Source organism: Pezoporus occidentalis, unplaced genomic scaffold (assembly GCF_034315485.1).
Source record: "Pezoporus occidentalis ecotype Australia unplaced genomic scaffold, CSIRO_AGI_Poc_V1 ctg126, whole genome shotgun sequence".
NCBI classification, from domain to species: domain Eukaryota; kingdom Metazoa; phylum Chordata; class Aves; order Psittaciformes; family Psittacidae; genus Pezoporus; species Pezoporus occidentalis.
The window spans coordinates 345,966-418,054 of record NW_026913060.1 but is presented as its reverse complement, the minus strand read 5'-3'; the positions used below and the strand labels follow the sequence as shown (position 1 = coordinate 418,054).

The 72,089-nt window shown below is 41.3% G+C and overlaps 1 long non-coding RNA gene across 3 annotated transcripts; it reads right to left on the bottom strand.

Annotated features, from left to right (window-relative positions):
• Positions 1-26,351: 26,351 nt before the first annotated feature.
• Positions 26,352-47,900, bottom strand: LOC134158122 (uncharacterized). Of its 3 annotated transcripts, XR_009962600.1 has the most exons (4): positions 45,822-47,175; positions 43,878-44,030; positions 28,382-28,510; positions 26,352-26,464 (listed from the first exon to the last, which is right to left on the bottom strand). It is a non-coding gene; the product is annotated as an uncharacterized LOC134158122 (long non-coding RNA). The 3 variants fall into 3 exon arrangements; XR_009962599.1 differs by lacking the exons at positions 26,352-26,464; positions 45,822-47,175 and adding an exon at positions 47,485-47,900 and having other exon boundaries at positions 27,111-28,510; XR_009962598.1 differs by lacking the exon at positions 26,352-26,464 and having other exon boundaries at positions 27,111-28,510.
• Between the last annotated feature and the right edge of the window lie 24,189 nt (positions 47,901-72,089).

Genomic DNA, 72,089 nt, shown 5'->3' with positions numbered 1-72,089 from the left:
TCGACTTCTATGCTACAGAGTGACAATAGAGTCTGTAAACACATTTGAGGGTAGGTTCCTTGTCAGAAGAGAACTGGAGGAATTAATTTTGTAAATGTTCTTCATTTCCAAAGGTCACTTTTTGCATACCATTTGTTTCTAATCTCTCAGTTGCTGGTTTAGAAACAAACAAGTACCAGGAAAGAGCAAGTAGACAGAGTGGTTTGAAGGTAAAAAGGCATCATGATCTCATGCACCTGGAGTTGATAACGGTCTCTGGTCTCTGGTGCTGAGCAGTTAATTTGGGGGTTGGGGTTCATCCAAGTAGTTTCTATAGAGTGGAGAGACATAAGGTATATTTGTGTACCAACTGAGCACCCTATACATTTAGGGCAATTGTAGCCGAAAAGGCAGTTTTGCTTTGACTGTCATATTTATGAATTTTCCATACTTAGCCAAATAACATTATTACATGTTGCCAAACTCCTAAAAGCATTTACGATTCTAATGTAACAGAAATCTGGAAAGACTCCCTAATGCTGCCTTATAATACACCCCTAATTTAACCTGCAGGAGCCATTTTTCAAATACAATGACTTCCTCCAGTTGGTCTCTCTGATGAGACTATCAAGAAGTGAATAAAACAACACTAATGATAATGGTCATTTTTGTAACATAGATACTTTCCCCTACAGTCTTTTAGTTTACATCCATTTAAGAGGAGAGTCAAATAGAAAGTGAAGAAATAATATTTCTACGAAATGAGAGGGAGATAGACAGAGATGTGTGTGGAAGAGCAGCACACAGAGTTACCTGTGTGTGTAATGTCCTCAGCAGCAAATAAAAAAAAATGACATATTAGCAAAAAAAAAGATAAATTCCAGAATACTTTCTGACTATTATTTCCTCCAGCTTTTCAAAAGGAGAGGTCGTTGGTTTATTTGTTGGGTTGGGTTTTTTTTTTTCCTTTCCCCTTATTTTCGATCTATCTGATCTGTATGCAGTTTGAGACAGGAAAGTAACCTTTCTTTGAAACATTCTTCAGGGATGCATTAGCAGTCATAGGATCAGTGATGCTCCTTCTCCAACAAAGATCTTGTTTGTCTCAAGTTCAGGGAAGATAATTCACAAAAAAATGAAAACCAGGAGCATTAAAGCATACAATGCTGTTAATAAAACCCTTTTCTTGACAGACCTTGTGAAAAATCAAGCATCCTTAGTACTGTGCTTAAATTTCTCTCCCTAAGAAAGAAAAGCAGATTCCAGCAAAGTCTTTTTGGACATAAAAAGTTTGGAAAGTGGATTGATCAGTGGCTGGTGCCTGTACCAATCATTTAGACAGTGATGATTTCATCGAGGTACATCTTGGTGTCTTAGTTTATGCCTATGTGCCAGCAACAAAATAATATCACTGTAAAGAATATAATCTGTATGCAACATTAATGAACTACATACAACATTCTGTCCCAGAAGATTATGTGTAATTCCATAAAGAGCAGAAGGATCTGCATATGATCTTCAGTCCTGTGAAAACAACAGTGGACAATATATTAACTAAAATTTCTGACAAAACAAAGGAAAACGCTTCCTAGACCTATTCAAAGTTTACAGATACCCACTCTAATACAGATTCATAGTGCCTAGGACTAGCAAGGTGAGACTTCACTTCTGGAGTTCTGAAGACCTTTCCTTTTATTTTACCTCTGGGAATGGCATGGCATTTTATTATCTCTCCTAAAAGAGCTGTGTGAGACTTCTCCACTACCTGCTAGCAACTGCAGCAGTGCAGTGCTCTGTGTGCAGTGGCTACTCCTGCTACAACCCGCTTGCAGATGCAACCTGTCACTGCTTATTCTAAGCCAGCTGCCACGTTTAACCCTGCTGCCTTCTTTTTGCTTTCATCTCCTGCAGCTGGAGTAGTCATTCATCTAATAGCCCTGTCCAAGAGCTAGCAGTTTTCTGCCCACACCAGATGGCAAAAAAAAATCCCCTTCACTATCTCTGTCTTCCCATGGTGAAGCCCCATTTTGTGTGAGGGAAACAATGGGAGCCACCACACTAGAAGTTATTTCTCATGGAGATGCACAGTCTCATTTTCTTGCTGACATGGGAGGAGTTTTTCTCCACCTTCTGAGAATTTTAGGGGACAAGTGGATCTGTCTGCAAAATACCCACCTACCTCTGCACTGAACAAAAATAAAACAGTGAATGTGAATACCTTCTCTTGCACTTAGAGGAATCTTACTTTCTAAAAGTCCTTACAACCATATCTCTAACATGAATTTCCTGAGGCATTGCAATGTACCAAGGGCACCATGGTGGATTAGATAACTAGTCCCTCCAGTCCTTATTTTTCATGATTGTTTTACATCATCCAGTGCTGAGGTTAGACGCAGTTCTTTTTCATTGCCTTCTCAAGTCTGTAACCACAAGATGCCACATTCATTCCTTTCCTGTGATCTGTCTGTACATCACATCCAGGAAACAGCATCCAGCATCTTGGCATGTGAAAGTGTAGACCAAGCTTCCTTCGATTTCCCATGTATTTCTGACAACGAGAAAGCTCCCTGGATTCAAGTCTCTATTTTGATTTATCACCCTTAAGATGAGAAGTGGTAAAAGAGTTATGGATCAATATTACTCTATGGTGACTTCACCACAGTAGCTTTACTCTCGTAAGTTACCACAGACTGCGGATAAAGGTTTTTCACAGTTGTATTGTATGATTTGAGCTAAGTAAGAAGGAGAGGAATCCAACCTTGCAGTTGAACATGTCACTTCTCACCTATGGCTGAAAAAGTCATGAAGAGCATAGGCTAGAGGGAGGAGATGAAGAAAAGTGTAAGTCTATCAGGAAAATGCAGAGAACAAGCAGGAGAAGCTCAGGGTCCAAGGGAAGAATAATCTCTGCCACCTGGAGAAGAACAGCAGAAATAACCACCTATGGGGCCATGTGACTTTGCTGTAATCTCTTTTTTCCTGCAAGGTAGCACAAGGTACTTCTGTAGGTTTTATGGATGACAGTGTCCTTTCAATTATGATGAACATTGAAGATGACCCTTCTCAAGCAAAGAGGGTCCTTCAGATGAATTCTGCCAGCTGAATTAGGTCCTGTATGTAATTCGTAACAAAAAAAAGAATTTTCACATTTCCTTAAGGAAAAAAGAAACCACAACCCAAAAACATGCCTCCCCCCCCGAAAAAAAGCGCAACCAAAAAAACCCCCAAACAACAAAAAAAAAAAAAAAAAAACAAACAAAACCAAAAAACAAAACACGACACTTTTGTTGTTAAAGTCAGGGTGTATATGTTGTTACCTTGTCAGAAAGAGGTTTCACATGCTGGATTTCAGAAGACACAAAGGGAAAATACCAAATTAGAACTCTCAAAAATACCACTCACCCTTGATAAGAGTGAAGGATGCATATATTGTATGCAAAGTCAGTGTTATAAATTGCTGTCATTCCTTCATGACTACTTGCAATATTAAGTCCTTGTTAAAAAAAAAAAAAAAAGAGAAAAAAAGTAATTTCCTGGGAAAAATCAATTAAGAGAGAAACACAATTAAAAGAACCCCCTAAATTTTAGTTTTCATTGTCACAGAGAAACTATAGCAAATGTGTGGCCTCAGAGCAACTTGATTATTTACAAAAATTAAAAAAAAATCATCATTATTATCTTTAATATTAAGATGTTCTGAATTTCAGTCAAAATCAGTATTTTGAGTGATGCAAGTTTTTTTGAATATTTGAGGCTGTCAGAGCTTTTTTCTGTATGGAATGCATTGTTTTGAGACAGGACATTCTTCTATGCTTATAACCTGAAGAAGAAAGCAGAATAGCCAGAAAACAAAACCTGACTTGTAAATCAGCAACTAAATGTACCACAGAAAGTGTCCTAGCTTAAACCTGTAGAGGAGGCAAGATATATAAGAAAAAAAACATTTTGTGAAAAGTCAATACAAATACCATAGTGCCTTAAATTGTTTCCTTATTACTCTTTCAGTGTTATTACTAAAACAGGAAAGGATTTTTCAGTGCAGGATATTCATCCAGAGTGTCCCTTTTAATCTCATTCACAAAGAAGTACTCACAGCTCTCAGCCCCAGCCAAGCTCACCTATATGGTTACTTCAGTTTTATTGCTCTTAACAGAAATATCTTTTACTCCTAGCACCACAGCCACCCATAAAAGAGAGAACAATCCAACCTCACTTTCAGTAGGGGAAAAAAAATCAGTTGGGAATAATTTTATTTGGTACAAATGTCCTCTAGATACCAGTGCCAGGTCTAAGCCCTAGAAGCACTTGTGGAAGAATAAAATGACAGAAATCAAAATGAGAGATCTTTGTTGCTGTTGACCAGTACCAGTCACCATGTTCCCGATGTAAGCTGTCTGTGAGTACAGCCACCAGAAGAGAAAAAATGAAGCTGATAGATCTGCTCAAATGTTTCACCTTCAGTTGTCAGGTATGATGCTGTCATTTCACATCAGTTGTCTTCTGAGAGTAAACTTCTGGAACTGATTTGAATTCATTTAAGGAAGATTTAGATCCAGACCCATGGTTCTGGCAGAACCTGTTACACTTCTAAATATTTTCTTTAAGAGCACAAAAGAAGACAAATCCATCATTTAGCACAATGGATCATTTCACTGTCTACAAAGCAGAAAAGAAAGTTCAGAGGAGTGATTTGCAGTTTCTGCGTTGTCTGTGAGTTCCATACAACTTTCACATCAATGTATTTGTTTTCTTTCCCTGCAGGTGAAGTGCTGGACATTTAGTACTGCCATTACTATGACTTTCTAACTACATATTGCATGAAAATGCAACACTGGGAGCTATTGCCCATAGGCAATAAGACCATTTTGACAAGCATAAATTCACAGCATCAGATAGAAACTAAATTGGAGACAGATATTTGCCCGCATTTCCCTTTTCTCCACTCTTTTTGACCAGCTGTGCTATTGATTCAGCCTCCCTGGAGCTGTCCACAGCTGCATTTTTCACATAGCCTTTACCTGAGTGATATTTATGATATGCCTTGGGACCATTGCTTACCAGAGGGAGTGATTTGGCTGTGTATGGCAGTTCTGTAGACCATGACAGGTGCATTCAACACAAGGTGGCTTTCTTACCAAGACTGATTTACTACTAAGTTTTTGTTCATGACTTTTTAATGAATTAATATAAAGGGGTTTTTTTTTGTTGTTTTGTTTTTTGGTTTTTTTTTTTCACAAGTGCAGCCTTGTGGGCAGAGAAACTGATGACTGAAAGCTTTCTGAGAGGAGTCTTTCTTGTTACATGTGGGGCAAAGCTGATATCATGGGCCTTGACCTGTGCTCTCAGGAGAACTGTGGTTTGCAAACACTCAATAATACCCTTCTGTCTGGCCTGAATTTCTGCTGTTCCCCACACCCATTCATAGGTCAAAACCCATCTACTTGTCTCTGGATACTTCCCAGGCACCAAGCCTACCCTGAAATAGAAGCCTACAAATAAACTTATATATAGAAAAAAATAAAGACCAGCACACCTGCCTCCAGAAACATAGCAACAATCCAAAACACTCCCTGAAATGTGTAATATGCAGCCAAGCCTCCAGACACTATCAGATTGGCAGTGAAGACGATATTCCTGATAACCCAGTAGCAGTCCCAAAACATTTAGCAAACAAGGCTACTCCTCGAGAGACAGAGGTCACAGATGTAAATGAGCCTCCTAAAGTACCTATGTAAAATACACTACAATATAAAAAGAAAACCCTTATTAACAGCACACTTAGCTATCACATTTCACGCTAGATTGGAACCTGCCCAGAACATCCTGAAACTACAGCACTGATCATTTGAGGGAAATTGTCCTCAAAGTTTTCCTTTGAACTTTCCAAATTGCCTTTGCCTCACCAAATACTGTATTTGAAACAAAATTTCTCATGGCAAACATATCCCAAGCAACATGGGGCTATGCCAGAGCAATGGATTTAAAACTTGCTGACACATGTACATACCCCATAGAATAAGAGTACCATTCCCATCCAAAAGAAAACACCGAAGCATTGCATTCTACATGCACTCATTCCAGAACGTGATCTATTCTATACAAAGCACTGAATGCCCTCATGGAAAGTATGTGGGTGAAACCCATTTGCCACTGTGCACCACATTTTCACGCAGATACTGTGCAAAAGACAGAAACAGCCAGCGGGAGAATGTTTCTCACAATATAACCATTCACTTCTGAGTCTCGATCTTCAAAGGCATTCCATAAAACACCTTCAAAAGATGAGCTTTGGATGTCTTATTCCTAACCATACTTCATCCTAAAAATCACATCACGATGGAGAATCTGGGTTTATCTCACAGTTTTCCCTACACTATAGCTGAAGCACTTGACATCTTTCTCTGTGACACAGAAGTTATTAAACTTACCACTTTTGTTAACACAGCTTTCATTTTCATAGGTAGTAAATATCTTTTTCTCAACAGGTATCAAGCTGATTAACCCAATACAGTTCAAACAGCAAAGCAAGTTTCCCCCGTCTTTATTAGCTGGAATGTTGCTTCTTCAGTTTCAGGCCCAAGAAATGCCTTTGCTTCTTATCAGTTGCTCTAACCAAGGATGTCATCTCTCCCTACAAATCTCTCCATGCTTATTTCATTAATGATAATGTTATTGTAGCTGTGTGTGGGGCTAGTCCCACTACCTATGCAAACAAAAAGAAGACAGCTAATAGGCTCATGTCTGATTCTCCACAAAAACCAGGTATCACAGACAGTTCATATTTTCACAGAAAGGCTGGTTCAATCACTCATCTCCTTCTTGGGTCTGCTAGCAAGAATGCCACTTTTTCCAGAAATCCTCCCCTCCAGTGGGCTAACATGTCCCACAAGAATGGCCAAAGAGGTATCCTTTCTGATAGACACTGAAATCCAGATTTGAATGAAAGAAGAAGCAAGAACAAGTGGTGTCAGTCCTAACCTTCAGCAATGCTACACCACAAAGTAACCCTTCTTGCTTAAATCAAGTGTTGATCAGGGATGAGGCAGCTTTCGTTTTGTTGCTGTTTCCAGTCCCTGTCAGTAGACAGCAGCTCAAACTCATCACAGTTTTAATAGAACAAAAGAGGGGAATGTTAAGTAACCACAGTGACACTGATCCATTTATCAGCACATAGGAAGAGCAAACAAGGCCGAGAGCAATTCTTTTGAGCTGCAGTTTGGCTGGACTCATGCATGATTACCCTTCACAGATTGAAAGAAACAATATTACTAGGCATATTGGAAAAAGATGGTTTTAATTTATGTTATTTAGTCATATAATCAGAGATCAGTCTGCATGTGTGTGGGAATTATGATGAGATAATTCTTGGAAGCTTGCTAATCATGTCATTGCTTTACAGAGTTCAGTCTATGTTCTAAACCCTCCTGGAATTTATTAAGACAGACACTTTGATGTTTCAGGTTCCCCCACTCTAAGACAGACATAGAAATTGCTACACCAGGGAATTCTGACAGCCCACCTCTCTCGATAGCTCTGCTTTACGAGTGGTTGGATAATTCAAGGGAAGGGATAAAGCTCCCTGTACAACACTAACTGTAGAAAATACTTTTTTTCCCAGTCCATCATACATGTTATATATGCTGCAGCATAGGGCTGTGGCTCCCTTATAATTTTACAAAGCAAACAAAATGTAAAGTCTAGAGCTTTAGACTGTAAAAGCTGTATGCTTTTCTTCTGTGTAGGCTAGCTGGGACACTAGCAGGTTTCTCAATGTGAGAGACTGGACAATTTCAACTACCTGTGAATGTCACAGATGCAGTGTCTTCACTAGGATACCTGAATCATCTGGTATTTCAGACACTGCATATGCCTACAGCATGGACAGCTGCTAAAGAGGGTCCCCCCTTTCCAGGAAAAGAATCTTTACAAGTTTAACTAGTCCAGGATCTGTCGAGTCATATAACGTCAAAAAGGTTCCTTAGGGTAACTAGGAATAGTTCTGAATCTACATTATTTATACAGGCACAAATTTCTCATCTCTGCTGTGGAATCGTACTTTTCCATTCTAGATGGATGAGGTGTGTTATTCCCATTCTAAAGCTGGACGAAATGGGAAAGAAGAGATCATTTGCCCCAGGGAATCTGAAATTTCCAGCTAAATATAGTTTGTCCCCTTGAGTTGCAGAATTTAGGGTTGTTTTTTCTCTAGGCTTGGCAAGATGGTAGAAAGACACCTTCATTCAGCGAAGCAGAGAGAACAACAGTTTATTCTTCATCCACTGCCTGCAGTAAAGATAACCATTCAAGTAGAGCTGTCTGCACATAGAGAGGGATTTTATGGACTCAACGTCTCTGCTTCTAGCAGGTGCAGCCCAGGCTGTGAGGAAGGGTAGGAAGGGTTAAAGCAGCACTTGGTTCTGCAAGATGTACAGGAATTGGAGAAGACAGAGGAATTTGCTGAACCTTGAAGTGGATGAATTTAATAACTTAAATTATCCCATTCCACCTAGAGAGGACAGGGCCTGAACTATGTAAATGAGAGAAGAAGGAAGAGCTGAGCTACCCCAGGCTCAAGTGGACAAAGGTACACTAGAGAATTGAACCTGACCTGGGGAAGTGAGCTAAGCTTTTCCTAAGCCCCGATTCACTCCCAAGAAAGAAACATCTGAAAAATCTTCTACATAGAAAGAAATTGTCCCTTTCTTTTGCTCAGCAGGTCTGTGCGACTTCAGTTTTGCCTAGCCCAAAGGCAGACACTGCAGAAATAAAGATAGAGGGGTTTTTTCTTCTGTTTCCTGCAAGCTGCAGTGAGAGAGATAATGTAGTAGAGAAAAGCCCAGTGAGGCTATTACAAGACCCCAGGAGGCAACAAAATCTTCATGGTATTAGTAGTTATAATTTAGAATTTTTCTCCTGGGAGCAGAAAAAAAACAACAGCAGCAGCTGGGAAAACACAAAAGGATACACTAGCTGAATTAATTTTGTTTTTTGTTAATTACCTCCAAAGCTTTTAGGGTTAAAAGAAGTCTTGAGGCCTTTGCATCCAACATTTCTCTAAGCTCATGCTCAGCTAATCCATGTCAGCTGCATCTTCCCTTGCCAATATGGAGGTGAGTGTGAGGAATTTCTGCATGTTACTTATTTAGCTATTACCTTTTATGGGTCTCTCTGTCTCCCACTGACTTTCTGGCAGCAGACAGGTTGGCAAGAGGAAAATCTCAAACAATCCTCTCGGAAAGCTCCAAAACTTAGGCACAGGGGAGGAACAGATTCTGACAAAAGAAACGGACACCTGTGAAGTCTGTGCTTGGGCCTGGGCTGTTGCTTTCAGGACTGCAGCTAACACAGGGTATTGCGTCTGTTTAAAGCCGTGTCTGCTTATTTCATTGGAATTTGGGAATTCACTTATCTTTTTATTTTACTTTTTAATGTGATTTTTATGTGTTTTTCAGTCCTCACTTGCATGTTTATTACAAGGCTTATGTGCAGACAATGAAAAACAAAAAAACAACCCAAACTTATTTTTCCAGGTAGTGTTCAAAGCCAAAGGTGGAAACAGGCCCTGCTCTTAGACAATCTGTTTAAGCAGGTGAAGAATAGCCATGAACAGGGGCAGAAAGAGGTTCCCACTTCACAGTGAGCAGTGATCCTTCAGAGAGAGGTAGGGAGTGAGGTTGGCAATGATTAACAGACAAGGGAAGGGCTGCAAAGGTAAGGCAGGAGCTGGGAGGACAGGGCTGAAGAGGGAACTGGCTGGAGCAGGAGATCCATTTACCCAGTACAGGACAGGGAGAGTCAAAATCAAATTCTCCAGGTGCTTGAAGAATGGCTTTTATGGCTGGAGCATGGGTTGGCTCAGAGTACAGCCTCCTGCACATGCACATGGGACAGTCCTCATGCTGGGCACCACTCCACCAGGAAAGCAATCCATGCTTATGGATTCCAGTTCTGTTTGTGTATTTACTACTAAATTGTTACTGTTGGGCTGTGAATCCTTGTTTGTCGGCATTTATTAACTTTGGCCAAGAAGCATCCCTCAATCTGGGAACAATGGGGAGCATTTAAATTTAATGACGACAATGAACATCCTATGGAGGTGATTACAACCAGAAGAGCCTCATTTTTTAGTCACTTGCAGAACGGTTTGGAGCAGTAGTAAGAGTGAAAGAGGCATCAGGTTATAGGAAAGGTGCACTTGGCAGGAAGAAGAAACTTCACCAAAAGCTGTGTGAGAATGAAGAAGTGGTAAACAGGGTTATTTTGTTGTGGAGAATCTGAGTTAGCTGTGAGGAAAGCCAAGTACAGAAAAGAAACCACAGGAGACTAACAAGAGATAAATAAGCAAAGGAAGACCTTGAATAGAGTCAGGAACTGCCAGGAAAGACACTGGTGGGGAAGTTCATTCTCATAGGAATGTTAAGCATTTGATGATGCTTGAAAGTAAAGAGTAATTCTCAGTTCTGAAACTTTGCTCCACAGATATTCATGAGTCCATTTCTTTGCAGTTATCAACAGAAAGGCAAAAAAACAAACTTATAATTTCAGTAACAAGGTGGAATTCTGCAAAAAACACACGTTTTAAGTACGGAGGAAACCTGAAGGCTTCTAATGGGACTGAGAGCCCTTAAAAGTGAACCTCAAGATAAGAAAAAAAAAACACAAAAAAAAAAAAACGGATAAGTTGAGGTCATCAGTACTTGTTAAGGGTCCTAAACTGGGAATTGCTGGAGACTGCTCAGACTCTAGAGGCATAAGGATACTTCTGTGCCCCACCAGCAGCACAACAAAGACCCCATAGAAGCTTCCACAAAACTAAGACACACTGATCCTTCCACTCTCACCTGCTTGGCTATGATGCAGACCTCTGAAAAGTCTTCTCGCAGCCCCCTCAGCAATGTTGACTCCAGGAGAAACACTCCTCGCATCAGATCTGGTGCTTTTCAGAGAAATTTTTACAATTCCAGCTATTTCAGTGTTTTAGTACAAGTTGTCTGAGGGGGTAAGATCATATCCAGAACAGTGATTCATGTGAGTTACAACCAACACATCCTTCATGTTGGCCAGAAAAAGCCGTGTGTTTTCTTCATTGACAACAGCTTGTCAGCACAACTGATGCCTTGCTTACCCACCATAGCATAAAGGCACAGAGCAAATAGGCCAGAAACTGAAACTGCTGAAGCCTGTATGTATGCATCTGGGATCTGATGTATGTCCTTCATTAATAGGCCCAGAGCATACTTCTCCAAGGAAGTCACAAAGCAGTGGTTGCTTTTCCCTATGAGCACCATCCAGCTCAACACTTACACACCTCCCAGAAGCAAACACTATCTTAGAAAGGCCAGCATAAAAGACAGTGAAAGTATAAAAATTACTGTTTCTGTGCTAAGAAGTAAAATCAAGTGCTTTGTTTCGTACAGCATTCAGTGATCTGATACTATGGCTGCACACAAATAAAGACTGGACTACTCTTGACTTTGTATTTTGACTCTGCATGCAAACAGAAGGACCTGCTGGCTATTTCTGTTTTTCCTGGAGGCTACAAACAGTGAGGAAATTCAAATGTGTGGAAGCACACCCAAGAACTGACGATCTCTTGAAGCAGAGATTGGCTACAAAACTGGAGGCTCAGTTTGGCCAAACCTCATCAATCAGACTTTGTTTTTGCCAAACCAAACCCTACACCAGAAATGGGTTTGGAGTCAGCTTCCATATTCTTGAAGCCACTGAAGTCCTGAGGTTATTCAAAGGTCTCTCTATCACCCATTTGCAATCTAAACCCTTTTTCTGGAACATATGTTCTGCAGATTGCCTTGATATGCCAACAAAGGGTGAGAGGCCAAGGTTGTCTTCATGTTTTTCAGTGTTCCGCAGCTCTGGACATGCCCCAGATACTTCAGGAATAGCCTTTCAAGTGGTGGTTTGGCCCTGATAGGCACAGGCAGTTCTGGGAGGAAGAGAGTCTCATGTTCATAGAAAATAAGATTAAGAAATAAAAATATTAAACAAATGGCTCTGAATCTGGAAAAATATGCTCAAGTTGGGGTGAAAATTCCAGTTGTTTTTAAATGAGCTAATTTGTTCTTTCCTGTACATCAAATGTGGGAAGAAAAGGGGAAAAAGAGAATAAAAACAAAACAAAAAAACTCACTTTCTAATCTGACAGCTGCTCCTTTGGAAAAATGATGTTTTTGTGCTTAAAGTGTGAGACTGGGACATAAGAGGGCTGGGCTCAGTTTACCAATGTGCCAAAAAATCCCTGCATGACCTTGGGCAAGTCACTTTGCTTTTCTTAGCTCTCTTGCAAATACTGGGGCTAAGATGACTTCCCTTCTCCTGCGCGTCTACTCTCATTGCAAGGTCTTTGAAACAGGCCTCACTCTTCCTATGTTTTTGTGCAATACCTAGCAGAAAATGTGGCTGCTCTTCTAGCCGCAGCTCAGGAGCAAGTCTGCTATCCAAGTCATGTTAACATCCGTTATAAATTCTGCAAAGTCCAGTTCTGGACTAGAGTTTTCAACTCACGTCAGTCTTAACATAAGAGAGGATTATATCATATAAACAAGGCTGTGTATGTCACTCTCCCTAAGAGGCTTTCTCTCTAGCTGCCTTGAGCTGTGTTGTTGGTTTAGGCTTTTGTCAGAATGCACTTGCTCACACCTGTGGGATGTTTAGTTTAAGAAAACCCACAGGTAGCCCCAGGCTATTTTTCATTCAGGATATACAAAATCACAGGGATGTGAAAAGGACTGTCTACCAAGCGCCATTGTGATTTCACAAGAGGGGCAGGTCAAGCCTTCACCTGGAATTCAAGATTTACAAGTTTTTTGTGTTGGTTTGTTGGGTTGGTTTTTTTTTTTTGAAAAACACTTGTGTGTAAACTGGGGAGACCACACACATGTGGCAGCTTCTCACTGCCCATGATCTGACATGCCACTTAACCCTTGTGGCTTGCAACCAGCACTAACCACACTGCTCACGGAGAGCACTGGATCTCTCTTTGCTCATGCCTGGGGAAAAAAAATCCCCAGGGAATTCCCCAGTTGATGAGATCTTGCCCATCAAAATTCAAGTGAAGGACTGGAGTACTGGGCTCAGGAATGGGCAGACTTCAGGTGCGAAAAAGAAGGTCCATCTCCACTGAACCAGAAGCCCTGTGTTTTCCAGGGCTGCCTTCCAAACCAAGCACAGCCTGAAGCAAGAAGCAGAAAGGACTACAGATGAAAGTCATCCAAGCTTCGCAGGCACTGGTGGTTTTGACAATTCAGGCACAAGGAACTCCAGACGAGGCAGGGTTGCTTCAGTCATCACAGCCATTCCTTACCAAACACAGACAATCAAGGGAGGAATTTTATTTTAGGAGTATCCTCTGACCATGCAGTGTGGACAGACATTTCCTAGTGACCTCTAACAAACTGCAAGACCTCAAATTAAAGGTCAAAAGACATAGCGCACCACGTCACCAGCAGAAACAGGGAATGATGGTGAAGATCACCAGCAATTACTGCAACTGCAGAGAGCTTGACATGTCATTATTGTAAAAAGCAGATGGGCCTGCATCTGGTTCTCTTAGCTGTGCTGAGATTTGCCTATTGTTGATGCTGACATTATTGGGATCCTCTTTTCCGAAGTCCATTTTGGTGTATCTTCAGATGGAAGTTGGAATAACCATGAAGAGACTTCTCAGAATCTTCTCCGTGAAAGGTCTTTTAGGACTGCTGGTCCAGAAACTACTGTTGTTTCCAAAGCTGCTACACTCTCCAAAGGAAGACATATAATAGTTTGGACCTGGTGGTCAGCAGTGTTCACAGCTAGGATTTACACAATCCTTGGAAGCAAGAGCCTCATGATTGTGAATATAGAAGGACCTTTCACTGATGCTGCTGGTGACAGCCATGCTGGATCTAGCCACAGGTGTAAAAGACTATTAACAAAATTAAACAGCTGTAGGACTTAGTCTGCTTTGTGTCAGATCAAGGAGAAGCACAAATATCTGCCCCAGTCTCTTGACAGAAGTTAGCTGGTCAACATCTGCAACACAAGATACCTCTCATGCCTTCGAGATTCTTGAAGGTCCCATACACAGCTAACAGATAATAAAGAACAGATTCTCCTTCTCCTCCAGCCTTTCCTCCTCTGCGTCTACACAGTGAAGCAAGATTTGCCAAGAGAGGCAATGTCATTATTGAAACCACCTGACACAGGTGGAAAAAAAATCCACCCTATTTTCAGGCCTGCCAGCCCTTTGTCAGAGTCTTCAGCAATATGCACCAGCTTAAGCCTCTTGGAGATGCAAATCTGATAACACAGTGAGTGCACTGAGCTCTGTGGAGGTGCAAGAATCACACACTGATGTCAGCCAGGGTGTCTGGTACTGGAATATGATCCCTTTTTCCTCCCTGCCTGGTTTTACACTGGGTGGCTAAATTAACAATATCTCAGGGCTGTTACCATGAGATCACTTAGCATTTAATCTTTTATTTGGAAAGCTGTTCCTTCCCACAGAAGTAAACACCCGCCTTATCAGGCATGCCATGGCAAAGGATGTTGTCCAGCTCCCCACCTGCTGTCCTTTCTCTCATTAGTGGCTTCCCTCCCTTTTGCAGCCATTCCCACCCACCATCTGCCAGAACATGCTGCAAGTCCATATCCTTGCCAGTGATACTCATGGACATGGCGTGGTCTCACCAGCCCAGCCTTTAACAGGGAACAGCCTGTTCCCTTCAGGGATGGGAATGTGCCCAGCAGACAAGTGGTGTGGCTGAGCCCCCATCCTTTCCATGGCAGTGTCTGGGCACTCTCTGGAGCCCCTTGAATCTCTGAAGGGCCATTAACGAAAGCATAGGTATTGCTACTGGTGACAAAGAAAAAAAAGGCAAGGAAAGAGAGAGCCTCTAGGGCAGGGATTGCCTTTCTTTTTCACAGGCAGAGGGCACTGAACATATTCCTTTGCACTGGTAAATCCTTTTTCACCTTCCTCCATTAATTCTCTGAGGACATCCTCAAAGGAACCTGGTGAGGGGAATGCATGTCTTTATTATAATTCCTCTTCCCTGCTGATGAAAATCTAGAGCCTGTTGCTGTATTTAATATGGTGGTTTCATTAGAGAGGGTCCAGATCCACAGGTTGTGAAAGCCACAAAAACCCCATTGAAATGGCTTCCTGTTTAGCTTCAGCAAATGCACAGAATGTGTTATGATGCTGAGTTTTCTTCCCTACGGCTGCTGCAGGGTATACAGCAGGAAGATTATCTGCTAGGAAAAACTCCTTTCTGACTCTGAGGTCCGTAAATGTACTATCTGAGGATCTGCCACGAGAAATGCAGAACAAAGAGCCTCAGCAGTGCCTGCACTGAAAAATGCAACAGGTATTCTTCATGCTCAACAAAGGCAGCATGTGTTATTAGACTTAATAATGACCGTAAAATCCTGTGCACAACCTCAAAGCACTTTGCACAATAGATCTCATTCTTGTCTCACAAAGAGTCTACCACAACATTAAGTGTAGTGCTTAATTCGTATTTCATTATAGTCAGTGCTCCAGCTATAAAGCAGTCCCTCTCTCCCACTACTTGACAGTGTCCCATCCCTCTGACCAGGTAATACGGACACAATTAAATGTCTTCCTCCAAAGTCTGCCAAAGCACTCCAACCTTTTACTAATAGAATTCCATATTACATTCCCGACATTTGCACCCGTTGTCAAGACGGGTGTCCAGTTGTCTGCAGACAGATTCAGGCTGAGGCAGTGAATCCCTACAAAGGGTTGCAGACTCCCTGCCATCATGCTTGGCTCTCAAGGTCTTCAGGAGCAGTAAAACTGATTTTTTTTCCTCAGCCTCATTTCTCCACATAAGCCTCAAATTCCCATGCATCACTGTGGATTCAGCCTCTCCCTTCTCATTTTCATTCTCTTTTCTAAAGCCCTCCTCAGATCATTGAGCTTTACCTTACTCTCCTGTTATCTGCTGGGAAACATACAAATCCCTTCTTCACCCCAACACAGAGGGAAAAAAATTGCTCATCTGAGCAGTGGAGAACAGTCCCTGGCTCATTAAAAACCTCCATGGGACCTTCTGATGTAGATGGTGCCACTGCCATTCCTGTCCCATATGACAAAGAGAACAATATCAGATGTGGCCTACAGCATGTTATGTGCTCAGTGCTGCTGTCTATGGGCCAGCAAAGACAGTAGCAGATCTCAGTAGGACAGAAGTCAGCATGTGGTAGCAACACACAGACCCCAAGAAGGAGCAGCATAAAGTTTCAGCTCATTCTTCCCCAGCATGTTCCCTGTTGGGACTGCTTGGGTGAACTATTATCCACCCTATTGTATCCCATGTTCATAACATGTTCCTGCTTCCTAGAAATATTAGTCACCTTTTTTTTTTGTTTTGTACCCTTACCTACCATTCTCTGTAATAAATAGAAAAGGATGCAAACCTTACATGGTTTTTCCATCCTTGATAAGATCAGTGCTGCATATCATGGACATTTTCTGCAGGTCACTTTTTATTTAAATGATACATATCAGCTCAAGAACATAGGTAGCTGCAATTGTCCTTTAAGGTAAATGCTCTTTTAGAAAATTCAGCCTATACCCTTCATCCCCTCCACTCAGCCCCCAAAGAATTAAGTTCTCTGGCAAATTCCTAGGGAGCAATTGTCCAAAATTCAGCAGCATTTAAAAGATTATCTGATTTGTAAATGCTGCAAATAAAACCAAACCAAACCAAAACAAAACAAGCAAATAAAAAAAAAAAAACAAAACAAAACAAACAAACCATGGCATTTCATTTAATTGTTCTCATAGCAAAAATATCAGTGTATTTCACAAGAGGTTACTGTTCCAGAAGAAATATCAAGAATCATTGAATACATTAGGCTAGATAGGTTACAACATGACACAGATGTTCCTGCTATTTACAAGGGCTCTGTTAAATAAAATACACATCAGAAAGCAAACAGCAGTACTAAGTCTGTCTGATTTTTCCATGTTTTGAGAGATTATGTCTCACTGTGTAATTTAGCAACTTTCACTGTAAGCACTCATTGTCTTTCTATAACACAGAGAAAGTCTCTCTCAGGTAGCCAGTACCACACTGCCAGAGCTAGCAATGCCAAAGCAAACAGCAATAAACTTTTCCCAAGAACACTTTCATGTCTTATGAGCACTAACAATGAGTCTTGGAAAAAGGACATTCAGGGAAAAACAAATGAAACACTGTGATCAGAAAAGCCCAGACCTCTTATGGGTGAAATTGCTTCATTTACATTTAAGAATTGGCTGCTACTTGTTATGATACTAAGACTTCTATGCCATTGTGGTCACCCAGAAATAAGAAGCTGAACAGTATGCAATGAAAGGATTTACAGCCCTACACCTTTAGTTTTATACTAGCTCTTTGGCTATTTTTTCTTTTGCAAGGTGATTATGGGTATTTATTGCTTGTAAAGATGAAGGCCTGGTTCTCAGAAGCCAAGATCAGTAATGGGAATGATAAAACAGTATGTTGTCTTCACAACCTCTCTGGTGTCTTCTATGCTCCTCCCTAATCCATACCAGTGTACCCCAGTTGTGTGGGAGAACCTCAAAGATAACCAGAGTACCCACCACTACTTCTGTGACACTTCAGTCACCACCAGCACCACCAACTCAGAACACTTCTGCAGTGCTGACCTGCACAGCCAGTGATCCCCACATCACATTCCTGCCTCCTGCAGGCACTGATGTTGTCTTTTATTTTGTTCTTCAGTCTCTATGGATCCCAAACACTCAAGGCTTCATTGCACCAATATTGGTATTCAGTCTGGCAACCCGGCCCTGAATTGAACAGTGCTGGTTAGGAACATCTGCAGGCAGAAGGCTATACACTACAAATTTCACACATACACAAAAAAGCCTACTGTTTGAAAAAGAGCCTAGATTACAAAGATGCAATTCTCTAACCTTTAGTTAAGCAGACAAATACAGTCACCACTCCCCTTCTCCTGATTCCTTCTTCAGAATTTAAAAGCAACAAAGTATTTTTTTAACACAAGTGAACAGATCCCTGAAGGGTAGTCACAGTGTGGACTATATCTAAACCAATAATTAATCTACTGAAAAAATCTGTTTCCAAAAATCCCAGGCTGCCCCATTTCAATTGGTGAGCAGAGTTGTGTCAATGGATTTATGATGTGCGTTGGTCCCAAGGCTCAAGTGGCAACTTTTGTATTTTTATGTATTGTTTAATAAGCTGCTCACTTCCCTTCTCTAACCCAAACTTTATTAAAATCAGGAAGATGCATTCGAGTGTTTTTCCAGAGAAGACAGGCTATTTAGACTTGATACTGAAAAGTGATTCCCTGTGGTAAGGAAATGAAGACCTGCAAAGTGCTTAGAGAGACATATTTAATGCCTTAAACTCTTATATTGAGTTAACAACTACCATGGTCTTGACTTTAAGGAAATAAATTGATTCTCAGGCTCCCTTATTTCAATAACCCCCCAATAGAAACTCAGCTGCAGCTTTTTTCTCTCCAGCAGATGATACAGGGAGGATTGTTTGTTTTAATTATTTTATTTACTTTAATAAGATAGGGTAAGGGCTACAAGGTACCAAGGTGCTCTACTGGGCCATGTGTAGAAGTGCATCTACCTCCATCCTCATGAGAGCACATAGATGTGCACTGTACCATGAAGAGGAAGCAAAAGGCTGTAAGGAAGTTATTGCTCCCATAAGGAGAGCAGTTGTGATGCTCAGAGAAGAAGAGGTAACAGAGCAACAGGCAGTCCCAGTGTCACAAGGTAATAGGAGTGGGAGAGGATAGGGGTGGGTATGAGTCTTGGGAGCAGGACAGGTATTGGGAAATTCCTTTTCATTCTCCATGTTTGGTCCTTTCTTGGATGATCCTGGGCATGGAGCACGACAAGTAGATCCCAGCCTTGCAGAGATGTGTCCATCATAGGTGATGTCCATGAGCATCTTCCTTACCCATGTTCCTTACAGAACAAGATGGCATCAACTGTTCTTGTTCTGCCAAGCTTATGCCATCATTGATGGTGTCAGCTGCTTGGAAGCAAGATGGGGAGACACGGTGGTTGCTTTGTTCCTGGGCTCAGCAAAGCACAGGAAATGTGTGAGCATGCCCTCCATCAGCTACAGACACTTTTTGCCCCAGCAGACCTAGTCAGTCATTTGGCTTCCAGATGCAGAAGGAGGCAGTCCTTCAGAGCGCATTTTCACAGCCTCCAAGCAGATGTGCACATGCTGATGCCTCCAAAGCTTATTCAGCTCTCCCTGCCAGGGCTCCCCACAGAAAGCTGAGCCCCTGTCTGAATGTTGCAGAGTCAGAGAAAAAAGTGCAATTCTCTGGGAGAAGGCTCCAAGAATGCAAGGAGAGTGGATGGCACACTGGGTTTTACTGCATGCCTTGCCCAAGCTCCTGGATAGTATCTTGCACTAGACATGTAGTGGAGCTTTGAAGGCTGGACTGCTGCCAGAGCTACTCTTTTAGCAGCTCTGGCAAAGGAGGTCCCTAACCTATAGGCTCCTTCCCTGACCATGTTTACTCATGCATCAGTGACAAGGAAGAGGAGTGAAACAGATAGCAAGTTTAGGACTGTCCCTCAAGGCTGACTGAAAGTCTAGAAAACAAGACAGTTGAAAACACTGACTTCTCTTCGTTTAGAGAAGAGCTGTGAGTTGTCATAAAAGTTGCTGCAAAGAGGAAGTAAACAGACTTTTCTGCGGTTCCCTAGAAGCATAATTAACTGAGGTTAGACATTAAGAAAAAAATATCTTATTACCAGCAACTCTGGGAAGGTGTGATTAAGGAAGAAGGTGAAAATTAGAGTGATATGTGTCAGGAGCAGGTTAGGGAGAGGAAAGTTGGCCATGAGTGAGCAAGATGCACTGTATGGCTTCTTTAGGTCCTGTCAGCCCTGTTTCCAATTTTACTCTCAGAGTGTGAAGATAATAGCTGTGCCTGGAACTGGAACAGGAGGAAAGCCTTTGGTTTTTTTGTATCAAACTCCTTCCTGCTTCGGACCATTTATGGACCTGTTCAGAAGAACCTAAGTAAATTATGCAAAGCACAACCGCAAAGACTATGCTTAATACAGATGAGGATATTTTGAGAAATAATGTGTATATTATGGAGGTAAAAACAGTCACCTTTTCCTGAGTTAGATATGGGGAGAGACTCTGACCCTTCATTTCTGACTGCAACATGTGTGAGCTTTTTCTTATTGCTAGTACAATCCAGCCTTCTAGAAAAGCCAGAGCCAGAGATTAGACATGGGAGACTTGCTCTAACTTGTTCTATTTACCATGCTCATTTTGAGAAAACACTGAGATATCCAAACAGAATATATCAAGGACAACATTGGCAATAGCTTTAGAGGTATACTCACAGATATTAATCTAGAAAGTACATGGAGTGTTCGTAAATAAATAACAATAGGCTTCATACTCAGTGTAGATAGAGATTTTGTACTGGTAGTGTAAACATAAGTAAATGGGCATAAACTGAAGTCAACAAGGGTTTAGATTGACTGAATGATTGTGAATTTTTAAATCAGAAGGGCACCTATAGGCTGTCATCTGAACTCTTGTGTATAAAAGCCAAAGAATTCAAATGAAGCTTTTAGCATCCAGCTAGTAAATTCTATTAAAAATAAGGCAAAGAATTTAACAAGACGTAAAGATTTCAAAACAAGACAAAAAGATTGGGGAATTCCAATACAAGCCCAGGGAATTTGTTATAATGATTAATCACCTTCCATTGTTTAAAAAAATACTAATCTGAAATACATTTCCAGATGAAATTTTTGTCAAATTTACATCCAACTGCTAGATCTCATCATGCTTCTTCTGCTAAACCAGGACAATTGTAAGGCAATTGTGGCCAAGAAAGCACTTGATATCTTAATGGGCTTTGCTGTAAAGAAAACAAAAAATGGTAATGTTAAAAGGAAAACTAATACATCCAAGCCACTTGCTGTACTCCCTGTAGCTGCAAGCCACCCCTGGAACTTGACCAGCTGGGTGAAATACCATGTTTGGCCAAGTGGTAATTGCCCCAGAATGATTTATAAATGAGAATTGTTTCATTAATACTGCACATGATGAGCTTCAAGCAGGTTCCCAGTGGTTTGCATTTACGCTGGTCTGGTCTATGGTTCCTCATGTCCCATAGGGGCTTTTGAGGGAAACATCACCATGGTATTTTACAGCTTTAGATATGCTGTTTCCCGGTGAGTTCCTCCCTAGCACAGCCTAACTACTATTTTCCACTGCCTCATTTCTGGCTCGGTCTGAGAAGATGCTGGTTATCATCTCCAGCTCTGCAGGGCAGCAAGCAGTGGAGAATGACCTGAGGACAGAGGGTTCCAGAGATTTTCCCAGAGGGAGGACATGTAGCAACCACCAAAAGCAGAGTGGGGACATCCCAAGGTGTGAGAATTCTGATAAATTGGACTCTATACTAATTTAACCTCATTTCCTCTTCAGTGTTTTGCTTTGACTAAAATATGACTGTAAGGCTGCCTGGGACTGGCTATCTAGCATCAGTATGAAAGAGGCAGATATAACTTCAGTTTGCTCACATTACCATAGTAGACCTCTCTTATGCTACACCCCTTTAGCAGATGAGAAGAGGGATGTTGACGTATGCATGTCTGTGCTGAGGATGACACGGGCTTGAAGCTTGTAGTGGGATTTAACAAAAGGAGAAAATGACCCGTGAGCTGCAGCAATATTATTATCATGCCTGTTTTCTGGGTTGACCCTGTCATCTCTTAGACAAAACTCCACTGAAAGCATGTGTTGATGAAAAATAGGCAAGAAATGGCAGTTGGATGTAGAATACAGTGATGTATAGTATAGCAACTATAATCAACATAACAATAGTATACATGATAGGAGTTCTTGTAACATTGACTATTTGAACAAAACCAAGTCTATATATCATCTAGCCAAAGACAATGGAGTCCAGAAAGGGCAAGTGATAGGCAGTAATTCTACAGCATGACCTACTTGGGACATCTCAGTGTTTTCCATTGCGCAGGCTTTGCTTTTAGAATTGAGGAAGCATTTTCGCAGCACTGAAAACACCCAATCCCTGCCTGTGTTCAGAGGTGTGCCTGTTCTGAACTCCAACACAACACTGTCATTGGCTGCCTGCCACAGCTTCCCTGAAGGGAGTTGTCCAGCCATCCATTTTCTCAAAGAATCAGCTGTTTCACTGAGATGGATCATTTCTTTCTCTCATCAGGAGTCAAAGGAAGTAGGAATGAAGCAAGAAGGCTAGGAGGAAAGACTTAAGGTTATTGGCTAATCAGTATTTAGGGAGGATTGTACAAGCAACTCAGGAGATTATGTTAATATTTTCATTTAGAAAGACACACGCTGGAAAAGGGGTGAGTTTTTCTTTTAGATCACATGGAAAATTCATCTTTTCTAGGTGTCCCAAAGAATACGAGACTAGCAGAGCTGATCTATCCCTCTCCAGAGTTTGGCATATATCTGAATACACAGCTTTGGACTGTGCCAATCCCTGCCAGTGACACCTGACTTAGACCAGGCTTAGCTCGATCTATACCTCACAAAGCATAGTTCTCTGCAAAGGCTATGAGCACTCACTCTGACTTGTAAATGGAATCAATTTGTTCTAACATCAAGAAGAAAGAATAACTGGGGGGTTGTGCCTGCCTGTATCCTCTTCGTGTCATTTTAACAGAGTCATTTTTAAGAGCATAAACACTCTCTCAAAATTAGTACAAATGTTTCCTTCATCGGCTTTCTCTGACACTAATGGGTATAACATATTTCCATGGTGCATATCCAGCATTCTCATTGCATGGCTCTCCTGTCACTAACAGCAGCTGATGTGTTCAAATGAACAATTGGCAATAAATAAAAATGACAAGAGCGAATTACAAAAGCAGGAGCTATAGCCTGGGGAATACTCACAAGCCAGAGCGGCATTACAGTCCTTTCCCCTTTAGGTCACTAGTATCCACTAACACCCAGTTTGTCAAGCTAGGCTGACTCTTTCTTGTCCTTGGGCCTGGAGGACTCCTATAGAAATTCAGGGCTTGTAGCCAGCAGGAGATCCCCCTCCCCTTTCCGTGGGCTGGTGTTTATTTCTTTCCTACAAGTCTACTCCCCACTCAACATACTTTTTTCCTCAGCTTTCTCATCTGACCTAATTTATAAAAAATTGAATGATATTCAGAGCAATTGGCTCTTGATCTAACCTGCATGAGCAACTTCGCAGTGCAGTGTAGGCTATGCATATATAAATGGTAATATTTGTAATTTATGGTGTTTGGCTTTACACATTAATAAAGCTGTAGCATCTTGCAATACCCTAGTCAGCATATTCATCAGGAGAACTTTCCATTCAGTCCTACCGAGCTCCATGCAAAAGCTATCCAAAACAGAGTTGAATTGAATGTTGTCATAACAGGAGCTTTTATTCTTGATGGTTGTTTTGAGTACTGAGGTATGTAGAAGATCAGAGCAGATGTTCTTGTGAATGAGTTTGGACTCAGCTTCTAAAAAAGATTTTGCTACTTTTAGCCTGAACTCAAGAACCAAGGTGTTCACATCCATCCCTTCACTGCGGCTAACAGTTCCCAGATAAGCAAATACTTTGTGTCATCCCAAAATATTTTGCTTTCCCCTGCATGTCCCATGACCTTCTTTCACTCTAAAGGTCTTTGGGGAAGGAACCTCTCTGTTGAGTCAGGCTGTCTGCACTTCCAGCTTTTTTTGTATATATAATATAGGAGATAACATCAATAATTGTCATACCAGGGATAAACTGAGCACTCCATGCTCAGTTCTACAACGCCATCTCTTAACTTCCTTCAGGTTCACTAGAGTAAGTCTCCCTGTTCATAATGCATACACAAACAGGGGAACAGGCATCTGAAGCATTAAGATTATTAAACTTAGTAAAGAACAAATATAACCCTTGTATCCTTCCTCTTTTAGGGAAGGCCATCTCTTGTAGTAGTTCATAAGGTTGGGAGCATATGCACAGATTTGTTTTGCCTTCCTGAGGGAAAAAACCAAACAAAAATCCACCAAAAACCCACACCAAACAAGACTTTGTGCAGCTCTCAGAGGCTTCAGTGTGTGATCTGCCACTGACAACAGGAGTAGTGGTTGTAGACAATGAGAATAAGCGACTAAGATCCAGACTCACACAGGTGCATGAGTACCCTTATTTACATGCTCATGTCAACTAATATTAATTGCCTAATGCTAGCCAGGATAGAAACACTTTGATGAAACTTGATATCTGAAGGCAGGGTGTTAAATTAGTGCTTGCCATTGTAGAGAAAAAAAAACCAAACAACCAAAACCAAAACCCAAAAATCAAGAACCAGCCCAACCAGCCTTAATGTTTTCAATAAGAAGCTCATTGCAATATTCTGCATATATTTTGTAAATGCAATTACTTATCAAGATCTCAGTGGAGATTAGTTTTTCATTCCTATTTCTGTATAAATCGACTGTTACATTCTATTAAAGTAGTACTGTAGTCATTTTAACTTGTCAAAATTTGGCATAGCATTACAGTGACATCAAGCAAGATTTTTCTAAGACTAATGTATCTTAGTATGCCTTCAGCACCCAGGATTTGTGATTTTTAATTACACCATATGCAGCCAAGTCTTCCAAAAGAAGTGTTAAAATGTACTAATTAATAGGGAGGTGGAGGGAGAAAGATAAACAACTAGTCAGAAGAAAATACCTTTATGCATCAATACATTCCAGGGCAAATTAACTCCTGCTAAGTTTAGTAAGTATTTAGAGAAGGTTCTTTCACCTCTGGGAGATGTCATTGAGGCCTAAATGGAAACTGTCGAGGGATGAAGTCAAGAAACATCCTAACAGGCTGGACTATGCTTCATGTCTTGGTGTTCTGCCTGGCTTGAACAACTCTTCTTTGACTCCTTTCTGGGAAAGGGCTACAAGGAAAGATTGAGTTCGGGCACATTTATTGTCATACCTTGAAAGTGAACTCAACAAGCAAGAAGCAGGAAGAAGAGAAGACTAATTTGCTCTCAAAGACTCTTGATTAGAACAGATATTTTCAATTATGTGTGATTGTTTTATCTGAATATTATATGGATCAAAGTAATTTAATCTGTCAGTCAGATCAGGGCTTCATCTCACATCTGGAAGAGGAAAAATAAACAGGAGAATGGAAGGTGCTGTTCTCAATTACAGTCCTCTAGGCAAATAATAGTTATTGGGTCTGCTATTATTAAGGGAGACCTCAGAATGATCCACAGAAATGGTGTACTGGAAACACTGGTGTGTGAATTTAAGTTTATACATCAATAAGTTACATTTCCTAAGAGAAACACCCCCAGCAGGACTGTTTGTGTTCTTTAAAAAAAAAAAAAAATGTTTTGACAAAACAAACAAACAAAAAAAACAAAATTTCATATATTATTCTTTTACACTCTACAATTTTATTTTTATTTTTTAGAGAAGGAACAAGTGTTTCTACCAGAAATTAACTTCAGTGTTGCAATTTTCTTGGCAGTAATTAATTTATAGGCTTTGAGTATTCCTTATAACTTTTAAGAACTCTTGAGTCATGGACCTTCAGTGCATCAGAGGAACCTTTACAGTTAATCTTCAGATTTCTGGGTTGTAACTTAATTTCAGCTCTTTACCCCTGAATAGACCTTAAGATAATAGGATATTACTGATGTCATTTAGATAAGGTGCCAGCTTACAGAAACTAGCTTCTGCTATATTGCATAGGAAGAGTGAAAGCTGGCAAGAGTGGTAGGATAGCAAGAAGGCAGCAGAGATGAGTTCCAGCACAGAACTCTAGAGGAGGAGGGGGTTTTAGGTCACTTTCATAGCATTTTAAAATAGCATTTAATGAAATGTAGCTTTGACTTTTGCTTTGAAAACAACCAGTAGGTTCAATGGATGACTTTTAAGAAATCAACAAAACCTAACTAAGCAGAAATACCCATTATCTTTAGATTTAAGTAGCTATCCAGAAGTCTAGATAGCAAGGAAAAATCTACATGGGTCCACAAACACATAAGGCTGAGGAGCTGAGCAAAAGGCTTCTGTGTCAGAGTAGAAGAAACCAGCGTAGTCACCTGGAGCTACATTAGTCATTGATATGCACAATGAAGCCTTCTGCTCCCTCCTTTTCCATGTTCCCACAGCACAGACTTTCTGGATTGCTGTCAGAAAGTCAGAAATCCTGCTATGAAATATTTCCCTTCTGCCACAGCAGAGATCTGCTGAGCAACCTCTCCACACCATGGGAACAGCAAAGCAACTTGGACAACCCCCTTCAGCTGACCATTAATCCCATGTCAAGTTTTTGCTCTGCCCTTATCTCACTGGAATGGACAAGCCAGCCCCTGCTTCTGCATAAATTACCAGGGGATTATGCAGGTCCTTGGGCACACCCATTCTTCACATCACACAGTCCTGCTAAGGAAGGCAGCCTGGTGGAAAAGCAAACAAAATCAAACACTCCACAGTTTAATGAAACACAAAGATTTGAATGTGCCCACCCACAACGGGGCCAATCCAAACTTGTCCTAGTTCAGGACTGATGTTGGCCTTACACACAATGAGTAGGTAAACTTGGCATCTTGCCGCTTTTCAAAGGCTTAGGGCAAGTCAGCTGGATGCTCTTCTTGGGAGACAATGCAGTCTCTTCTAACTGAGCAACTTGAGCAGAGCTCACCTTGATGTGTAAATAGCCTTTCACTGTCTCTCAGAGGTGCTCTGTCCCAGCTTATTTAAACAGGAAAGAAGGTCTTTTTTGATCATTTACACTATCCTAGAGAAGAACAAGGACTCTTCAGCTTCTCCACTGCTGTTTCTGTCAAGCCCACAAACTTCAAAACCAGTTTGGCAGTTGCTGAACCTTCTGTATAGATGCCAAGTGATGGAAGATTTACCACGTTCTTTGGCATATAACTGCTTTATCAAAAAATCGTAAGAAAACAAAACAAAAAACCTACAGTTCAATATTTACAGACTTCTGGCTTGTGTGTCTGGGCCTTCACATCTGTTTATTGGCAGTGCTCAAGTCACCCCTTAATCTTTTTTGTCATAAAATAAGTTTATCTAGCTCCTGTATTATCTGGCTGCAGGGCATATTTTCCATATGTGAAACTGATGCCAACTTTCAACTATGGGTGTAATGGTCAGTGACACCAGAAATTTGGCAAATCATACATAATTCTAATGGTTTAAGATTGTGCCAGATTTAAATAATGACATAGGAAAAAAACCTGCTTAGCCATGTAGATTCCTGTGGCGAAGTTTGTAGGAAGAGGTAAGGTTTTTAATTATACCAAATGATATAGCTGGAAAATAGCAGGCACGTGCTTCCAGGCACATGAGCCCTTTGTCAGGTCTGAAATACAAGAAAAACACCTCAGGCTGAATACAAGTTGAGAACAAGCTGCTTTGAGTTTAACTTTATTATGTTAATCAGTCAGCTTGAGAGAAAGGAGTGCTTTGTGTTGTAATTCCTCAGCTCATTACATGAGGAAGAGTTCTTAAATTCCAATGTGCTGATACAGTTGGGGCATTTTTTATTTTACAATTTGCTCATCATTTAGCCTAATAAGGAAAGAACCCAGGAAGTGAAACTGAGTAGGAATAAAGTTTAGTCGGTGCCTATCACAATGCTGAAGTGTCTGGTCACCGACACTGTATTTGGGAATGCAGACTTCTTAGGTGAATCCAAGTATCTCCTTCTACCCACCATAACAAAACTGGAAATAAAAGAGATCAGAGAAACTGCTCCACCAAATACCTTTTTGTAATAATCTAAATGGACAAGCCTAAATTCATTTTACTGGCTTCTCTGACACTAACTTTAAAGTGGTGTAGTTTGTATATTTCAAGGGCAGGAAGACCCATTAGATCATCTGCTCTGACCTCCTGCAGAGTTGCACGTTGTATTGTTTAATAAAAACCAACTGTGCAGAGCAGGTGCTCCAAGACAGACCCCTTCATTTCTCAGTCAGATTTGAAGCCTCCTGTTCTTTTCCACAGTCACTTAAATACTTGCATGTTGTAATGCTATACAATATGCAGACAATATCCTGACCTGAACTCCTTCGGGGTGCCAGTATCAGGAAAGCAAATATTTATACAAATGGTTGTGATAGTTGCTGTAAATAGTAAGGCAATGATAATGCAGCAGAGAGATATTTCCTGAAGCTTTAATGCCTAGCCAGGACCTGATGCTCTGAACTGATCTTGATCAGTTATGAAATGTCGTGCCATTGTCTATAAATAGATTACTGTTGCTATTGTTATATGATGAAAATGGAAAATTGAGTATACATTTAGAGCCCTGTGGCATATGGCTTTGTTTCTGGGTCACAATTACCACATACATCATGCAGAATAAATGTTTGCAAGACTCCAGCCCTGAGTGGTCAAATCACTTCTCCAAAATGCACTATTTTGTGTCAAAATTCCTCATTGGCTCATAAGCTTCTTGCTCTGCATGATCTGCTGCCTTCCTGAAAACAGAAAAAAAAAGATGACTGAAGGAAAGGCTTTGACTTTAGGTCCCATTTCTCTCTGTCTGAGTAATGTTACTGCGGGACCTACAGGTCACCTGGCAACATTATGGGAGTACTTAATTATCCCTGGGAAATGCCGTGTCCCATTGCTGTGGCACTGATGAGCAAACCACATAAAACTCAAAGAGGAATTTGAAAAGCAAACTCTTAAGGGCTTGGACATTTCTCTGAGCACAGTCTGGAGAAATCTTCTGTGCCTCCGCCAGTAAAATGGTTTCACAAATTTTCAGTGTTCTGTCTATAGCTTTGATCTCTTTTTTCCTCATCCCTGCCTAATCTCACTGGTTTTGCAATGTAATGAAGAAATGAAACCAAAAAACCTTATCTATAAAATGGCCACAAATGGCAATAGTTATAAATCTGTCACATTCTGAAACTAGTGCATTCTCACACTTCACTTGAAAAGCAGTCTTTGAAAGTCTGATATTTCAGGTTCATTTGGACCAAGATTGGGCAGAGCTCTTCTACACCTTAGCCTGACTGTGCTTGACTTCCTTTCTTTAGTGCCAATTACATGGCCACAAAGTATGCCAGTTCTGGAAGATCTATGTCTTAACCAGACAATTACAAGAACATTTCTTATTGTCTGTTTTTCCCCCAAATTGACCAGTCCAGTGTCATGGTTTACCCCCAGCCAGCAACTAAGTACCACACAGCCACTTGCTCACTCTCCCCACACACTTCCCTTGTAAGACAGGGAGAAGAATCAGAAAAAAGAAAAGGTGAAAGCTTTGGGTTGAGATAAGAACAGTTTAATAATTGAAATAAAATCATTATTAATAATAATTACAATAATAATAATACTAATGAAATGGGAGACAATAAAAAATGAAACTTAAAACCCAAGAAAGCACAATATCATTGCTCACCACCCATGCCCAACCCATGCCCAATCAGCAACTGGCTCCCAGCCAACTCCCCCCAGTTTATATGCTGGGCATGACGTGCCATGATATGGAATATCCCTTTGGACAGTTTGGGTCAAGTGTCCTGGCTGCTCCCTTCTGCTTCTTGTGCCCTTCCTCACTGGCAGAGCATGAGAGACTGAAAAGTCCTTGACTTAGAGTAAGCACTACTCAGCAACAACTAAAACATCAATTAATAATGTGTTATCAACATTATTCTTATATTAAATCCAAAAGTACAACACTGTACCAGCTACTAGGAACAAAATTAAGCCTATCCCAGCCAAAACCAGGACATCCAGATCCAAAGGTAAAAGACAGAAGCAGAAGAGGCCTCTTCAGGAACCTGCTTTGGAAGGTTCCATGGGATACAGCCCTAGAGGGCAGGGGGGCCCAAGACTGTTGGTTGATATTCAAGGATCACCTCCTACAAGCTCAGGAGTGTTGCATCCCAACCAGAAGGAAGTGCAGCAGGAGGGCCAGGAGACCTCCTTGGATGGATAAGGAGCTCCTGAGGAAAATTCAAATGAAAAAAAGAGGCTTATAATAAGTGGAATCAAGGACAGGTGGCATGGGAAGAGTACAGGGATGTTGTCCTAGAAGCTAGGGACCAGGTTAGGAAAGCTAAGGGCCAGTTAGAATTAAACTTAGCTAGAGGTATTAAAGATAACAGGAAGGGATTCTACAGGTACATAGCAAATAAAAAACAGGCTAGGGATAATGTAGGCCCCCTCAGGAAGCACTCAGGAGAAGTGGCTACACAGGATTTGGAGAAGGCTGAGGTTCTGAATGACTTCTTTGCCTTGGTCTTCACTGGCAAAGGCTCTGACCAAACCACCCAAGTCTTGGAAGGCAGACACAGGGACTGTGAGAATGAAGACCTTGGGCCCACTGTAGGAGAGGAACTGGTTCGAGACCATCTTAAAAATCTGAACGGGCACAAGTCCATGGGTCCGGATGAGATCCATCTGCGGGTCCTGAAGGAGCTGGCAAATGAAGTTGCAAAGCCGCTGGCCATCATATTTGAGAAATCATGGCAGTCAGGTGAAGTTCCCAATGACTGGAAAAAGGGAAATATAACCCCCATTTTCAAGAAGGGGAAAATGGATGACCCGGGGAATTACAGACCAGTCAGTCTCACCTCTGGGCCTGGCAAAATCTTGGAGCAGATTCTCCTGGAAGGCATGCTAAGGCACATGAAAATCAACAAGGTGCTTGGTGACAGCCAGCATGGCTTCACTAAGGGGAAATCCTGCCTGACCAATTTGGTGGCCTTCTATGATGGGGCTACAGAACTGATGGACAGGGGTAGAGCAGTTGATGTCATCTACCTGGACTTGTGCAAAGCATTCAACACTGTCCCACACAACATCCTTGCCTCTAAATTGGAGAGACATCAATTTGATGGATGGACCACACCGTGGATAAAGAACTGGCTGGATGGCCACACATAAAGAGTTGTGGTCAATGGCTCAATGTCCAGCTGGAGACCAGTAACGAGTGGTGTCCCTCAGGGATCGGTGTTGGGACTGGTCTTGTTCAACATCTTTGTCGCTGACATGGACAGTGGGATTGAGTGCGCCCTCAGCAAGTTTGCCGATGACACCAAGCTGTGTGGTTCAGTTGATACCCTGGAGGGAAGGAATGCCATCCAGAGGGACCTGGACACGCTTGTGAGGTGGGCTGATGCCAATCTCATGAAGTTTAACCATGCCAAGTGCAAGGTCCTACACCTGGGTCAGAGCAATCCCAGGCACAGCTACAGCTTGGGCAGAGAAGAGATTCAGAGCAGCCTCCAGAGAAGGACTTGGGGGTGTTGGTCATGAACATGAGCAGGCAGTGTGTGCTTGCAGCCCAGAAAGCCAACTGTGTCCTGGGCTGCATCAAGAGGAGCGTGACCAGCAGGTTGAAGGAGGTGATCCTGCCCCTCTACTCTGCTCTTGTGAGACCTCACCTGGAGTATTGTGTGCAGTTCTGGTGTCCTCAACATAAAAAGGACATGGAACTGTTGGAACAAGTCCAGAGAAGGGCCACGAGGATGATCAGGGGACTGGAGCACCTCCCGTATGAAGACAGGCTGAGGAAGTTGGGGCTGTTCAGCCTGGAGAAGAGAAGGCTGCATGGAGACCTCATAGCAGCCTTGCAGTATCTGAAGGGGGACTATAGGGATGCTGGGGAGGGACTCTTCATTAGCGACTGTAGTGATAGGACGAGGGGTAATGGGTTAAAACTTAAACAGGGGAAGTTTAGATTGGATATAAGAAGGAAATTCTTTCCTGTGAGGGTGGTGAGGCACTGGAATGGGTTGCCCAGGGAGGTTGTGAATGCTCCATCCCTGGCAGTGTTCAAGACCAGGTTGGACGAGGCCTTGGGTGATATGGTTTAGTGCGAGGTGTCCCTGCCCATGGCAGGGGGGTTGGAACTAGATGATCTTAAGGTCCTTTCCAACCCTAATTATTCTATGATTCTATAACACTGGTTTTTCTTAAGTTAACAGTTCTCAGTTTAATTTCAGGATGGTACAACTGAGCTTTTAAAACATGTATGTACATAATCTATGGGTACAGAGAGATTTGTCAGTTTTATAGAAGGATGAAATATACTTGGAAACTGTAAGACCGCTGTCATCCTGCATCAAAAGCTGTTTCATAACAAAACACCATAGCAGTCCATATATAGAAACACTATACTACACTCTAACTGCTGTGGATAGAACCAAACACTCTCCCTGCCTTCCTCAAACAGCACAAACAACATGACCTCCTCCAGAAGGGCCATTTCCAGTAAAGAAGTAAAATTACAGAGGAAAGCATTGTTCTAGAGGAAGAAGTTGGGAACAAGAAACAGTGTTTCCAATACGACATTCTCACACAAGAGGGTGGTGGACAGGAGAAGGCAATGACCAGCATACTTTGTGGCCATACAATTTCCTAAACTGAGGGAGATACTGAGAAGAAGGTTGATGGAGGACAGGCATTTATTTTAGAAAGGAAATTTGAATCCCTTTGGAATAACCACAGTGGAATTAATCCAGCCAAGAGAAGTGGAAATGGGGTCATAAATAACAGGAATCTTAGGTCAAACAGAAAGGGACTGCAGCAAACCCCATCTGAATATTCAAAGGGGGCTTCCAAAAGGATGTAAGTATGAGCCCACACAGTCCCCATTCTCCCAGGACCACCAAGGATGTCTGTAACTATCTTAACTATCTTGCTTTCAAGTCAGTACTTGACATCTCTTCCAGCTCTTCCTTCTGATCTTCTTATTTGATCTGTGACCAGCAGGCGTGTCCAGATCTGCCTTTGCAGCTTCTGCCACACCTTGCCCATCTCCACAGGACACAAACTCTTCGTCATACCCCTTCTTTCCACTATGGTAATTCTACTGTCTCCTTTCCACTAACACTGACACTTTTATTAGATAGAAGTTTTGAGTATGTTTAAATATGACAAATTCATTCTGTATATGATACCTGGAGAGAAACTTTGTTGCCTGGTTCAGTCTCTCACAATAAAGGAGAACATTTGTTTTCTGGTGAGGAGGAACAAGCACTAAAATATCACAGCATCATAACAAAACTTACAATAGACAAAAGAAAGTATGCCGAGAATTTGCGCGAGTGTGTGTTTTAAGTGAAGTCCATTTTCCCAGGTGAAATCACAGTTAAGTATATTACTTCCATACCAATCCATTTGAAACTTCTTGGATATGAGGTTGACCAATTAATTTCAACCCTATTGATTCAACAGAATGCCTGGTGGCATCTAGCTACTATACTGCCTTCATGTTTACATGAGTGGGTCTACTGGGTCCCCTATAGGATGAGTCCCCTGCAGCATGTCAGAGCTAGGAACGACTATCATATTTATAGAAATATGAACACACATACTGTGCACTTCAAGTTGTATCTTTTTTCCCAGATTTCTGTCTTTCAGATTCAATACTAATGCAAGAAAAATAGCATTTTCAGAATGCTTCCACTATTTATCCTGAACCTACAGAGAAAAATATAAACATAATAAATATATAAACAGATTTGACTGTAAAAAACATGGTGATTTTGGAGGCACATATAGGTGTGTCTGTCAACAGCTGCTTTTTGGAATGATCCATTCTTCAGCTATTCCGAAGTCGTAAGAAACATCACTCAGATCATTAATGTCAATAACAAGACTTGGCAAGAATAAAATTAAACACAACACATGGGTTTCCTACAGCATCTTTTACCGCGGGATGCTCCTTTTTCCAGGAAACCTAAACTGTTAGGGCCTGAAAGGCACTACTATTCTTACAGGAACTTTCAATCTAAGAAGCCATCCTTCATCTTGAGAATTTGTTTCAGATGGGGACCAAGCAACAATTGCCATCCTCCTCCATAGACTTGTCTTGTAATAAGAAACACGTGCACAGCTGGAGGGGTGTGAGATTGGAATAGGACTGGCAGTGGAGATGTGCACATTCAAGAGCAGATGGAACACTGCTTTTTATTAAGAGAGAAAAAGTAGATGTAAAACACCTGGCAGAAAGGTGCTTGTTTTTCCCTTCAGGCTCATGAAAGCCATTGTGACAGTGGAGGCAATTACATGCAAACCAACATGAAAGTAAGCGAAAAAAAGTGTAAATAAGAAAAAAGATTAGAAACGGAACAATTTTCCGTAATAACTGAGATAGACTGGATAATTAAGAAGCAGAACTGATGCTTCTCAACTGCACTGTAAGTACACAAATTTTTAAATAGAAAAAGGTTAAGATTAGCCTTATTTGAAAAATTTGTATCATATATATTATCTTGGAAGTAATCTTTATGCATTGTATTATCTTATTTTATATATTATATTATTATATATACGATATCATTTATATATTTTATTATATATTATCTTGGATCATATATTATCTTGGATCATATATTATCTTGGAAGTAATTTAACATAATTTTAGAAAAATCCATTAGTCATTTTGGAGACTACAGCTTACCAATATCCACATCTACAAAGCAACCCTATGTTTTTGACTCCGTACACCTAGAGATAGCCCAAACAAAATAGAACAACAATAGAAAAGCCATTTGTCCAATCGTCTACATACCAGCCATTTGTCCAATCCTCTACATACCTCATGCATACATGTTTAGTGAACCTGTGCACCAATTTTCTGAGACAGAATATTGTTTATCATTAGAAAACGGAAGATTTAACAACTGTTGGAAATAACTGAGAAGCAATTGTAACAGAGATAATAAGTTACAATTCCATAGAAGAGGCTGAATCAGAAATTCTCACTTTTACAGAGACTTCTGTGATATAAAGATTTTCATAAAATTGCAAACACCACCCTGAAGGGAAACTCTGAGTAGAATCCCTTTGATGAAAAAGGAATTAATAAAAAGAAAAAAAGAATGCAAATTCTAAAAATAAGCTTTTTTCACCTCAAGTTTTCCATCAGATTGTCTTGATTTCTTAACCTCTGTACTTTGTGAGATGATTCCCAAATACTGATGAATGCAACTGTATTAGAAATAGAAAGTATTCAGCATGTTTTGAGCCTACCCTTTTCCTATCCTAGGTGACAAGATACACACCATGAAAAAGTGATCACGGTAATAATGTAAGATTGCTTCAGGGACAGGTGTGAAGAGTAGATGGATGTTGCTTCCAAACCAACACTCCTGTAAACTTCAGAGCAAGTTGAGTGAGCTAACTCTGGTTCATGCACTCATAACTTGCTGTGATTGATACTGAACATTTCTTTGTCCTTATTACTGACCAAGACCATAAATCCCAATTATGGAAGATAGTTGAGTTCAAGCTGCTGCCATATTTCACAGCAATGCTAATGCAGAGGTTACCAAAGGTCAGCTTGGCCAGAAAGCAGGACCACAGCATAGTAATAATATCGTCACTATTTAGCTGCAATGTCTTTCAGGCTGAATGAGCTTTCATTACCCCCTATCAGACCCCTAAGCCACATTCTTCTCTCAGAGCCAGGGACAGAACTGAGATACGTGATCTCCTGTCTTGTGAGTTGTGAAAAGTACTGGCAAAGTATATGTCAGCCCCTTCTTGGGAGGTTAAACGAAGTGGCAGCCATTCCTACGGCTCAGGTAGCTGAGGGGTGAGCTGTGGTACAGAGAGAGAGAGCCCTCTGAATAGGTATTTTGGCCCAGCAGTTGGCTGGTACAAAGAAAGACTAGAATTTTTTTTATTTAAAAAATATAAATATTTCCCTTATTTTATGCAAACTCTGAAGAACTACCCATTTAAATGCATGAAGTCTGCTGAAAGCTTGCTGATTTAAAAACTCCAAAGCTCTGTTAATAATAGATAAAATTGCTTTGAGATACACCACACAACTTTTAACTTGTTATTTCCAAAACACAGAAATAACACAACTCAAAACAGAAAAAAAACATATCTGAATTCTTTTACATCTTTGCCTTTCAGGGAAATACCTACATCAAGACACTCTTTCAGAGTTTAGTGTCCATTGGAAACAGATTCCCAAAAGTTTAACATGCCTGAGCTGCATCAGCACAGTATCAGAAGGCAATTTCTCTGATGGCTGTGGAGAGAAGATGCAATCCCTCCATTTGTACTGCATTATGTGGCATACACTCACATGAAAGAAATGTTACCAATTCTTTTACATTTTCTGAACACCCCACCAAAAGTCCGTTGGTATGCACATGGGACTTCTTCCATTGTAACTAGAAACTGAAAGGACCTCCATGCATGCATAGAGACACATTTCATCTACAGTGGCTGCAGGATGAGTCAGGTTTCTGCTTGGGAATTCTGAGCTGAAATGTGGGATATGCAAGTTCGGGTTTCACATTATGTGACACAGTCAATGAATTTCAAGTCTGAGGTACGTTCTTACTAGATTAATCCAGTCCAGAGAGATGAGAAATCCCTATAACAGATGAATAGCAGTGCAGTGGAATCATCTTGCTCTTTGCCGCAGGCACACAGGGTACATATAAACTAAAATGTCTTTTACCCTTGTAACAAGGAGTTGAAATGAATCATCAAACAAGCATACAGGCATATTACACACCTTGCAGGATGAATAAAGTAATTTACCGGGTCTTCTAAAGCTCCCTAAGTGTAAAACTATGGAGGACCATGCCCCTGCCTTTTAGATCTGACTGGTATTCAAACTATGTATCTCACCTCATTTCATCCCATTTGCTCTATTTTTACCCTTTGAAGCATAAGGCTCAGCATGCCCTACAGTCTCTAGAGATTTGGAGACAGGAGGGAATATTCCCTTAATTATCCTGTAACTCAGTGGTATATGTCACAAGCCAAAGTGCATAAAACTCCTGGACTGATTATCATTCACATGCTGTGTGGAATTTATTAAATTCCTTATCCCACAGCCATTTAATCAGTGGTATTATTGGAATGAGATATTTACCCCACTGGGTGGTATGGACTGGGGCAGGAAAGCATGCCAGGAACAGCTTTGCTGATGCCTATTTATATAGACAGTGTAATTTTTGTTCCCCCTCCTTTCCTCAGTAGAACCAATTAGTTAGTACTCCAGCAACAGAGCAGGGTTTATTCTGTGTCTGTTTTCTGCAATAAATCTCTGCTCCTGATGCATTTTGATCCACAGCCAGTTTAATCTGCCTATTGACTGTTAAACTCTGGTTATTGTTTGCCACAGGATCTTTAAGAATTAAGCCTTTCTTTCACCTTCTCCCAGATCCAGGTTGGATTTTTTGGAAGGGATTTAGAGTAGGGCTGAGGACCTGAGAAAGCTATCACGTCCTCAAAATAAAGCTCTCATGGCATTACCCCAAGAACACTGCCTCCAGCCCTGCTGGTTGATTCTGCTTTAGACAGAGCATATAGTTTAGTCTCCTTTATTGGACAGTCTTCAGATTCCCATTCAGTCTCTTCGCTTGGACAGTCTTCAGCTTCACTGCTGAGATTGCAAATTACAAGCAACTATTGTTCTTATTTACATTTAGCCATGCCCTTAACCATGGCTTGGAATCCAAAGCACTACAAATTGTTTCTGCGCATAGTGAGTGACAGTTTCCATTCCTAACATCTAAGGACTGTGTTCATCCCAACCTACTAAGCACCTAAAATAGAGGGATAAGTCATGTACATGAGTCTTTTTTGCTGCTGGTGTGCAAGGAGCCTAAACAGCTACTTTACAGTTGACTTTCCAGAAAGGAAAGTCAACTCATTTGCTGTAATCTAAGCTGAATCTGTAGAAGTATGCAGTATCTTTGCTCTTTTTCACTGAACAACTTGCATGACAATACAGCTTTCTGCAGTATGCTGTGTAAGATATGTCTCCATCCAGGACAGGTCTTTGGAGCACAGCTAAATTGCTGTCCTGACAGTTCATTTACCTTATAAAACCATAAGGGAACAGTACAAGGATGGAGAAACATCTCGTTAGTCAACACATGGGCCACAGGAGTAATGAACCCTGTGTTTTAATAGGTAAATTTGCACCTGCACAAGATTTCCAGCTTCTGCACCAGCAACAGCTCCAGAGAGATAAATAATTAGGACAATAAGGCTGAGGTGGAAAATGGCTGTGATACTCACTTTCTTTAAGTGCACATTAGGGACATGCTTAAAATCAGATATGGTTGAGTTTGCTCTAACTGAACTTTGATTGAGCCCAGAAGCCCTCTTAACTGAACAGACTGGTGAATCTACCCTCTGAAAAAGCACTGTTTGTTCTTTGACCAGTCCTAGGACCTCGTGGCTCTGTATTATTTGAAACGCAAGAACCATGAAATCTTGTGATTCCATGATTTCAAACTACACAGGCCATGACTCCTGTTTTGCACAGCCATCCCACAAGAGCCAGCTATGCCTCTATGGCTATTTCCACACTCAGGCACTTGACACTCTAACATATCAGCATGGTGCAATGATGACTTGGATCTGGGCTCTGGAAGCACCTTATCACCACTGCAACACACCATACATGATCCCTGTCGCTGTACCTTATTTTCAGGGAAAAAATTCATAGCTTTTCTACTGAAATAGCCTTCCCATATTAAAAATAGCATGGTTGACACTGATCAACAATTAGGTGGGTGACATCTTTAACTTCAAAGACAGGCTAGTTTAAGGAAAGTCAGTCTGGGGCAGAAAGTCTTGAAGGGTAGCCAGAAGCTGCTTGTTGAAAAGCATACTAAAATTATTTGAGTTTCTTCAAGAACAATCTGGTATGTTATATTCAAGGGGTCATGTTCAATTTGGAAACCAACTGATGCTAAAGTCCAACTTTGCCTTCTGTGGAGCCAAACTGAACACTAATCTTCTGATCCCCCTGCTGTCAAAGAGCCCATCTGAGAAAAGGCACATCAAAAGCCTATGGGATTTTCACCAGTACTCTGCATCCCTTTGTACAGAGACACCAAGACTAATCAGCTTTCATACCCATAAGAAAAAGGCTAGAACACATTCAAGAGCTCAGAAAAGCATTTCAGAGGACAGCTTATTATAAAGGTGTGGTGTAGCTGGAAATGCAGTGATGTTGACCTCTTGGAAACTGTTCACAGTATTGTAGCTTCTAGCAAGCCTTAGTCTTGGGTCAAAATCTCCTTGCTCTGAGCAAACACAGGTGAGAGAATTTATGTATTAGGGAGTCCAGCATAAAGAGCAACATGCCTAAATGAACAGGGAAGCAGCAGTAAACATTGTATCAGCCTTCAACTGTAGCTTCATAACTACCAAGAGTGCCAAAAATAAACCTCACTATTTTACCTAGTTGTACCCAAGCAGGGAATTATAAGACCTAGATTTTACATGATACTCTTCCATAAGTATATAACATAATTCCAATTCAAGACCTCTGGTAATATTTCCCATCCTCAGCAATAATTATACATGTGATAGTGGGCAACTGAATTCCTCCCTGGCTCAATTTTCCCATCTTTTAAATAGCTTTAGGTATAAAACTCAGAACCACATTTGCACACGATCTGTTGCATATGTGCCCTCATCACTGACAGTAATGTAAGAACATCCAAAATAAACTAACCAAGCTCTACCCCAAACGGAAGCAAAACAGATAAATCGTACCACACAGTACGAGCTGCAGTCATGTTTTAAGAAACTCAGTGTATGGTTACATCTTGAAAAGAATTTAGTACTCAATATAAACTGAGATAAAGCAGATAATTATTATTACTATTATTAATAATAGTAATAATATTATAAATAACGTCTCAAATTCCAAACCAAATGGAGAAAAGTATTTAAAAGAAGTGTTTATGATATTCTTTTCACCAATATTCAAGGTCCCAAAGAACTAACTTTTAAAGCCTCCTGGAATTTCAAACTCTGAGTACTCCAGTGCAATATGTGGTTACTTTACTCTCCCAAGAAGATATTTAAAGGTGAAGAGATGTATTAGTAATTTTCAGTTTTAAGATTTATGGGATGGTCACATTGGCCAACCACACTCAAGCAGGGGCAAATTTTTTTTTCAGGTTTTCACAATATTTTTACTATGTTCTGATAAAATGTATTGCAGTGACTTCCAGGCTTTAACAGACTACTTTGATGTATGCTAATGAAAATCCAGGTGTGTGACAATGGCCACAAATCCACTGTGTAAGTGAAGTGACTAATATTTTCTTGCTTGCTTACAAACAACCAAGAAAATAATTTCCTCCAAATCTTTCATGCCTTTATGAATATTTAGATGTCCAAGTTAGCTTTAACCAACAGTTTCTAAGACTAATGCTGCTGGTTCTGTTCCTTCAAATGATAAACTGGGCACAGAAATGATTCATATTCTTTACTGCAGCTCTTGGCCTATATTTTCTGAGAAAATAATTGTAAACATCTGTCCTGACGGGTCACTGACTGACAGATCCACAGTAACTTTCAGACATATTTACAGTTAAGGAGGTTTCCAAATGTAAAATGGTGTTCTGGGAGTGAATAGGCTGGCTGATTGCTCATGAGTCACTGCTGAGAAATGCAGTACAGGTATGAGCTCATAAAACCTTTGGTGACCTGCAGAATGTAAACATGGAAACCGTATCACAGAAAAACCCCAGTGCCACATAAATGCTGTCTGAACAGCATCAGCTAATTGCAAATCAGAGCTAGCCACTTAAAGAGGAAGTGTCTTTGTACGGTACCATTGTGTGGAAATTAAGTACAAAACTGCAAGTTGCGAGGCTGAATAACTTGCATACAGAATCACCATGGGAGTACTGCGCCTGCCGATAAACAACAGGAAAGAAAAGATGGCCTTGCTTTTAGGACAGAGTTTGGAATTTGGAAATCCATGTTTGGGTCCTGCTTTTGCTGGCAGATTTCCTCACTAAGTATGAGCAAGTTTCTCTGAGAAGGCATGTAAGCACAGTCAAAAATGGAGCCATTAGGCCTTTTCTACTTCTCCAATACAGCACTGCAATCAAGCACCTTAGAGAAAGGCTTGATCATCAGGCAGTGAGACCAGAGAAACCCATCACATTCAGGTAAAAAAAGTTCTGAAACTGAGTTAAAACTCTTGGCTTTTAAGCAAACAAGTGTTCTTGCTGGGCTGTTTCAGCAAAATGGGCACCCTTGGAGCAAGGCAGAGCTAGAAGGAGTCAGAGAGGTGTGAAGAGAGTTTGTAAGCATTTTCTCCCAATTATAACACCATTTATAGAGAGCCTAACAGAGTGACTTCGGTAGCTGGCCAGTGTAAACACGTATCATTCATATTATAAAAGTGCAACACTATACTATGAAATGCCAGCTAGGATTAGGAAACCCAAATTAGTTTCATATATTGCCTTAGGAAGACTTTAACAGATCTGGAGTTCAGCTCTGATACCCGTATTTTGAAAATGACTGTGAAAAACTAGTCTCCAAGAATAATTTGAAATATGAAAAACCTGCTTTGAAAAAGTGAAAGGAATGCAGATTTCTTTCCCTGTGTTGTGACTTGGTCACATAGGATGCAGAGGAGAACATGGGGCATAAGGACAATAGCAAGAACATGCCCTCCCTTATTTAATAGTCATATGCACAGCCTTGGTGTCTACCACCTTCCTCCTTCTCCTCCTCCTCCTTTTCCTCCTCCATCTTCTCCTCCCCATTGCTTCGGCCAATCTAGACTAGAAATGAAGTATCCTGGTTTTGCTTTCTGTTTTTCTAGCAGGGCAGGTGAAGCATTTCAGAGCTACAAAGCAGTCAATTCTCTGCCCCTTGAAACCACTGCACTGAGCCTAGCTGTCTTTGTGGCAAAAGTTTCTCAACTTGTGCGTTGCAAAATCAGGGTAGATGGGGGAGGACAAGGGAGTGAGGGGTCAGAAAGCCAATCAAGGGGGTTCATGAGGTGTTGGAATGTTATTACAATCCAAGGCTAAGAAAATCTTTGTATTCTCCTCCCTGTAACACCTTCATCTCCAAGGTCAAATATTGCCTGCCAAGATCACAGAAAGCCTGAGCACAAATGCATTAAAAAGACTTCACCATGTTATCACCAGCAGATTTTTCTTCCTTTTACATGGAGTCACAAAAATGATTGACTTCTAGAAAGGGGTTGTGACCTAAGCAGGCTGAGAAACCTTATACTTGCTGAACCAGGAATTAGGGATTAGCCTGAGCCCTAACTCAGTGAGATGCCATGAAATAAACCATATAGATATTACAGCTGAGGTATTAATCCCATATTTAAGCATTTATGTAACTCTTAACAGGACTAATCATTGAAATGAAATTGCACAGTTGACTAATTTTCTGAATTGGAGTCTACTTGTTCATTTTTGGCTGTTTGTTTTGTTGTTGTTGTTTTAATTATGTACTCCATGCTTATTAAGCACAACGTAAACACATGGACAAAGATCTACTAAATAGAAATGGAGCTAAAAGAAGGTATACTCCTCAATTTTCTAAGCAACTGAATACAGCGACAAAGTGGTATAAAACCTCATCTATTCTAATTTAGTAAAAGTCTCCACAATCACAAACATGTTGCTTAGTGGTGCATCCCATTCTGACTTCAAAGAAATCTTGGAAATAGGTGTCTGAAATATACCTGTCACAACCCTGGATTTGTCATATCAAATGCAAACAGCATTGGGAAGTCTGCTTCAGCTTCTGAGCATTGTTCTCAGGAGCAGCAAGTGAAGAAATGAAATGAATCTTCACAGCTTTTCATCAGAATTTGGGTTTGTTTCTTACGGCCTTTTCTGATACTTTGTTTTAATAATATGATGATCCCTTTTCTCTAGAGTAAGTTTCTTACAGACAAGACTGTGTGAAGAGTCTTCTGTGTCTGAAGAGAATCACATTTTCACATGGATGAAAATGCAGCTTACTTTATTTTCAATGTATAATTTGCATACCACATGTAGCAATGCATGTAATAACTTTCTACCTATCTGGCATTAACAGGAATCCTTCAGGACTGGTTTCTCAGCCATCTCTGTGCTCTTAGAGATGCCCTATAGGTCCATTTCTTGACTTTCTGAAGCAGCCATGAAGCTGGAGTACACTAAGATAGACAAACCAAAGCAGAGGAAGGCGCCTTCAAGATCCCAACAATCTAAAGCAATGTAGAAACTTTAACTGTAGGCTAGGAGCTGATTAGGTTTTATCCCCTGTTAATTCCTGATTGAAGTGTGCAAATGCAAAGCAAGATTTTAGTGATCACCTCCTCCCCTTTTGAAAGGGGCAATCTTTGTACAGAGCACCCTTCTTCCTAGACAGATGCCTGGCTCTGGCAGGTCTCCATGAAGTACCTCAGTGGTCTTTCCACCACTATGCAAGGAGCACAGTGGGTCATGCAATTCAACTCCGGAGGTGGCTCAAAGTGGAGGAGGTGGGAATTTTCAAAGGCTTTTTTTTCCTTATTTGCAGCTTCTCCTCCCCTGAGTGTCAGCTGAGAAAATTTTACATGCTGCTCTGCTATTCCTTTCACAGAGGCTTGAAATAGCCTAAAGTACTTGCTTTCAAAGATGGTAAGAGCACTGAAGGAGCTTGTTGAATCCCTACCTCAAAGAACCTAAAAGCACAGTTTAAATCAATTTAGAGTATGAGCCTCTTCCAAAGCCCCCTCCCCCTTCTTCACCCACCTTTCTACCTTGGAGTCAATCCAGTTCCCTACTACTTGTGCTGGATCATTTCAACTTTAGAAGAAAGGCAGGGGATGCCAGGCAAGTGAGGCATCACTGCTTCCATGGATGAGCAGCTGGCACTTTCGAAGAGGGAGGTGGATGCAGAGAAGACCACAGTGACATATGCTGTGGTCTCTGCTTCAGCAGCCTTTAATTTGCCCCAGGTTTGGTAAAATGTCATATCCTGGGGCAGGAGGTGATAACAGATTTGCTTTTCCCTCTGCTGAAACAGATAAAACAAGGACCCCTGTGTGCTTCCCAGTCTGCTGGCCCTTTCACGCAATTCTTTACAAACCTGTGGCACCTGCTACACATCTCTGAGGGGATGCGCTGAAGTCACTGACAGCAGGCTGGAAAACGCGTGAAGGCCAGTATTGTCTTCTGGGCTGCTGTTCCATTTTGAGTAATTTGCACTTTCAACAATCAGCAGGCTTGACTGCTCATCTTCCTAAAATTATAAAAACCGACAGTTCAAAGACAGGCAGAATGATTTCATTAGAGCAACAGACACAACAATTTCTAACCCCATCCAGCAACTTACCTGGAGGTTGGTAAGAGTATCAGAAGAGTTCCTCCATTCACTGTTCCAGTATCTGGGGATTCTAGGGATACATAACTGTGAAAGCCCAGCCCAGCTCTTTTCTCCTCAGTCTCCCTGAACTGATACAGGGAAGCAGTCCTCCCTTGCTCCACCTGCAAGCTGTGTGTATTCCCTTCCATTTCCAGCCAGGCATGTAAAATGTATGCTAACTCGTCCCTTTCTCTTCACATATTGTGACCCTCTGAGAGAGCAGCTTTGGGCAGATGCCAGAAACCACAAACTAGCTGCTGGGTGAATTTGCTTGTAAAACTTAGCAGCACATTATCTCTGTGATATTTGCTGTTAAATGTGCAACTCTCCAGGTAAACAGGGACTAAATCCAGGCCCTTTATCCTCTGTGCTAGAGATAATTTTCAAAGAAGGGCTGTCAGAGTGTCAACCTCGCTGTCAGTCTTTAACCCCTGAGATGGAAACAACAGCAGGAAGAAGTTGGGTGTAACAGGAATGCTTGACAAGTGGAAGAAGGGTTACCATATACCAAATCAAGTATTGTGAACACCAGCATTTGTTTTTTTGGCAGAAATGGGCTGCAGAAAGGAAAGCAGCTGAATTTATTTCTTCTGATTCAATCTATAGGTTTTATCTGCACCCTGAGGACAACCAGCCACTCATTGTCTTTGCCCTGTCTCATGGATTACTACATATTGGGAAAGATGATGGGAAAGGTCTGCTTTGGGGTCATTCTCACCACAAATACTGATGTTGCTATATGGCAAATCTTCAGCCATGAAGAAGTGTCCAGCTTTGCCCCTCAAGGGCAAGAGAAGAAATGTCAACAGAGAATGGTGCTTAATATCTTACATCTGTGTAAAACATCCTGGTGTCTGAGTGTCTAACATCCAGCAGCACTGAGAACTGCCCAGTAAAACTCATTTCTGAGAAATTAAATAATGCTCTGCCAACAAAAAGGAACATGACCACTGAAATGGGGTTTAACACTGAGGAGGGAATCAGCCAGCTACAGGCACCTTGTAAACATCCAAAACCAATGGGGGAATTTCTTTTTGCCTAGGGAAATCTGACCACAACCTTTAATAATGTCTTCACATTTCACAAGTCTTAATAACAACAACTTGTGTTCATATAACGCCTTTCATCCTGGAGAAACCCAAAGTGCTTTACAAGTGGCTTAGCAAACTATACAACAATATTCAGTCCCTCATCCCCCTCGAGGTTGAAAACTGACTGCAATTGGCAAGGTTTTCCTTTTGGTGTCCAATGTTCCATGATTCTTCCTCTAGGCCATTGCTTTTATTTCTTTGTTTTGTTTTAATAACAAATTTGATAGCATGGGAAAAAGGGGCAGCTCTTTTCTCAGGGACAGATGCATGAATATAGTCAATTTTGGGGGGTCAAGAAAGATAAAGCAAAGTTTCATGTCACCCAAAGACAAAAATGACAGTTTTGCTTTGCAAATGGGGAAAAAAAATAATCAAAAAAACTCCACTTGAAGAAAACCTAGAATGTTTCATCTGCTGTGAAATAAAACCTTTTTTAAATGTTTTCTGAAGACTGAAGTTGATTCAGTTGTAAAACAAATCAGATTTAAGTTGGCAAGTGGAAGTGAAACATTTTGACTTTCAAAATGCAATTTTTCTCTTGGACACAACCTTAAGAAAATAAGGAAATCCATCTCACCTGGTGGTTTTCTTTGCCAGGAACTCACTTTGCTGGGAGCAGCTTAAGGAGAGTACAAGTACCCCAGTTCTTAGATTTTCTTCACTGTCCACATGAGCAAGATACTGCCAGTAGTACAACTTAAGATGGATTTTTCCTCCATGAATTCATGCGGTTCAACTCTCCCTGAAGCTGTGTAAATTTTATCATCCACAGTATCCTATGATCATGGATTACACAGCTCCTGCATTGTGCACAAAACTACCTTGTTTTGATTGTTTCAATTTGCCTCTTGTTAATTTACTAGAAGCAGAAGACATTCGATGAAAGAGTGCACAGTCATTGCTTATTCACCATCACCATGCCAATAATTGCTTTTCTCTTTCCACAAGGAAGAGTCTTTGCGTGCATTATCCCTGCTCCTGCAGAGGTGCTGAGAAATTCCTTTGGCTTCCTGCTTGGGAATCTATAGTTTTGTAGTAGGTTAAATTGTATAACCAAATGTATACAGGGGTTTCTGTGGCTGAACATATTCTCTTTATGCACCTTAGGTCAAATGTCCCACAACAATGGAATAGCTCAGGTGTTGAAACCATAGACATAGTATGTTATTTGACCTCTTACAGTAGCATACACATCTTCTTGAGGATCGTGAAGGAATACAGAAGACATACACTTCAAAGAATATACTACAGCATCCAAAATGTACCACATGCCTGTGTACAGGCACATGATTCGATCTCTGGTAGCTTCCTCTTAGGATATTATCTAAGTGTATCCAAAATGCCCACATTTTGTCCTCTTTCTACAAACAGGACTAATGAAAATTACATCCTTCAGGAGAATTCCTATGGTGAACTTGCAAGAAACTGCAATGTGTCTTAAAAGGCTTCTTTTGTCACCAGATACTGACCTAGAGATACTTCCTCACACTTCTGGAGCAGAGCTGACGAAAGATAACTGACCTATAAACTCAAAATGAAAATCTTGTCCCAATTCTTCCTGTAAAAAAATAAAATAAAATAATAAAAAATAAAAAATAATTTAGAGGTGTTGAGAAACACACTGAGCAGAGTGCAAAGAAAAAACAGTTCCTTCATCCAGCCTTTACAAGCAGCTGGGCTTGAGCTGAACTGATTTTGCTGTGTTCTTTGTGTAACGGTATATTATAAAAATGTTATTAGAAGGCCAAATTTAGGCATAGCAGGAGAAGAAGAGGAAAAAAAATCCTGAAACCTTGAAAGACAAATCGGCTTTATGGGAATGAGAATTTAAGCTTCCACTTGTGCATTGCCCTGAAGTTTTGGATCTTTTCCTCTCCTGATTATGCAGTTTAGAGCAACAGGAAAAAAAAAAGAAAAAAAAACACACACAACACCCCCACCCCTTAATTCCTTTGAGTGTAACTCTCTCTTGCATCCTTTACTGAACTCAGCCTGCGAAAATAGACCTCAGTTATAGGACAGTTGGAGCTTAAAGGGAGAGTGCTAGGTGCTGGAAGAGATTCTCCACAAAAATACCTTCCTGTAACTTTGTTCATTTTTTATGTTGACACAGAGCTAATAAGAGCAGATTTAGTTTGAAACAGGACCACCACCATGAAACATAAGCCAAGAACACTGAAAGAAAACATGCATCAGTACTGCAAGAACTGCTGCAAAACAATTAGGGTATTACTTCTTACCTCAATCACAACTCCTTTGCTTCAAGTCAGATGTAGAGATGAAGGAAGGCCTACTGGTTAAAGCTTTAGATGGCCACCTTGAGGCACCTGCCCTCATTTTCACAGCTCACAAATACTCAAAAGGCAAATCAGCAGCTATGGTGGTTAGAGGTCTAAACACAAATTTTAAGATACTGGGACACCAGTGAAAATCCAAAATCATAGGTAATTCAAAAAAAAAAATGAGTTTCATTTCACTATTCCCTGTATTTAGCTGTCTCAAAAATAACAATTATGTTACTTAATTACTTTCAGCTGCAAAATGTAAGGGTTAAGCTAACTTTTACCAAAGTGCTGCATTTTGGAAATTAGTATGTCTATCATGCACAAGCATAAACCTCGTCTGGTTACAAAATAGGGAGTTACTCAAAACCTCTGTTTCCCTTAAGCTTTTGTCTTGGTAGTAAAAGCTTTGGAGGGTGTTTCAAGTTGACTTGTTAACTGAATTAAGACTGTCTTTTTTGAACTTCAGTAACTTGAGGAAAAACAGATCATGATTTTTTTTTTCCCCCTGAAGTTAGGAACAGAGACCTCAGATGGATTGCCTGGGTTACCAAGTCTTGTCTCCATGATTGCAGCAGCTCTTCAATAGCTTTTCTACTTAAGGGAACTACAAATCTTCTACTTCTGATGTTCCCACACAGCAGAGGCTGCAGGATTCTCCTGATGCAAAGCAAAGTGGAGGCTGTAGGAAAAGCTGGGAAGCTGCCACAACAGGGAACAGAAGCCATGAAGGACATTGTGAATATCGTGTTCTGAAAAAGAAATTTGTCATATGATACTCAAAAAATAGACCTCATTACTTTCTACAGAGGAGCACAAGGGCTAATTTGAGCTGGGGAAAAATTCACCTCTGTCCCCAATCCCAGCAACTTGATTAATTCTGAGTAGCTGAGCCAGACACACCCAAAACTAGGCTGATATAAACAGGGCATGTATATTCTCCCAGGAATGTTTTCTGGCACTAAAATCAACTGGCACCAAATGACTGGCTTGCAGCCTCTCTCAGACCCCAGAAATAGTCTGGGTACCTGAAAACTGCCTCCTGCAAGAGCTTTCTGGATCAGTCTCTGAACAACACCTGAAAATAAATTTTTGCATCTTGGTTGACATGGACAAAATGCTGACAGGAACCATGTAACATGTTACAGCATCTAACAGTGTAAGAATATGGACAATCACATTCCAGAGCCTGAAAATATTTCCAACCATTCTTCAATTTTCTGCTACAGATGTGTTCTAAGTGGGCTCTTGAAAACCTTTAATGCACTTAATTGTTCAGCTAATTTAGTTTTGTGCAGCTTATTAGTAGACTTTTGGTTTTCCATGAAACCTACTCACTACCAGTACTTGAGGTTAGAGCTCCAGGCTGTTATAATTGAGTATATAGGTTTTTGTGGCAGTGCTTGTGTGTGGCCCATAGGATTAGCCATCAAACAAAAAAAAAAAAAAAAAAAGGAATAATCATAACAAATTTTCAGTCAGTAGCTATTCTGCAATATTTGTGTAAAATTTCATTGACCTACAAAATATTTTTCAGTAGGTAAAATTAATACCTTTGAACATGTAAGAAGTAGAGCCCAAAACAGAGTTGAAGAAAAATTCAACAGCTAAGTCATTCAAGCACCTTTCTCTAGTAAACACCAACGAGTTCCATGTGATTTGACCAATACTAAATAATTAATATGGCTCAAATAAAATTTTCCTTTATTTGGCATTCCTTGTACAGTTAATAGTCTCACACACCATAAGACTTTAGCAAAGTAATTTTCAGACTCTGTGCTCTGGTCTGTATGTCTTGTGTTTGACTCAAAGACTTTTAGTACATACAACAATTAGCAAAAGAGAGTTCTTGCCCAGAGACTTCAGACATTGTCAGAATACCAGTAGCAGCTGCCAAAATGCCTGGAGGTCTCAGGACGGGAGTTTCCTGAGAAATAAAACAAATAACCTTGTGAGTGCCAGATTGAAGTAAAAGACATCTGATTTCTTCCAGGTGTGTGTCCTCCAATGCTAAATTCTGATGCTAACAACTCCATTTGTCCCCTTTCTTCTCCCATGTCCCAAGCCCTGGAGTACCTTCACATTGTCACATCCTAAGTCCACCACACTTCCAAGTTCATTCCTGTGGCTGTTAATGCTCTTCCATAGACTTTCATCTTCCTCTCGTGCTCTTTAATTAGCAGTGGGGAAAAAAATCAATAACATTATGGATGTTTCTGAGTAAGTGTTCACTGAGCAGTCAGGTAAAAAATTGAGAAGATTGATGCCACACACACACAGACACACACACAGAGTAGGTAACTACTGAACTGTATTACAACCTATTTTCATAACAGAAACATTAATTAGGGTCTTGGCTATACATAGCAGCAAGTTTTCACTCAACTTGGTGGAACTTTTCTCTAAGACCTCCACCTCTATAAAATTTCATTAAATGTGTTAACAAGTGAAAACTATTGCAAGAATATAAAGATGCAAAGGCAGAAAAGCAGAGAAAAAGCACAAAAAGCTTGTTTCTTTATGGTTATTTATTTCAAACCTTCTTGAGGTTTAAAATAGGGTTTATTTGTCAAAAATTCAGCAAGAAAATAAAGAAGTGGTAAGAGGAAAAATGGCTATTATACATCATTCACCAAGTCTCCAACTAGGTATGTGTGTGTGTGTGTGTGTGTGTGTATGTGTGTGCTGATGTGCATTCACACCCAATGAGGGGCACCTCTCTCCTGAGTGATATTAACCTTTACATCAGATGAAAATTGCAGATGCACTGAAAAAAAAATGAAAAATCAAGTCTCCAGCAGATCTTTCTTTTTCCTGCTGCTGCCTCTACCTTCAGTTAACTCTGGATGCGGCCTCCTGCTACTTATTCCTGGTCATCAATTGCAAAAGGAAGTCCATTAATTTTCTGGAAAGAAAAATATTTTGGATGCAACTAGAAGGCTCCCTGAAGAGATGACACACAAGGGACAGTCACCATATAGAAGAGGGACCTCTAGCATTTGCTGTGACAGCTTTCAATTGCCCAGGTAAGATGGATGGGTTGTTTAGCCAAGCTATACTTCCCTGTGCTGAACTAGGTCTTTGCTAGTCATGGTACATAACTTCATTAAGTGTATTTTTCTTGGCTGAGGCCACAGGGAAGAATGCTCTCTCTTTCCCTCTAATTTTTTTCAATCCTTGCCACCCTTGTCAACAATTAATAAAGTGTTAAAAAATTAATAAAAATAATTTAGAAAGTTCTAGTCCTTCATTGCCTGTGCATCAAAGCCTAGGATTTGTGCTTTTGAAAATGGAGGGATATCAGAAACAAGCAGCTTTGTGCCTAAAGCATTAAACATACTCTTCAGCTAAACTCCTAACAATGAAGCAGATTATTTCTGTAACCTGTGGAAAATCATGGGACTGTGAATTTGTCTGTTTCTCAGTTGTGAAGTAGAAGTAATAGATGCTGATGTGACAGATAAGAAGATCCTTGTGTCACATGAACTTTAGCATTGAGCTTGTCTCTTATAAAACTGTGTACACAAGCTGCCAGAAAGATCAGTTCTACAATTCTAATGTAAAGTTCTAGGATTATAATAAGTTTTGGTTTAAATCTGGGAAGTTTTGCTTTGTAACTTTAACTCTGGAAGACATTCATGGAGCCATCTTCGCCTGAGCTTCAGTCCAAGGTTTTGCTGATGCCCTGTAACATTGAACTAGACTAATATTCTTCATTACCTTCCAGGAGGCACCAAGTTATCCCCCAAGAATAGACCTAATTTAATTCAAGCCCATTTATATCTAGATGTCTTGGCCTCTATCCTCAGAACACTTTATCAATGTTGTGCTCCATACAGTTTCCTTGAGGAAACTGTTTTGTTAAATGATAGAAACCCAGCAGGTTTTGCTTCTCATATCTGCACAGTCTTCCTAATTTCATTTTAGTGAAAAAAAAATAAAAAAAGGAAAATGAAAGGTAGTAAGAGTGAAAGGAAAGCAAATGGAAAAATTTTCCTTTACATCGATCTAGAAGCCAAGCAATCTTGGGAAAACTCAATAATAAATACACTTTGTTTTCAAAGACCTCCTAACAGAATATGGAGTTGGACAGAATTTATTTTGCTTAGTCCAGAGGAAAAAGAAAATGCTAAAATCAGTATACGTCAACGGAACAAGCTTGTCATAGTCGTAACAATAACATGCATCCCGGAGAGCATAGCTGATTACATCTTTTCTGCTTAAAATAAATGACTTGTTGTACAAAAAAGGTTCAACAGTAATACATTCCACCCATTTAAAGATTCATTTTCAAAGGCCCTCCACAAATTTTCCCAGTTTTGTCTGAGGATGATTTAAATGGGAAAGCTTTTTCTGTATTCATAGCCCAGTTATGACACAGCAGTGCACAAAAAGTAGTCATCAATATAATGTAACAGAAGAGACAGAAATAACATCTGCGTACAACCTACCATCCAGTGTACCATTTTGCCAAGATTGTCATATAGTGCGGCACCAGAGCTACCACTACTGTCTGGTGCTGGAAGAGCTCTGTAATAGGTGAGTGTTGGAATCTGCTGATTTGGAGGCATATACTGCTTATCACGCACAGAAACAGTATGACAGTGGGCTTGTAACCACAGAATGAGGACTTCAGTTTTCCTTGACCTTTTTTTTAAGCCTATCTCAAGATCATAAAAATAACCTGCATCTGGTTTTCAGTCTGAATATTCCCCTCTCTTCTCTACGACAAACTGGGGTGGTATCATGTCTGTCCTTACAGCTGACCCATAAGACCTTGTCATCATTGATGGCTAACTCCTCCTGTGTGCAAACAAGACGAGTGACACATAAAAGAGTGGTCTTTGAAAAACATATTGCATTTTCCCAGTGAACAGCACTCTAGATGGCTACAGTAATATTATGAACACCCTCCCCCTTGGCTTTCTGCAGCAGTCTTTTACTAGAAGGCATTGCTGAGACACATTGGTGTGCTCAGCTCGCTCCCTGAAATGTCTGTACACCAATGCGCGCAGCATGGGAAATAAACAGGAGGAGTTGGAAACCTGTGTTAAGTCAGGAGACTATGATCTGGTGGCAATTACAGAGACTTGGTGGGACAGCTCACATGACTGGAATATAGTCATGGAGGGCTATGTCCTTTTCAGGAAAGACAGGCCAGCCAGGAGGGGTGGTGGGGTTGCTCTTTATGTGCGGGAGCAACTACAATGCACCGAGTTCTGTCTAGGGACAGATGATGAGCGAGTTGAGAGTCTGTGGGTGAGAATTAACGGGCAGGCTGGCAGGGGCGATACTGTTGTAGGTGTCTGTTACAGACCCCCAGATCAGGGTGAGGAAGTTGACGAGGCCTTCTACAGGCAGCTGAGAGAGGCCTCACAGTCACAGGCCGTGGTCGTCATGGGGGATTTTAACTTCCCTGATGTTTGCTGGAAGGACCACTCGGCAACCCAGCCGCAGTCCAGGAGGTTCCTCCAGTGTATGGATGATAACTTCCTCCTGCAAATGGTGGATGAGCCGACCAGGAGAGGAGCGCTGCTGGATCTCATCCTCACTAACAAGGAGGGTCTGGTTGAAGCAGTAAGGGTAGAGGGCTGCCTTGGTTGCAGCGACCACGAGATGGTGAAGTTCAGGATCTTGTGTGGTAGGACTAGTAGAATACCAAGTAGAATTGCAACCCTGGACTTTAGCAGGGCAAACTTTGGCCTTTTCAAGCAATTGCTAGGGGAAATCCCATGGGCAAGGCTGCTTGAAGGAAAAGGGGCCCAAGATAGTTGGTTGACATTCAAGGACTGCTTTTTCCGTGCTCAAGATCGGAGCATCCCGACACGTAGGAAGTCAAGGAAGAGGGCCAAGAGACCTGTGTGGCTAAATAGGGAATTGCTGGGTATGCTCAAGTGGAAGAGGAGAGTTTACAGGTCATGGAAGGAGGGGCTGGCCACTTGGGAGGAATATAAGGCTGCTGCTAGGGGATGTAGGAAGGCAGCTAGGAGGACTAAGGCTTCCTTAGAATTAAACCTGGCAAGAAGGGTCAAGGACAGCAAAAAGAGCTTTTTCAAGTACATGGCAGACAAAACTAACACCAGAGGCAATGTAGGCCCACTGATGAACGGGATGGGTGCCCTGGTGACAGAAGATGCAGAGATGGCAGAGTTACTGAATGCCTTCTTTGTCTCTGTCTACTCTGCTGCAGGCAGTCCTGAAGAGCCCTATACCCCTGAGACCTTAGATGAAGTCAGGTCGACGGAGCGACTTGCCTTAGTCGATGAGGAATGGGTTAGAGATCAGTTGAGCAATCTGGACGTCCATAAATCCATGGGTCCAGATGGGATGCACCCGCGGGTGCTGAGGGAACTGGCGGAAGTCATTGCTAGACCACTCGCCATCATCTTTACCAAGTCCTGGGAAACGGGAGAGGTGCCTGAGGACTGGAGGAAGGCAAATGTCACTCCGGTCTTCAAAAAGGGCAAGAAGGAGGACCCGGGTAACTATAGACCAGTCAGCCTCACCTCCATCCCTGGGAAAGTGATGGAACACCCTATCCTTGGTGCCATCTTAAGGCATATCAAGGATAAGAGGGTTATGAGGGGCAGTCAACATGGCTTCACCAGGGGGAAATCATGTTTGACCAATCTCTTAGCCTTTTATGAGGAAATAACACGGTGGATGGATGATGGCAGAGCGGTGGATGTGGTCTACCTTGACTTCAGCAAAGCATTTGACACAGTCTCCCACAGCATCCTCACGGCTAAATTGAGGAAGTGTGGACTGGATGATCAGGTAGTGAGGTGGACTGCGAACTGGCTGAAGGAGAGAAGCCAGAGAGTTGTAGTCTATGGGGCTGAGTCTAGTTGGAGGCCTGTAACTAGTGGAGTGCCTCAAGGGTCAGTACTGGGACCGGTATTATTTAATATATTCATCAATGATTTAGATGAGGGAATTGAGTGTACTATCAGCAAGTTTGCTGATGACACTAAGCTGGGAGGAGTGGCTGACACGCCAGAAGGCTGTGCTGCCATCCAGCGAGACCTGGACAGGCTGGAGAGTTGGGCAGGGAATAACGGGATGAAATATAACAAGGGAAAGTGTAGAGTCCTGCATCTGGGCAGGAACAACCCCAGGTTCCAGTATAGGTTGGGGAACGACCTGCTAGAGAGCAGTGTAGGGGAGAGGGACCTGGGGGTCCTAGTGGACAACAGGATGACCATGAGCCAACACTGTGCCCTTGTGGCTAAGAAGGCCAATGGCATCCTGGGGTGTATTAGAAGGGGGGTGGTTAGTAGGTCGAGAGAGGTCCTCCTTCCCCTCTACTCTGCCCTGGTGAGACCCCATCTGGAATATTGTGTCCAGTTCTGGGCCCCTCAGTTCAAGAAGGACAGGGAGCTGCTGGAGAGAGTCCAGCGCAGGGCAACCAAGATGATTAAGGGAGTGGAGCATCTCCCTTATGAGGAAAGACTGAGGGAGCTGGGTCTTTATAGTTTAGAGAAGAGGAGACTGAGGGGTGACCTTATAAGTGTCTATAAATATATAAAGGGGGAGTGTCACGAGGATGGAGCCAGGCTCTACTCAGTGGCAAACAATGATAGGACAAGGGGTAATGGGTATAAGCTGGAACACAAGAGGTTCCACTTAAACTTGAGAAGGAACTTCTTCTCAGTGAGGGTGACGGAACACTGGAACAGGCTGCCCAGGGAGGTTGTGGAGTCTCCTTCCCTGGAGACATTCAAAGCCCGCCTGGACACATTCCTGTGTAACGTTATCTAGGTGTTCCTGCTCTGGCAGGGGGATTGGACTAGATGATCTTTTGAGGTCCCTTCAAATCTCCAGCATACTGTGATACTGTGATACAGGCTAGGCTGAAACCTGCTTGCTACAGAGCAGCCTCACATAGACCGATTAGTTAGTTACGCCTTATACAAAAAAGCTTTTTATTGTATCTGGTTATAATTTTCTATCAAAACTGTTTGTTGTTCCCTCTGTGAGAAAGTGGAGAGTTTTCATCAATGTAAAACTGGATTGTGAAAGAACCATTTGCTTTCTGTAGAGAATACCAACTTTTCGTCAATTGCTGCAAGCCTGCCATAAGGACATTTTCAGTGGACAGCCACAGCTTCCAACCAAAACAAAATATTTCCACATTCCTCAAATGAAGCATTTCATTTCATTGGCTCTGTTAAATATTCAGCCACTGCCTCTTCAGCTGCCATGGTGTCTTGTGAAAACTGTGGTTTGAGAGCACAGCCCCTGTTCCCTTTTCCAACAGACTGCCCACTGAGGTGGTGCACCTATAGCCAGGGCAGTGACAAGAAAAAGGAATGCATTCACCCTGAGAGAGGTAAGGTGTTGATTAAGGGCCAAGTCCTTGAGGAAGACTAAGTCCAGTTCCTGAAATATTGCAGATTTTGCGGCTATGACCCAACCAGTTTGTCAGAACCAAAGTTGTGGCAAAGGCATTAGTTTGTTATCTGCAAACCCCTAAGCTACTCAGCAATGTCTGGACTTCAGAGCAGAGATGGAAATCTTTCAGGGGAAGTTTCAAGCAGGTAATGCCCTCACGCTCCAAAGTTGTTGCAGTTTGTTGCTCTGTCTGAAAAACTGAGAGAGTAAAACTGATGCTGAAAAGTAGAGAAAAAACAATGTTACTGGCAAAATGTTCACAGCTTTAGAATCCAAATATCCCTTCATTCTCTTGACAAACACCAGGCTTGTGGCACTTACCATTGATGGTTGCTGCTTTCTTTCCACACACTACTGATTAAATGCTAATAAAAGCAGTGATGACATGTGCATCTTTATTGAATGGTTCAGCTAGGGTCTCCTTTACCACAGCTCTCCTAGAAACACAGAGTGGGATATGCCAAGTGTTTAACTGTTTTTCAGGTTCACAAGGGGTGGGAAGGTTCATTCTCTGAAAGCAAAAATCTTTTCCCTCCCCTGAAGTAGAAAAAATCCCCTCTTTTCTGAGCCAGTTCTGCTGACTTTTGGCTCAGTGCCTTGTTCCATTTGGAAGCCATATTGCAGTATGAGCAAGGAAACAGCAATAAACAGGGGCTCTGGTATTTGCTTTTCTGGAAGTCCCAGGCAAGACCCATAGCTAAAACACTGTGTTCAGGATCCCAGAAACATCTGCTTTCTTTACAAAGCTGGAATATTTTTTTATTTTATTTTTTGCTACCCTCCCCCTCCTGCACCCCGTAATCACTTTTGTGCTGGGAGGGAGCAGTGGAGGGAATGAGGGAAGGAAGGGGACTTCTCAACTGTATAAGCAGAGCAGAGTGAAAACTGAACTCTGCAATCTCTAGATAATTATGCCTGGCACCTGAAGGCTAGGGCAGGAATCCTTACATTTCTTTCACACTCCATTGATGGATTGCGTGTTGGGGGTGTGAAGTCTATTTCCCTTTCCCATCGCTGTCCAAGTGCTGGAACTGCAGGATGGGCTTTTGTAAGCTCAGTCCCTCTTACCAGATGTCACTTTTTTTTCCCCTCTCTTTTGTTTTTTTAGTATTAGCATTTGGCTTTAAATTGCAGGGCCACAATGCAGGTATGGAGTGAAGCGCAGTTTTCAGGCTGCTTCCAAATCCTCTTGCATATGTTGACCTGGAAAAGAGCAGCTTCAGGCACCAGATTAGGAGCCTGAAGAAGTTTGTTGTGTTTGATAAGTTCTCCTGGTTTACTGAGCTGTTGTCAGAGTTTTTAATGCACTTATGTCAGTGTGCCTGTTTATATACATTTATATCTATGCACATATGAGTACATCGACACAGCCTGTAAAAAATATAGGTAGCTGAACATTTCCTCACCATCAATTTTGAAGTCAGGACTGAACTGACTTCCAAAATTTATTTTATATGCCTGTTCTAGTTCAAACAAAAATCAATTTTAGAAAGATCATGACTTTTGTGAGGGTCACACAGATTATATAATCAATCACAAAAGTCTCTTCTGCCTCTGCCTTTTATGATTCTACAAAAATACATATTATTATATCTATATCTACTGTGTGTATGTAAGTAGGTTTATGTAAAAACCTATATATGAAAGTACACAGTTCAAAAGGTGATTCAGACTTCACTACATTCTCTTGCCAAGTAGAAATTTCTAATAAGTCTAGTTTTAGGAAACAGTGACATTAAGGCAACCGAGATGGATATTTTGTTTGCAAACAAATGAATAAGATTCACTGTAAGAAACTCTGCAAGGATGAGTCCTTGAAAATGACAAATACACACAGCAGTCCTTTTTGCTGAAAATGAAATGAAGTCATGGAAGGTTTCCTCCCAACCCTTGCCCATGCCATGTCAAACCACAGCTATGATATTGGATATTAACCCAAACATAAGAACACCATCCCTAGCCCACTCCAAAATTTCATTTGATGCTGTCAACACACTGGAAATTTGTACTGCTGACTGATAAACTTCTCTGCTGAATTGTTCCTGAACTGTCTTGTGCAAGAGGCCATATTACATGATAGATTTCTGATGTGCAGAAGTGATCCAGTATGCTGGAGGTAGATTTGCAAAATTAAATTTTTCACTTCAGCCTAAATAAGCTTTTGAACTCAGGTTTCAACCACTGTTTTAATATTATTTCTCAAAATACATATTCTGGGAGTTTTAAGAGGAAAGAAGAAAGAATTTCCACACAGCATTTTTTATTTTTCTGTTTTGGTCTACAGTTTCCAGCTTTTCCAGTGAAAAAGTCAAGTTTCAATATTTAAAAAAAAAATATATTAATCATAGAATGGTTTGGGTTGCAAGGGACCTTAAAGGTCATCTAGTTCCAACTGCCCTGCTATGGGCAGGGAAACTTTCCACTCAATCCAAGTTGCTCAGAGCCCCATCCAACCTGGTCTTGAACACCACCAAGGATGGGACACCTACAACTTCCCTGTGCCACCTTCATAGTGAAGTATGTCTTCCTAATATATAATCTAAACCTACCCTCTTTCAGCTTAAAGCCATTCCACCTTGTCCTCTCATTACATGCATCTATCACTACTACATAAAAAGCCCCTCTTCAGATTTCCTGTAGGTCCCTTTTAGGTACTGGAAGCTGCTCTAAGTTCTCCCCAGATTCTTGTCTTCGGGTTGAACAAGCCCAGCTCTCAGTTTTTCTTCACTGGAGAGGTGCTCCAGCCCTCTGATCGTCTTTGTGGCCATCCTCTGGACTCACTCACTCCAACTGGTCCATGTCCTTCCATGTGGAGGCCCCAGAGCTGAACACAGTACTCCAGGTGGGGTCTCACCAGGGTGGAATATAGGGTGAGAATCACCTCCCTCAACCTGCTGGCCATGCTTCTTCTGGTGCAGCCCAGCATATGGTTTGCTTTCTGGGCTCAAACACACATTGCCAGGTCATTTTTATTTCCTCAACAACCAACACCCCAAATCCTTCTCCTCAGGGCTGCTCTCAGTCACTCTCTGCCCAGCCTGTATTTGTCTTTGTAATTGCCCCGACCCAGGTGCAGGACATCGCACTTGACTTGTTGAATTTCATGAGGTTTGCATTGGCCCATCTCTCAAGCTTGTCAAGGTCCCTCTGGATGTTTATAAGTATTTACACACATGTATATAGAATCCCATTCACATGCATGCATATATATTCTCAATTTAGTAACTGTTTTTTCCTCATAACCAGACCAACTAAAACTGTAAGACTATTTACCAATCTTAAAATGACAGCCTTTATTTTATTTTTTTAGCAAGTAAAGAGGATTCACATTCTTTTCTTCAAAGAAGCACACAGGCAAAGAATACATGGAATGAAGTTTTCCAGACAACTAAAACAGTAATTTCAACTCAAAACCTGGAAACTCCTTCTCAGATAGGAAGCAGAAACATTTACTGAAAAAGTGAATTGGTTACGTGCATGGTTTAAATACTTAAGCACTGCATCGATAATAAATAAACAAATGAGATCAAAGTCACACTGCATTGCTTTGGGAAAACTTAGATTATACTGAAAAAAAAATAAAATATCCTGAATAAAAACCCATGGGGTACAGGAAACAAAAGTACATTGCTGCTCCTCTTTGAACACCACCACACCACTGCAGGGCTCTGAAGCCCAAGCAGTATAGGGTTTTTTCTGGTTAGATATGAGACCCCTAAAGAACATCTTTCTTGCATTAAATGTGAGCCCCAGATTGGAAGGATGGTGCAGCTGAAGCTTTGTCTCTGAACAGCAGCCTTAGGTGGCCATTCTCAAGACCTTCAACTGGTAGGAATGATGGAGGTCAACACTTTGTCAGATATTTTGCCAGGTTATATCTGGAGAATTAAGTCAGACTGACTTTACTAGTTGGTTTTCAGCCAATTCCCAGTCACTTTTATCAACTACCACTTCTCCCTGCTAGAAACCCAATGTTTATAGCATTATTTTCCTGATGAAATATTTGCTGCTTTTGGCTTATAATTGTAACTGGTCAGAAACCAGAATTTCCTTTCCTTAAGATACTCTGGCATTTCAAAGAGGAGAGTTTTTATTCCAAGTTGGAATACAAAGCCAACATTGTGAAATTTCTGGTGAAAAGAACACATGAAAAATTTAGTCGGGGACTATTGAAAGTTTTCATTGTCATAATATCAAAGTATGCTGTCAAGTAAATGAAAACACATTTCAACAAGGCAAAAATAAAAGTTTTGCTTCAGATTATTCAAAGAAATATGTTTGATTATGCTCAAATGAATAAAAGCTCTCATTAATGTTTTATACAATCAAAATAAAAGGGAACAACATAAGGAAGAGCAGTTATCAGGTTGTCATTTATAACCAACCCAATAGAAACAAAGAACCAACTTTTTCCCATGGCAATTTGCTTTATGAGCAGTCATTTCCCCTAGATTGATTGGAATGCAAAGATCATATCTTTCTGACTTTCTCAAGACACACTGGGTTAGCCTCAGTGCTCATCATCTCTTGCCAGGTGGAAAGGACATAAGAAACATGAGGTTATTACAGAGGAGGTAGAAGAAAGGAACATCTGGAAAAAAGGACATGATTCCACAGGAAGTCTGGCTTCAATAGTTCAGCTGCTCATGCAGCAACTTATTATTTCTGGAGATACTGGCTTAGCAAGAGAATCACTTGCTGGGGTGTTCTGCTCCTCTAAGTGATGGAGAAGGTAAGAGCAGTTATCTTCAAGGCCTACACCTGAAGTTGGCATGCCAGTAAAGTAGGAAGATTGAAAGAGACCTGGAAACTACATTAAGGTAGCCTTGGGCAGGAAATTTAGCCTTCGTGATGAGACTGTCCTGTGCTCTGCTAAGTTCTAGCCAGTTTAAGTGTCCTCTGGAGAAAACCAAGAAACTCAAAGCTTCTATGAGTTCTCAGGCACTAGTGTCAAATTTAGACCCCAGCTGTTTGGGAGGATGGGGAGTCTTTTGTCAGCCAGAATATAATTGGATAAAACATTCTAGTTCTGAGCTACTGTGCACATTTGATGCTGATGGCACTGAGGGTAAGCCTGACATTATCTATAAAAGATACAAGGATAGTTACTGCAGCTTCTCTGTCTACTAATACTGCACCCAGCACTTCCTTTGGAAGACTATGCCAACCAGCAGATCGTGCTGTTGGGAAGTTGTCTTCATACCTGTAATTTCCACTTCCCAGAAAATGCACAACCCACTTGTACGTGCCCACTTGTATATGCTGCTTTGTGCCAGCAGGTTTGTTCTGCTGCTTGACACAGCACTGTGTGGTTTTGAAGATCAATAGCGCTGTCCATTCCACTCTCTGATGGCACAGCTGATGTCTGGAGAATTGCTGTAGATCACATAAATCTGGACCAAGCTCCAGCACATCATGGGGTAAAACTTTCTGCTCACAAGCCATCAGGAATCAAAGTTGAACAGAAAAAGGAATGACTTAAAGATTGTGCTTCAGGTCAGCATATGAGCTGAGACAAACCTCACATCTCCAAATACCACCTCCTCATCATCATCCTGACTTGCCAGTTCTGTATGCATACGGAGCAAATGTAACCCATCCTCAGAGCCACAAAAGGATGGCTAGACCCTTATGTCCAGTGTGCTCCTGTATTTTGAAGCAGGATGCACTCAACTAAGCCAACAGCTACACAAATGACACCTTGCTGGACCAATAGGTTTGATGAAAAATTTAGCTCATGGAAGCGGCTGGTTTTCTTTATGTGATGGTGTCACAGACAGATGTCAGGTAACTACCAAAGGAAATAGGAAATAGTAAGGAAAGAGGCTAGGAAATAAATCTCAGTGTCTTTGTCCAGGATAAGCCTCAAGCAATTCCAGTGATTTTGCCTGACTCCTGAAGAGTTCATCCAGAGTGGCAATAGCACAACAGAGATTACATCCTGAGCCTTCATGGCAGAAATAAAGTGACTGCTAGTCTAACCAGAAAGGAAGATAGAAACTACATTGGCAAATTATTTCCTTATGACTGTATTTAACATTTCTTTTTTTTTTTTTTTTATTCCTGACACTTTTGCCTCAAAACATCACCTTTCATTAATGCTTTGTTTCTCCTTCCTTTTGTCAGCTGTCACAGCAAAGAGATCTTGTAAAAGCTAGGTCAGAACAAAGTAAATACTGTTCAACTCACACTGAAGGTGTGTCTGTATATGCTGACCTTGCTGTTATCAAGCAGGCTGCAGGAGGAAACTCTGCTAATCATCATGACTTGCAGCATCAAGTGCTAAGCAGGCGGGCTGCCAGTGGGCTGAGGTATGCCTGTGTGCACATGTGTGTATGTGTGTGTGCGCTTGCATGCACACATTGCTTTGCCTGCTTATGATCACGTCGCAAGTCTCCATGCAGAAGATCCTACACATTCCAGGAAAGTACAGCCTGTTTCCAAACATCCACCATGGAATAAAATATAAAATGATATCCCCTCTTCCTGCCTTGAAAACCGGGTTAAGATCATTCTGTTAAACTGGACCAAGTCCTCAGCCAGTGTAAAGTCGCTGCCAGGGCTGCTGTGCTGATCTCAGTAGTCCCAGTGTAAGCACTCACCTGCTGATGTATCTGTACCAAAGCTCCATCTTTCTGCATAAATTCTGATTGAAAACAAAAATAGTAAAAATGTGCACAGGGCTGAGAAAAGAACTGTAGAGGAAAGTCCATAATGGAGAGCTGAGGTCAGATGGAGATGAAGTGCCCTGAATTGGCAAGCATATTTTTACTCGTGCTCATTTGACCTACCTGAGCAACCAAATCAGGAGTGTGCTTGTCGCAGATTCCTTCTCCAGGCTAAAAAAGAAGAGGCGCACTTTGTAGGGGATGACTGAATCTGGTTTGGAAACTGAAATCTCCGTTTGGATCTGCCAGTCTCCCTCTTACAGATGTTGATGAAAGTTGCCCTTGGTGGGTCACTGAGTTAAAGGGAGGCTCCGCTTTGCCTCATTGCTTTTGAATGTTGTGTAATTAGAGGAAAGGCCCAAGGCCAGATTCAAATTAGCCCTGTAGACCAGCATATTCCCTTTGGCTGTACTTTCCTGTGTTATCTCTTTGCAAGTGGAAGCAGACTTCAGGACTATCTAATCCAGCTTCTCACATGATGCAGCACACCAGTGATGTGGAATCACAAACTATTGCAATTTGCTCATTTACTATGTACACACCAGCCCTGTTTCCTGGAACAGCCATTGTGACAAGCTGTATGTGAGCACGTAGTTCACTGTAAGCAGAACCTACGAGTAATGAGAAATGTTCCCTCTTTTCACCGTGGTAGTGTTCAGTCATCTTTTTAAATAGCCGAACCAATACCTCATCCACCACTTATCTCCAGGGACTATTCTGCAGCCTGGCACTTCTCATGGTTAGGAAATGATGCATCACAAATGTCCCTTTCCAAATCATATTTTCTCCACATCTTCCCCATTCCCAGGTTCAATTTTTCTTTAATTCCCTGCAACTATTTGACTAACGCACGTTGCCAGACACTGGCCTGGAACTTCAAAACCTGGCTCTGAATGCTGCCTCTCTATATGAGAGATGTGTCTTTTCCACTTGCTGTAGAAGAAAGATCCAGATCTGATCAAGAATGCAGAGTAGATGGAATTTTCAAGGCTAGTTCAAAAATTTGGCACAAACTCTATAATCTGTCCTTTGCTCTTCCCATACCTCTCCAAGGTCTTCAGTGTAAAAGTACAAGAATATTTGCCTGTAGGATTCTATTTGAAGTTCATCTTTTAAATGGTTTTCAGTATGCTGGCAAAGTTGGAAGAGCTGATGTGGCTTTCAATTAAAGCAGTAAAGCAGTTTCTTTCCTGGTTTTTTTTTTATTTTGGCAAAGACCAGGAAATATCTATCGACAAAGTAATAGTAATGGCCTGAGTCAACAGTAGGTCCCTCAGTGAATTGTAAGTCATGCTCAATGAAAGCTTTTGCCTGGGTCAGTACGTGGTGGAAAATGATAGACCCTAACACAGATATGCTGGTAGTCCCACAATAACAGTTCTATATGTACACAGATGCTGATCTGTTCAAAAGGACAGTGTCTTTTTCATTTTCCAACATTTGGCAAAGGAAATCATGTAGTAGTTATGGATTGGGTGACTATCACCTTGGTCAGCAAGGCAGGTATGATTTATTTATCAGCTTTCCAGTTTTCCATAGAGGGTAAAGGGTAGGGGAAGGTCTGGAGTGGGCTGCAGGAGTGAAGAGAGTGGGGGAAGGGGACAGGGAAAAGTGAGATTTATATCCAGATGGGAATGTTGAGACAAGTGTGGGAGCCGCAGCAGGGAAGGAGCGTCCACAATGAAGGCTATTCATCAACTCTCGCAGCAGCATGGCTCTGAAATGTAAAGGGCTAGAAAGTATTCCTTCAGCTCCATCCCCATGGGGCTTGGGGTTCCAGCAAGGAAGCAGCTACACACTGGTAGCTGCACAGTTTGGGGCTCAAATATCTAGTATTGAGATTGCATCTGGCTTTGAGGATCACAAAGAGGCTTTTTTTCCTTCTAAAACTCCTTGTACGTCTATAAGAAAGTACCTTCAGCATCTCTTTCATCATCTGCCTCTGAGCAAGGTGGGCTGCAGCAAGAGCAACAGAGTAATGAAATAAAAGCACAGGAGGTACACAGGGTGCTTGGTACTTAAAGTTTTAGGATTACAGAAACATAGAAAAAATTAAGCTTGAAGAGACCTTAGGAGGGCTCTGTTCTAACCCCCTGCTCAAAGCAGAGTCTGCCATGAGATTCCCCCTCCTTTAATACCACAGACTCTGTTCCCAGCATGACAAATTACCTCATTTTCTGATATCTTGGGTAAATTTGGCTGTTTGTTATCACTGGAGGAAAATTTGGCTAGCACCTTTGAGGAATCAGATACATCCTAATTACAAAATCATAAAAATAATCATGATGCAAACAAAACTGAAATAATATAGACATTAATGTTTATACTTTATCTTCAGTAAATCTTAGCATTTTCAGAGAAAGATACAATTCATCTGGAAAGTCTCCTCATTTATTGTCTCCATCACCATGTGCATTTCCAGTGCAATAATATGTGATTGCTGATGGTGTAAAATTGCCAGAATTTCACTCATTTCGGGGGGTTGAGGACAGTTTGATAATCAGCCAAACAGCAGGTCCAATTTTTCTTTTTTCCTTGTTGTTCATATAGTCCATTTATAATCTGGCTAGGCTAGCAAGAATGACAATAATGATTCATTCCCAACCTGAAGCAGGCGTGTTTATTTGTCCTGCTGAGATACCCTATAGATTAGAAAGAGACTAATTGTCCAGAGTAGAAGTCTGGGAAGAGGACTCTTCCCTTTTGAACGAAGGTTTCCCTCCTCTTCTCTTTGTCCATGCTAGCCTGGAAAAACCAACTGCCTTTCCCCAGCTCCCTGGGCTCAGTGCGTTAAATCATGGTGCTACAGACCTTGAGTAGCAGTGGGATGACCTTGTACATAATCCTGAGGGCCTCTGTCAGGGGAATGTGAGGGTGTCCTGGAAGCAGGAATAAAATCCTCACTAGATGTGTAGTCAAGAACCCTTGAAATACTCCTGTAAAGCCTGTCAGATCAAATCTCAGTAACTTGTAACAAAAGGCTTGAATCGAAGGCATCTGGGGAGCACTGTGCTGTGACTCAGACCTTGAAGGCAATGCACTTGGCCCCAACAGAAGGGAAAGTGAAAGAGAAAAAGTCACAGAAAGTGCACATGGCCACCATATAACCTTACCTGCTTGTTACAAATGGCTCTTGTGAATGCTCTCACAGATAATGACAGAAAATGGATATTTGTCATAGAAGAAATGGCCATTGTTTATTTAGAAACAGGTGAAGTAGATTGATCTGAACAAAAGCAAGTTAAATATTAGCAACTTAACTACTTTTAGTATTGTCTACTTTTCAAGCAAGCTGTTTTAGCATCACAATAAGGCACTTGCAGGACGAATGCTATACAAAAATCCAATACATATATCTCCAGTGTTGGGATCCAATTTTTAAGCAATGTTTGTTCATTGTTTGAGAATTTTGTAAGATGAGTTTAAGAAGAATTTCACTTTAATGTCGTTTATAAGCGGAGTGCATATGGAATTTTCTCTCACCAAAAAATCTTTTTTTCCCCTTCCCACTCTAAATGAGGACAAAGCCAAAAATCTCATGCTAAAAAAAAAAAATATTGAAGAAGTATTCACATTGCATCAGTTGAAAAATTTCAGATTTGGTTCTATTCCAATTTTAAACCTTGTCTTTATTTTAATATATAAAACCAGCTCAGCCAGAGAGTAGTTTTAAACAAAACAAAAAAAAATATCCCACCTTCTTTTAATTTTGAAAATGCTGGAATGGGATTTTTCAACAAATCTCAACAATATTTTCCAATTTCAAATGAGAGCATGGACAAAAACATCTCTTTCCCCCAAAAGTCATTAATTTGGATTAATCTATAAATTCCAAAGTAATTAATGATTTTTAGCGAATTCCCTGAGCAGCTTTTTTGAGCTTACAAAAAGCTAAAAGATACTACAACAGTTCCTCTCTCTCTGCACTTGTAACAGAGCCCAGCACAAGCCTACGTATGTAGTTCGGGTCTCTAACTCGACTGTTATATTAATTCATAGCAATTTTTGCTTAAAAGCACATTCTAGCTGCTGAACAAAATGTAATGATAGTGCAGCCTGCAAAGGCACCTTGGCTTTCGTGTGGTGTTACTTCTCTTAGGTTTGCTTGCAAAGGCCATGCATTCATCAGCAGTGCAGGAAGGGATGAACTCTTATTTCTCTGTCTCTGAAGAGCTTCATATGGTGCTATTAGATCACAAATGCACCGGGTGGTTTTTACTTAATTCTCATGCACACTTTTTCCTTCCAAAATTATCAATAGTTTCTCTGAGGGTAGAACTTCCTGATTCCTAAAGAGCTCCCATAAGGAGCCCCAAATGAAGCTGGAAATAAACCGATTTCGGCAAACCCAAATGAAATACCTCATTCTTGGTATTTCTAAGCCTGTGTATTTCCTCGTAACTGCATTTGATACCTCAGTCAGAACAGGGAGAAATGGATGTGAAATCTAATCATCTCATGGTATTTCCAGCATCCAGGTACTAGATAGAAGCCAAGGAAAAAAACTGACTCCCCCAGCTCAGTGACTAACCCTCAAGGAAGTTCATTTAGGCATGAACTCTAAACATACTAAACACAGAAAAACCAAAACAAATTTAAAAGTTGTTGTGTGCTACCACCCTTTCATTGAAACAAAAACTCGGGTGCCTGTTGTAGTTTAAGCCCAGCTGGTAACTCAGTACCACGCAGCTGCTCGCTCACTCCCTCTTTGCCCCACCCCGCTCCTGGAGGGATGGGGGGGAGAATCAAAAGAATGTAACTCCCACGGGCTGAGATAAGAACAGTCCAGTAACCAAGGTATAACACAAATCACTGCTGCTACCACCAATGATAAGAATGATAAGGGAAATAACAAGGGAAGAGAATACAACCACTCATCACCTGCCGACTGATACCCCGCCCAACCGAGCAGTGATCTAACCCTTCCAGGTAACTGCCCCTAGTTTATACAGTGGGCATGACGTGCTGTGGTATGGAATACCTCTGTGGTCAGTTTGGGTCAGGTGTCCTGTCTCTGCTTCCTTCCGGCTTCCCCTCCTTCCTGGCAGAGCATGAGACTCAGAAAGTCCTTGGTCAGAGCAAACATTTCTAAGCAGCAACTAAAAACATCAGTGTTATCAGCTCTGTTCCCAGGATGAAAGTCAAAAACACAGCACTGCACCAGCTACTAAGAAGAAAAATGACTGCCACTGCTGAACCCAGGACAGTGCCTCAGAAACATTTCAACAGATCTGCATAGGAAATGTTTTAAGCTTGGCTGTGGATCAAAAGTCCCACTGATAATGACACAAGGAAGCTTCCTTTCCTTCTGATCTCTTCTAGGGTAAGTATTAGATATGAGGGCTCATGATACTTTCATGAAAACAAGGGTGTAACTGTGAAGAACCCTACTGACTTAATGCTTTCCTGCCCTCAGAGCTCTCCTATACTGCAATTCATGCTAACAGCAGACTTTGCTCAAGGTCACAGTGAAAACTGGGAGGTACATGGTGCAGGCTCCAACAGCAAGCACATGACAGGCTCCTCCACTGATAGTCACCTAGTTTGTCTTTATCCATCCATCCATCCATCCATCCATCCATTTCCTCTTTTCCTCTGGACAAATGAGTGATAATAGCAGTCCTAAGCCCTTTTGGACTCTTTCAGATATCTCTTGAAAAGGAAGGAAGGGTCAATTCCAGAGTTGCAGATGTGATGTAGGTGCTTGGCTGGACATTGATTACATGTATCTTGTGCCTCATGTCTGTACGAGGCAGGGACCCCAACCAAAGACTTTCATGCAGTTACAATGCCTGCAGCCCCAGCTGCTTTAGCATTTCACTGGCATCAAGAAATATAAAATTAAAAAAAAAGTCAGGCTTAGTGGCATGCATTTTCCCTTTCTAAATGCTACCTATGGGTGCGCAAGAAACTTCAGAGTACATCCAGCTGAAGCTGGCAACAGCATCAAGAAGGTAAATCATGGAAAAGAGGTGACATGAGTGCTTTGTTTAATGGGTCACTGCAGGCTTAAGCAAGACCTTGTGATGGAGCTGAACAGATAACTCTGTAGATGGAAGCTGATTCCCAGACTGTCACTGAAAGACTGTTAGTAACTTTCCAGGTTATGCTGAGTGATCTACAGATTCATGGGATCCTGTTGCCTTTACGATGCAGATTCATGAAAAGATGGTTAGTGACAGGCCAGATGAAACTTTAAGTGTTAACAAGGGTCCATGGCCAGCAGCTGGGAAACTAAAATCACATGACTCTCCACTGACCCACTTAGTGATTATTTCTGAATTCTACATTAGCTTCATAAAAAATGATCAATTCAGAACTTTATTGGAGGGGGGAAAATAAACAAAACAAAATAAAACAACAGGAAAAACAACAACACACTATTCTTGGGAAGTTGAAGATATTAATTCTAGCCATTTGTGGTATTTCCGTGTTTTTTTCTGCAGCCCCAGGACAAATGAATATCCAGTCTCTGCCTTGAAGACTGTATTAATAACACTACACTAATCTTGTGAAGGGCATGAGAGGGTCAAGAAAAGAAAGGAATTACTTGGCGTAGCCCAGGGGAGCAGAGTTACTAGTGAAAAGGTGAAGCTAAGAAGTGGAATTTGTGGCTTAAACATTATCATAGTGCTTTTAGATATGTATTTGACCTTTAAATGGTCTCCCAAGAGATAAGAGGAGATCTTAAATGCTTGAAGCATTTCAGTTAGATTGGACTAAATTCCTGAAAATATTTGGCAAGGAGTTAGCCTTCAAAGGAGATAGATGAGCTAATTAGCTTCTTTTCCATCTCCAACTACCATGGCTTTGTGTGTTGCCAACCCTGTGCGACCTTAGAAAGGAAAGTGTGGGACATATCTGTGATGTTGTACTATACATAGTGTTGTATTTCCATGCACAGCATCAGGACCTCTGGCACTGAGCAGGACACACAAAAAAAAAAGATACTTAAAATAAAGTACTTAAGAATAGCAAGACTAACCTTTTCAAAGGGAGCTGATGCTGGTCAATGAGAAAATGAACGTGAGCCAGCAGTGTGCGCTTGCAGCCCAGAAAGCCAACCGTATCCTGGGCTGCATCAAAAGGAGCGTGACCAGCAGGTCGAAGGAGGTGATCCTGCCCCTCTACTCTGCTCTTGTGAGACCTCACCTGGAGTATTGTGTGCAGTTCTGGTGTCCTCAACATAAAAAGGACATGGAACTGTTGGAACAAGTCCAGAGGAGGGCCACGAGGATGACCAGGGGACTGGAGCACCTCCCGTATGAAGACAGGCTGAGAAAGTTGGGGCGGTTCAGTGTGGAGAAGAGAAGGCTGCGTGGAGACCTCATAGCAGCCTTGCAGTATCTGAAGGGGGCCTACAGGGATGCTGGAGAGGGACTCTTCATTAGGGACTGTAGTGACAGGACAAGGGGTAACGGGTTCAAACTTAAACAGGGGAAGTTTAGATTGGATATAAGGAGGAATTTTTTTTCCTGTGAGGGTGGTGAGGCACTGGAATGGGTTGCCCAGGGAGGTTGTGAATGCTCCATCCCTGGCAGTGTTCAAGGCCAGGTTGGACAGAGCCTTGGGTGATACGGTTTAGTGTGAGGTGTCCCTGCCCATGGCAGGGGGGTTGGAACTTAAGGTCCTTTCCAACCCTAACTATTCTATGCTTCTATGCAACAATCATTCTTCAGTCACCGTTATGTCCAGTTTCTGAAATGCCATAAAAAAGAGCAACACATTTTTACCCTGCTATCTACTACTGGTTAGCAGAATGATCCCAGCACATAACTACTTGGTAGCCTAAGAAAATAGGGAAACACTTCACATGCAATATCTCACTGTTGTTGTTTTGCTGTTCATGTTACAATATTCTTCACATGATAAATCATCTTGCTTGAAGTGAGTCACCAAAAGGATTCCTCTGCCCTCTATCCCCCGATATCATAGAATCATAGAATCACATGTGCTTGTTCTTAAATTTTCAAATGAAACCATAGAATCATAGAATAGTTAGGGTTGGAAATGATTGAAGCAAATAGAGCATGAAGTGTAGTTATGGCCGCAATCAGAAAAAAATCACTACCTCCAAAAAATTACACCACTTGACTTTTAATTTATTTCTTCTCAATTGTTCTCAGTCCCTTCTCAGCTTGCATATGAGGATCAAAAATGAGGATGTTCTCCGCTCCTAATGTCACAAAAAAATTAGTTAGTGTTCATCTGTCCTGCGTTATTACTAGTGAAGAACTCATTAGGAACAGTTTGGACAGATAGGTTTCAAGCTTCATATAGTAGTAAACATTAGTTATGGTTTGAAAATCAGTAATTGCCCAGGAGAGGCAAGCTCCTAGCAGGAAACAGCCTGGTGTTAGCTATTCACTCCTATGCCATATATCAGCTGGATTGCTGCAGAGCAATATACCTGGTTATGAAAGCTTCATCATTTTTGAAATGTCAAGAAAAAGAAGTTCGTCTTCTGGATGTGCAAGCCATTATCTTTTGGGAAGAACTGGTATAAATTAGTCATTGATCTGAATAGCTGGGAACAAAAATTATGATCATCTCTTCAGAAATACTGGTGATTTCTCAGGCACCAATGGACATGCAATTTCTTAGAGCAATTACTACATGCTCTTCAGGATCAAACACTGAGGGAAAGGAGCCTTCAGGTCTTGAAGAAAAGATGATGTTCACAAAATAACAGTTGATGAGGTTGGCACTGGTCTTTGTTCCCTAGCATGCAACTATTGCCTATGAGATATTAAAGTATCAGCATTGGAAGTATGCAGATTAAATTATGATTGTATATATGTATATTATGTGACACACCAGGAATCTCTTTCAGAGTCACCATTTTTATATACAGTGGAATTACGGATTTTAGCTTTCCAGAACAGATTTCTAGGGTATTTTGTAAGTCTCTCCAGAGGACTGAGGCTGAGAAACCAGACATGTAGCATCAGGAAGTAGTTATAGCTGGAAAATCTCTCCTTCTCTGGACAAATCTTGTCTCAATGATCTCCTTTTGCCATCACAGCCATAGCAACACTACTAGCAGAAGATGAAAGATGTCTGACAACTTTGTTCCCCTGGAACCACAGAGCTTTCTACCATAAGGATAACTTTCATGTGGAAGAGACACAGAACTTTTTCTGGGAGTGGGTCCAACACTTTGAAACAAATCCTCACAGGACAGGAGAACCCTCCCAAACCTCACTACCTTCAGGTCCATTTGCACGTCAAGTGATTTCCTTCTTACCTCCTGCAGTGTAAATGCGCAGAAATGCATGCATATTTACTTAAGCCTTCCCCAGCTATGACCTTCTACTACTCCCATCTTTCCTCCTGCTCTTTGCAATGCTTAATCATAACTGGGAAGTGTGCCAGCACTTATGAATATTATCATAAGAATAAACAGTAGACAACACAAATATGTTCTTCTAAGTCAGTTGATGGTAGGAGTATGGGGAGAGAGAGACAGGTAAAAGGAGGGAGGGAAAGAGGCAAACTCTA